Here is a 72089-nt window from a genome sequence, read left to right as displayed (position 1 = left end):
TAGAACAACCAGCTTGCGAAATAAGTGAAAATACAGCAAGTTGAGTTTTGAGTCAGCTCCAGCATAACCGCTGGCAGTCGCAAAGAGCCTTTCTACCAGACATGTAGTGGCATCTCATTGTTGCCTTCATTTGCATTTTCCAGATGACATATGACGTGGGACATCTTTTCACGTGCTCACTTGCCATCTGTATATCTCCTCTGGTGAGATGTCTGTAAGGTTTTTGGCTTCATTCTTAGTTGGATTGCTTTCTTATTGGTGAGTTTTAAGGGTTCTTTGTATATTTCAGATAATAATCCTTTATCAAACATGTCTTCTGCAAATATTTTCTCCCAGTCTGTGGCTTCCCTTTGTATTTTCTCGATAATGTCTTCTGCAGAGCAGAAGTTTTTTCTTTTAATGAAGCCGAATTTATCAATTCTTTGAGGGATACTGCCTTTGGTGTTTTATCTCTTGTCTTCTTTAATCTATTTATTTTCCTTCAGGGAGCATGGAATACCTGTGGGATTTTGAAATGTGAAAAGCAAGTATCTAAGGGAGAACAAAAGTAGTACATTTTGATTGGGGGTGTCATACAGGCTTTTAAGAAATACCATGGATAAAGGAGGGGAAAATTTTGAAAGGCACCCAGTTTGAAGTGGAAGAAATGCGTGGAGATGAGAAAATGTATGCATTTGTTCATGTTAATGCTCAGAGGGTTCAATCACTTACCTGAGTAACCATCATCTGGAAACCCTTGGAGAGTTTTCAAGAAATCAAAAGCTCATTCAGATGGCAGCTTCCAGGTTTCTTCTTGACTTGGCATCTTTTTCCTACTCTCAATCTCCCCATATATCCTTCATCTTTTGTTAACAGTGAACACCGGATACAATACAAGAAAGTCTTACTAAAAGAGACAACTTCATGACCCGGAATTTTCCAGAGCATGCCTTGAGGTCCAAACTCCTTTAGAAACTGTTAATATCTAAGACAGTTTACTTCAGACTATAGCAACCCTGAAACCTTCACTGAATCTAAAGGTCATTGTTTAAAGTCTTGATCTTTGTCTCCTTGTCTAATTCTTATATCTTCTGCTGGGGAAAAAAAAATCACATAGTGATTTTTAGCTCAAAAGTGTATTTAAAGGACTTAAATAAAATAAAATAAAATAAAATAAAATAAAATAAAATTTCATGTTATATATAGGCAAAATTGCTTCACACAATTTCACAAGGACCTTCATGAATATTTAATGCACCTTTGAGAGATGACATCCTTTTTTTAAAATTTAACTTTTTTTTTTATTTTTTAAAATATACATCCAAATTAGTTAGTATATAGTGAAGCAATGATTTCAGTAGATTCCTTAATGCCCCTTACCCATTTAGCCCATCCCCCCTCCTACAACCCCTCCAGCAACCCTCAGTTTGTTCTCCATATTTATGAGTCTCTTTTGTTTAGTCCCCCTCCCTGTTTTTATATTATTTTTGTTTCCCTTCCCTTATGTTCATCTGTTTTGTCTCTTAAAGTCCTCATATGAGTGAAGTCATATGACTTTTGTCTTTCTCTGATTTCACTTAGCATAATAACCTCCAGTTCCATCCACATAGTTGCAAATAGCAAGATTTCATTCTTTTTGATTGCTGAGTAATACTCCATTGCATATATATACCACATCTTCTTTATCCATTCACCCATTGATGGACATTTGGGCTCTTTCCATACTTTGGCTATTGTTGATAGTGCTGCTATAACCATGGGGGTGCATGTGTCCCTTTGAAACAGCACACCTGTATCCCTTGGATAAATGCCTAGTAGTGCAATTGCTGGGTCATAGGGTAGTTCTATTTTTAGTTTTTTGAGAAACCTCCATACTGTTTTCCAGAGTGGCTGCACCAGCTTGCATTCCCACCAACAATGCGAAAGAGATCCTCTCTCTTCACATCCTCACCAACATTTGTTGTGGCCTGAGTTGTTAATGTTAACCATTCTGACAGGTGTAAGGTGGTATCTTTGTGGTTTTGATTTGTATTTCCCTGATGATGAGTGATGTTGAGCACTTTTTCATGTGTTGGTTGGCCATCTGGATGTCTTCTTTGGAGAAGTGTCTATTCATGTCTTTTGCACATTTCTTCACTGGATGGTTTGTTTTTTGGGTGTTGAATTTGATAAGTTCTTTGTAGATTTTGGATACTAACCCTTTATCTGATATGTCATTTGCAAATATCTTCTCCCATTCTGTCAGTTGCCTTTTAGTTTTGCTGATTGTTTCCTTTGCTGTGCAGAAGCTTTTTATTTTGATGAGGTCCCAGTAGTTCATTTTTGCTTTTGTTTCCCTTGCCTCCGGAAACATGTTGAGTAAGAAATTGCTGTGGGCAAGATCAAAGAGGTTTTCTCCCGCTTTCTCCTTGAGGATTTTGATGGCGTCCTGTCTTACATTGAGGTCTTTCATCCACTTTGAGTTTATTTTTGTGTATGGTGTTAGAAAGTGGTCCAGGTTCATTCTTCTGCATGTCGCTCTCCAGTTTTCCCAGCACCACTTGCTGAAGAGACTGTCTTTATTCCATTGGATAGTCTTTCCTACTTTGTCAAAGATTAGTTGGCCATACGTTTATGGGTCCATTTCTGGGTTCTCTATTCTGTTCCATTGATCTGAGTGTCTGTTCTTATGCCGGTACCATACTGTCTTGATGATTACAGATTTGTAGTATAGCTTGAAGTCCAGGATTATGATGCCTCTTGCTTTGGTTTTCTTTTTCAAGATTGCTTTGGCTATTTGGGGTCTTTTCTGGTTCCATACAAATTATTTGTTCTAGCTCTGTGAAGAATGCTGGTGTTACTTTGAAAGGGTGAGAGATGGCATTCTTATTTGATAGATGGAACATTCAGGTTCCAGAGGGTTAAGAAAGCATCCCTACAACCACAAAAGGCCCCAAATAGCCAAAGTAATTTTGAAGAAGAAGACCAAAGCAGGAGGCATCACAATCCCAGACTTTAGCCTCTACTACAAAGTTGTAATCATCAAGACAGCATGGTATTGGCACAAAAACAGACACATAGACCAATGGAATAGAATAGAAACCCCAGAACTAGACCCATAAACGTTCGGCCAACTAATCTTTGACAAAGCAGGAAAGAATATCCAATGGAAAAAAGACAGTCTCTTTAACAAATGGTGCTGGGAGAACTGGACAGCAACATGCAGAAGATTGAAACCAGACCACTTTCTCACACCATTCACAAAAATAAACTCAAAATGGATAAAGGACCTGAATGTGAGACAGGAAACCATCAAAACCCTAGCGGAGAAAGCAGGAAAAGACCTCTCTGACCTCAGCCGTAGCAATTTCTTACTTGACACATCCCCAAAGGCAAGGGAATTAAAAGCAAAAATTAACAACTGGGACCTTACGAAGATAAAAACCTTCTGCACAGCAAAGGAAACAACCAACAGAACTAAAAGGCAACCAACAGAATGGGAAAAGATATTTGCAAATGACATATCAGACAAAGGGCTAGTATCCAAAATCTATAAAGAGCTCACCAAACTCCACACCCGAGAAACAAATAGCCCAGTGAAGAAATGGGCATGAATAGACACTTCTCTAAAGAAGACATCTGGATGGCCAACAGGCACATGAAAAGATGCTCAACGTCGCTTCTCATCAGGGAAATACAAATCAAAACCACACTCAGATATCACCTCACTCCAGTCAGAGTGGCCAAAATGAACAAATCAGGAGACTATAGATGCTGGAGAGGATGTGGAGAAACGGGAACCCTCTTGCACTGTTGGCGGGAATGCAAACTGGTGCAGCCACTCTGGAAAACAATGTGGAGGTTCCTCAGAAAATTAAAAATAGACCTACCCTATGACCCAGCAATAGCACTGCTAGGAATTTACCCAGGGATACAGGAGTACTGATGCATAGGGGTACTTGTACCCCAATGTTTATAGCAGCACTCTCAACAATAGCCAAATGATGGAAAGAGCCTAAATGTCCATCAACTGATGAATGGATAAAGAAATTGTGGTTTATATACACAATGAAGTACTATGTGGCAATGAGAAAGAATGAAATATGGCCCTTTGTAGCAACGTGGATGGAACTGGAGAGTGTGATGCTAAGTGAAATAGGCCATACAGAGAAAGACAGATACCATATGTTTTCACTCTTATGTGGATCCTGAGAAACTTAACAGAAACCCATGGGGGAGGGGAAGGAAAAAAAAAAAGAGGTCAGAGTGGAAGAGAGCCAAAGCATAAGAGACTCTTAAAAACTGAGAACAAACTGAGGGTTGATGGGGGGTGGGAGGGAGGGGAGGGTGGGTGATGGGTATTGAGGAGGGCACCTTTTGGGATGAGCACTGGGTGTTGTATGGAAACCAATTTGACAATAAACTTCATATATTGAAAAAAAAAAGAAAGCATCCCTATGATGGCGTGTAAAGAAGGACAATATAATATCTGGTCACAGTAATGATAATAACTGCCACTCATTGTCTTGACTGCTTTGTACTGAGCTCTATGTGTCATATTTGTGTTACCTTACTTAATTTTTTTTGCCTGGAGTTTACAGATGAGGAAGCTGAAGCTTTAACAAGGCTGTATAGAATGTTAAAAACTCATGCAGCCAGTTTGTGATACAGCTGGGACCCAAAACCATGTCTACCTCATGCCAGAGCCTGTGTTCAGACACGAGAAGCCTGTATTATCTTCAATTATATGAAATGTCTTTAGCCGTGTGTCACATCTTAGGGAACAGGGACTCACAACAACCTCGTCTTCAAAGATACAGATTTGGTGACAACAGTAAACAGATTTCAGTGCATCCATTCTAGAATGCCATTCTTCGTCCCTGAGCTACATTTCCACCTATCCAAGTGCTCCCCATGGACTCCGATTCCTCTAACCAGCCCTCCCTTTACTCTCCACTCCTTCTCACTGATTTTTCATTACATTTACTTTCTAACACTCTCATTTGGCCTTAAGTTCTATCTTCCATTTCAGTTAGGAATAATTTTCAAATATGAGAAAAGCCACCTAAAAAGTGGCTTCAATAAATATTATCAGAGGGGCTCCTGGGTGGCTCAGTTGGTTGGGCGTCCAACTTCAGCTCTGGTCATAATCTCATAGTCCATGAAATCGAGCCTCGTCTTGGGCTCTGGGCAGACTGCTCAGAGCCTGGAGCTTGCTTCGGATTCTGTGTCTCCTCCTGTCTCTGCCCCTGTCCCACTAACACTCTCTTTCTCTTTCTCAAAAATGAATAAATATTAAAAAAATGATGAAATAAATATTACTAGAAATCTGGAGGCAGGCAGTTGGGGTCAGTTTGGTGATACAACAATGCCATCCATGACTGAGGTTCCTTTCATGCTTTACATATAGTTTTTTTGGCCTCATCTTTGATGCTGCATGGTCACAAGATAACTCCTCCATATTAGCCATTAGATCCACATTCAAGGCAGGAAGGAGAGGAAGGAATGAGCCCTCTTCTTACACTGGGTCCCTTTTATAAAGGAAAAGGAAACTTTCCCAAATGCCTTCAGCAGAGTTTATATCTCCTTGGCCAAGACTGGGTTATGTGGACATTCCCAGCTTCCAGTGAGGCCAGGAAAGAGAGTACGTCACTTCTTAATCTATAGTGGAAGGTGGGCAAGGAGAAGGTACTAGACTGACTCCTGGGTCAGCCAGTCAATGGTGTTTGCCCCTGTGGCATCATAGTCCCTTTCAGCTCTTTTCGTTTAATCCTCTGTCATTCCCACACACACCATACATTTCATGAAGGCAGTGTTTTTAATTCTCTCTTCACTGTGCCCCCTCCCCACTCTCACAAAGGCCTCGGGCACATTAGTGGTATCATATAAATACCTGTGAAATTCATTTATTAAGTTTAAAAAAATACCTACAAATATAAGGAGTATTCTTTTTTGACATTTTATTTTTTTACATTTTGATTGAGACACAAAAAGTGAAAGGAAACCTTTGAGAAATTCCATCAAGATTTAAAAAAAAAATTTTTTTAATGTTTATTTTTTGAGAGAGAGAGAGAGAGAGAGAGAGAGACAGAGTGTGAGCAGGGGAGGGACAGAGAGAAAGAGGGAGACACAGAATCTGAAGCAGGGTCCAGTCTCTGAGCTGTCAGCACAGAGCCCGACGCGGGGCTCGAACTCACAAGCTGTGAAATCATGACCTGAGCTGCAGTCAGATGCTTAACTGACTGAGCCACCCAGGCGCCCCCATCAAGATTTGATTGTATTTCACTATTGTGAAAAAAACCATGCAATTCTCAGAGCAGAAGGGAGGTTGCTGAACCTAACGCTTTCTTTTCTGATTTGGCCACTTTTGCCAACCATTTCCATGATGGCTGACCGCTTACAGAGCCTGCGCTGGACACACCGCAGGAAGTCAAGCCTGCATTTGCCTTTTGTTGGCAGAGCTAATCACAGGTTTGCTGGGGTGGAAATTGAAACTATTGGTTAAGGTTGGTTCTGTTACTGCTTTGTCTCAAGGGTAGGCACAGTGAAGGCTCACAAAGACAATATTGACTTAGCATTCCTGAAACTTTTCTGAGCCCCTTTACCCAATCCTTAGTCATTGCTCTTTTTAAGTATCCATGATACTTCCTTGCCTTTTCTTTCCCATCCTTTGCATTGCCTCCCTACTCACCCCTGCTCTCGAAATGGCCTTTAAAAAATACATTTTGAAAAATAAATAAATAAAAAATACATTTTGGAGTCATAAGTTCAGTGAACAGAAAGAAATGCTGTGCTGAAAGAAAGCCTGAATTTTAGCCAAAGTCAACACGTAAGCTGGAAAAGTTCCACCTTACAGCAATATTCTCAGTGATAAAGCTGATGACAATGGCAGTAGCCAGCTTACAGAATGGCCTCTGTGATGGTTCCAAGGATTCTTGACCCCTGGTATTTATGGTCCTAGGTAGTCCCTTCCACACTGAATCTGGCTGACCCATGTAACCAGGGGAAGTCTGCACTGGGGGAAACATGCTGGATATCACGAGAACATTCAAGTAGCCCTGAAAGGTCCAAATGGTGAAGAACTAAGGCCTCCTGTCCAAAAAAAAAAAAAAAAAAAAAAAGCCAGCATCAACTTGCCAGCCATGTGAGGACACTGTCTGAGAACCAAATCCTCAAGCCCTAGTCAAACCTCAGATGACACAGCCCTGGAAGCTATATTGACTGCAAATTCCTGAGAATTCTCAAACCTGAGCCACTCAGCTTAACTTCCCTCAAATTTCTGGCATACTACAATAAACGTTTATTGTTTTTTGGAAGCCACTAATCCTAAGACACTACCATACTCATTCTCTCAGTGTTTAATATTCAGCCTTTCAAGTTCAACCTCATAACCACCTGATACGAGGTAGGAAGAATGGGTACAACAATCTACACTTCACAAACAAGCGTGCACAGGCTCAGAGAGACGAGGCAGGATGGCCAGGATCACATTGCTAATGCATGATAGTGCCTGGCCAAGGACCCTGGTCATCTGACTTCTAGTTTGGGATATTTTCTACCTTGGCCCTCTGTTAAACCAGTGGGGTGTAAGGTGAGTAGCAACAGAGCTTTCATTTCATTCCCTGCCCCTGAGTAATGGATCATTGGCGTAACTACTAGACTGAGTAGGGTTCAAGCTGACACCAGCTTAGATCTCTAGCCTCTCACTGGGATCACAGATAATTCACCTATTGCCCTGGGCATCCTGAGCACAGGAGCCATGCTACCTGAGCTAGGTGATGGAAATGTACATGCTATCTCCAAATTAAATTTCTTTTCCTTCTCCTTCTTTAGCCTCAGCCTTCCACTGGACATCTTTGTCTCTCTCCAAAGAAGGTTTTGAAGTCAGACGGAAAGATGATGACTCAGGTTGCTTCCTCTTAGCTCACAGTTCCCATTAGAATATGCCATTCTCACCCAGTTCAAGAGCTTCCCAGCTATTTGGAGCCAAGCTTTGGGTAGAGAAGAAGCCCCCATGCTTTCTATGATTTCTTTTTTCCACATTCTCCCCATCATAGCTTCTTTCCAATGCTACCTCCATTTCCAGAAGAACCCAGTTTCCAGGAGATAGGAAATGGCACTTGGCCACAGGATCGGGCTCACACTTTGTAAACCCCTGATTAGAGGACAGCTCTCAAGGCTTTGGATGTGAAACATGTTTTCCCAGTTTGGACCATGGCAAAAAGAGAAGGCACGTAGAGGTAAGAGCTTTAAGCATCCCTGTCTGCAGGACTATAAAACAGGAATTTAGTTGAGTGGAGTGTTAGCAAACCATTTCAGCTAAATTTTCCTTTCTGCCATTGGATACTCCCCTCATGGCAGAGAATGATCAGCCACACCCTCTGCGTCACTCAAGGCCATATGCCTCACTGGTCTACTAGTCCACAGGAAGGCTGGACTCCCTGTTTACAAACACAAAAGGGGAGCAGCTAAGATCAAACGGGACTTCTACTTTTCTAAAGCTTTTGTATATTTATAGGCTTTCATAGTTGGACGCATTCTTGGAAGTAATATAGCTCAACCATTGCATTTTACTAAACAAGACACATCTGGGGTTGACGAGAGGCCTGTGGCACTGTGTCTTGTGCTTGTTCCCCACACATGGTATGGCCTTCCCTATAACCTACTCACCTTGCCAACAGATAACTCGGAATAGCTCCTTTTCTGTCATCCCTCTACCTGAAGCTTACAGTATGGGGACTGACCACACGAAAGTTTGGGAGTAACCTACCCTTAGGACCTCCTCAATGGGAATCTGCTATAACATTCTGGAACATAACACATTTACTAAAAAACTGTCACTTAAACTCTCTGTGACCCCTCTGATTTCTTCTTCATCTGTGAAATGGGTTCAGTAATAATCCCTGTTTCATGCAGTGTGAGGAGAATTAAATGGAAACAAACAAACAAAACTATGTAAAAAACAGCTCAGTGGGGCACCTGGGTGGCTCAGTTGGTTGAGTATGTGACTTCGGCTCGGGTCATGATCTCACAGCTTGTGGGTTTGAGCCCCACACTGGGCTCTGTGCTAACAGCTCGGAGCGTGGAACCTGCTTTGGATTCTGTGTGTTCCTCTCTCTCTGCCACTCCTCGCTCACGCTCTATCTCTCTCTCTCTCCTTCGAAAATAAATAAATATTAACAAAATTTAAAAAACAAAACCAACAGGGGTGGCTGGGTGGCTCAGTCGGTTGAGCATCGGATTTCAGTTCAGGTCACGATCTCGCGGTTTGTGAGTTCAAGCCCCGCATCGGGCTCTGTACTGACAGCTCGGAGCCTGGAGCCTGCTTGGGATTCTGTGTCTCCTCTCTCTGCCCCTCCCCCGCTTGTGCTCTGTCTCTCTCTGTCTCTCAAAAATAAATAAATAAAGGTAAAAAAATTTTTTAAAAATTAAAAAAAACAAAACAAACAAACTTAGCTCAGTGCCTGGCATGCAGAGAGTGGCCAGGGACTGTAGCAGTGATAAGAAACAATCACACGGAGAAGACATCTCTGTGGAGTAGTGAAGATGTGCCCAGGAGGAAGAGTCATACAAAGAGCCATTACTCAGAGCATTTATCAAAAGTTGTTCTAGCCAACACAATATTACAAGAGGGCTAGATCAGGCCAAGGGGAAAAGAGAGGCCCCTGTAAGGGGAGGATCCGAGGAAGCAACCAGCAGGTGGGAGAAGGCAAGCAGACCAAATGAACAAGAGGGGGAAAAGAAACAGAGAACCAGGCTGACACGTTTACATTTTAACTCTCCGGGGCAGCTGGAAGAAAGCCTTTATCCTCCTAACCATCCTGAGAAGGTGGCCTTAGGTAAGCCCTGTGAAGAAGAAGGAAGGGATAAAGGAAACACGCACGACTGACGGCAGTGAAATCCTTGGGCTACCCACCTATTACCAGGCTCTCTGGAAAGCAGTCACTGGGCTGGGACCCACCAACAGGCCCTCATGTCTTTGGAGTTCCCCACTCACTCTCTCTCAGCCTTAGCATTCCACTTCCCTGGGGGCTGCTAGACAGATGCCAGGGGCAGCTGTGGGCTCCAGCCTGGAAGCATGCAGAATCCCATTCCTCCTTGCCCACTTCTGCAAGCTACACTCCAGGCTCCTCCACTTACCTCAGTGACATTTTCTCCCAGGAGGACAGCTGGAGCAAGCAAGCCTGAATGGATGGCTTATTTGTTGAAAAGCCCTTAGGGGCATTTGTGGGTAGTGACCAGGCCTTAGCACCAACTTGCTAAGTAACTTTGGGCAGGTAACTTAGCCGTAGATGCCACATCTATAAAATGAGACTTATGGCTGCTGTTATCCCAGGGAAGAGGTTTGGATCAGGAAAATTTTGAAAGAGATTGCCACAGGACAAGGTGGCAGTTAATTGCAAGCCATTCTGATGTAACTAGGACTCTCTGGTGGTCAAAAAAGTAAAAGAGAGGAAAAAGAGAGAAGTGGAGCAGAGGGAAGAGAGGGGGGAGGGAGGAAGGAAGGACGGAAGGAAGGGAAGAAGGAAGGAAGGGAGGAAAGGAAGAAAGGAAAGAAGGAAGGAAGGAACGAAGAAATGTTTTTAAAATGCTAAGGTAACTGCTTAACCGACTGAGCCACCCAGGTGCCCCTAAGGTAACTGCAATGTAAGTGGAGTCATTCCTACACTATAGCCTAAGGGGAAAGAAGACATTGGCTTTCTACTTCCAAGAAAACCTAAAGAATGACGGACATGGAAGGACTTTAGAGGGGAAGGTGAGTAAATTCTGCCCAAGACTCATTCTGTACATTCCTGCTCTTAGGACCATCTCCCTGCCTGGCTTTGCAACAATTTCTAGGGTCACCCGGAAGAGTTTGGGGTATGTGAATTCATTTATTTGCTCGGAGAACCAACTAGCTCAACGGAATAGATAAGCCAAGAACATGGTGTGGTTTGCCTGGAAGAAGCGATGCCTCCTCAGAACTTTTTCGTGCTCTATATAAGTGGTTCTCGAAATGTGTTTCCCCAGGAACTTGTAAGAAAGTCACATTCTTGGACCCCACTGAGACTTACCAAACTGGAAATTCTGGGGATGGGACCCAGCAATCAATGTTATAATAAGCCATCTGGGTGATTCTCATGCTTGGCTAAAGTTTGAGAACCATTGGTCAACACCAGTGTTCTTGAAACTTTAACCTACGTACAAAATACCTAACAGTGTGTTAATCTGTAGGGTTTGATTCGGAAAGTCTAGGTGAGGCCCGAGACATCTAATGAACTTCTAGTTCCTTATGCCCTGGTGTCCGGACAACACTTTAACTAGCAGAGCTCCACATCAGTGATTCGCGTAAGAATTCACAGGAAAACCATCCAGGGAGATTTATAGACTATCAGGGCTCAAGCCCACCCACAGAAATGCTGATTCAGTTGGTTTAAGGTTGCATCCCAACTGCACTCAGAAAAAAAAAAAAAATCTTCTAGGTAGTTCTGACTAGGGTGAAACCTGTTGCCTACACTTTCAACTTTATTGCATTCGATTTACAATACTTGAAGTCCTGTTTGTTTTACATTCGCTCAGGAGTGTACTGGGTCATTGTAAATGCCTGTCCCTGAGGTGGCTTAGTGACACAAGGGTGGGGAGAACAGAGGCATTTCAGAAGGGTGGGAAGGCGGTAGAAGTTCTATGCAGCTGGGAGGCGGGAGGTGCTGATGCCACACCATGGGTGTTTCAAGTCTTATCTGGGGTTGCCCCATGTTTCTTTGAGGATCACAGGGAATTTTTCAGTTGTAGGAGGTGTCAGGAAACAGTGGGAAAGATGGAAATGGGCAAAAAAAGGTGATTGGGTATCTGGGATAGTACACTGGGTTATCTCTGCCTTTCAACGAAACCACAACTCTTGTCAATTGTAGAATACAAATAGTGATACAAACCATTTTCTTCATAGAAAGAATGTACAGGCAGATTATGAGGAGATGTACTCAATTATTGTTCTATATTGACTATTTTATATCAATTGATTAAATTCATTTCAGGATTCCTGAGGGCCTATGTATATTCTGTGTTTTTTTTTTTTAAGTTTATTTATTTTGAGAAAGAGAGAGAGAGCAGGGGAGGGACTAAGAGAGAGAGGAAGAGAGAGAATCCCAAGCAGGCTCCGCACTGTCAGCACAGAGCCCAGTGTGGGTCTTGACCTCACGAACCATGAGATCATGACCTGAGCTGAAATCAAGCATCAGATGCTTAACCAAGTGAGCCACTCAGGAGTCCCTATTGTATGGGTTTTTAATTAATCTTTGCAACAGTTGTGTCATGTGACCAGCTCCTTAATTAATTAGTGAGTTAAATAACATCTATGACATGTTTATTTTATATTGGTAAAGGGTCATGGTTTTACCACTATAAAAAAAATTAGTTAATGAAGGGAATGAGCTTCCCTGGGGAGTGTGGTGACATAATAGAGATTTCTACTCCATCATCCAGGACCTCTGAATATACTTACCTTCCTTGAATATACTTACCTTCCTTGGTAAAAGGGACTTTCCAGGTGTGATTAAGTTAAGGCTCCTGAGATAGGAAGGTTCGCATGAATGACTTGGGGGAGAGGAGCAATGTGGCCACAAGGGTCCTCATACGAGGGAGGGAGTCAGAAGAACCACAGTCAAAGAGAAGATAGGACAAAGCAGAGGTCAGAGAAATGGGCAGGCGGGGTCCCAAGCCAAAGAGGCAGGATGGCTTCACAGGAAAAGGCAAGGGAATGGGTTCTCCACCAGGTTTTCCTGAAGGCAGCTCTCCCTTGACAGTAGAGCTGTTTGTGATCTGACCCCCGGAACTGTGAGATAACTACCTTTATTGTCATTTGTTACAGCAGCTATGGAAAGACGAAGACAGCAGGGATCAGAAGGCTGCTCCTTGTGCCCCTCCAGGTGATGAGCTATAAGGGAGTGTCTACTGCTCGTCTGGACATACGATGGCACATCAGGAACTTCTGCTCTGGATTTCTATGGCAGAAAGGAGGACTCCTCACTTCCCATGCCCCCTCCAGCCTTCCTCTGGCTTGGTGTCCCAGCTTCCCTGGCTGAAGCCACAAATGCAACCCCACTTCTATCGACCTTTGAGTTAATCTCCACTTCTTTCCCCTCTCTCTCCTACTTGCCAAATCATGACACTGCGGAGGTTTAAACCCTCCGTGCTCAGGGGCCCTCAGAAACACTCCTCAAGCTGATCTCACCCTCTACAGCTGGCCATTGGTCTTGGAACGTTTTTGGAAGGATACCTAAGGACAGAGACACGAGGGACTTGCTGAAGGCCAGCAAGTAGCCAAGCCTGACCTGTCCCCGCAAGGGGTTCAGCAGGTCCGGCCTGATGCCTTATTTGACGAGAATTTCTCAACATGCATGGAGGCACTGCAAAGAGCCCAAATGCACAATGCCACTTGGTCCCTGACCTCGGTCTTCGTGTTCTCTTACCCAAAAGTCAGGTACTTTGTCTTACTCTTCTAAACACTCTTTGAGCTTCAAAGTTTTCCACTTCTCCCCATTTACAAAAGCAGCCACAGAAGCACCTTCCTGCCGTGTCAACTGCCCAAAGGAGAGAATTGCAGAGATTCAGTCCTTGACCCTTGGGCATTCACAATCTAAGACATGGACAAGCTACAACATATTAAACCTAAACATGAAATGCTGAAGAGATAAAAAAGAATGGGCCCATTTAAATCAAGGATAAGTGCAGGAAAGGTGAGGAGCCAGGCTGAGGAGCTGGGGGTGGCGAGGGAGGAGGGCCCACAGTTCCAAGCCTGGGCAGGAAGAAGTGAGAAGTTATCTCCATTCCAGTGGTCAGGGCTGACAAGAGTTTTGTGAAAGGGTGGCATTTCATGGACGTCAATGAACCTCTTTGCAGGGCGTAATGAGTAAGAGAAGCTGTTCTCCAGACACCTGCAGTGTAATGGGTCCCCAGGAGGACAGCCTTAAAGGGGGTGGGGGTGCGGGCCTGAAAAACTTTAGAGCAGAGTGAGTCAGCAGACACTATTTGCTCCTAATAAGAGCCCTGCAGACAGACCTCTCCAGGAGAAACAAAATGAAGTTCCAGCTGTATCAGCTATTATGGTTGATTTTCAGCCAATTGCACCTAGAGTGAGCTGCAAAAGGTACCAATTAGCTGTTTTGATTTAGCAGCAGTCAGGAAAACAACCCCGAGCTCGGCCTATCTCCAATCTTCACTTGTCATTTTCCCCAGCTAGACAAGTGGAGAGACAGCACCACAAGAAACCCCACTGTCCCAGGCCTGTGAATTGCACATGCCCACCACAGGCGAACGGCAGGACTAGGCCGGGGCCTGAGCGAATTCATCGGGAGTTGCCAGACTGTTCTCCTTCCTACTCTCTAGGAGGGCGCATGTTTCTACACACGTGAAGACTTAGGAGAGGAAGGCTAATGACAACACGTTAGTGAAACAAACCTGTTTTGAAGCAGGCACATTAGCCAGGAAGCTTCATTCTTTCTCACCCACAAACACACGCACGTGCACAAACATGGAGTTCCTTTTTCCCTGTCAGCTCACAGGAAGCACAACCCATGGAGTCTCCTTTTTCGGCATGGTGAATCAGGATGCAGAAGGGGTGCAGTGTCAGGGTGGCTAGAAAGACTTTTCCAAACTCCCTTGTCAAGAATCTCTGTGTGTCTTATCTGCTTGTAAAAAAATTTTTTTTCTTATCAAAGTAAGACATGAATGTCACTTAAAAAGTGAAATGATAATGGATAGGGGTGTGTTGTTGAATGCCAGAATTGTACTAGGTACTTTACAAGCATTACCTTACTTCTCAACCCCCCCTGCGTCATGTCATTCCCATTGTACTGATGTGAAAACGGAGGCACACAGATCATAAGTAGCTTTCTCAAGGTCACCATGCTACGTAGCAGTGGCATTAGAATTTGAACTTCAACAGTTTTTCTCTGGCATTAGTACATTTAATATTATGGTATTCTGCTTCAAGAAAGTTTAAAATAAAAGTTTAGAGTTTAGAGTCTTGGAAAAAAAAGCAGCAGATTCCTAACTCTCTCTCCCTCTCACACTCTCTTTCTCCTCATTGTCCTACTCTTCACAAGCATCTACTTTTAACTCTCTGAGGGTGTGTCTTTGGATATTTACTACTGTAGTTCTAAATGATATTCATATAATTCTATCTCTTGGTTTTTAATTTTGGAAAATCTACGTAATTCTCACAATGAGCATTTTCACTCTTCATATTCTTTCAATATAATTATAATCATATTTTTGGTTAAATTCATACTCAGTGTTTTCATTTTTTGATGACTATTCACTTCTAAGCCAAATAATGTACACTATTTACATTCCCTAGACTGTATAACTTTTTGTGTTTCCTGAAGTTAATTATTACCTAATTTTTTATTTGCTTAGTTTTTTTTTTTAATCAATGGCAAAATCTTTCCATGTGTCTCTGTAGCTGTGCACCATGGCTTTCAATACCATTTCTCATATCCCCAAACCCCTCAGATAACTGTAAGTTTCAATACCCCTCCCTGGAGACATTCCTCCCAGAGTCCTCTGTTCTCCTGCTCCGCTTTGGGCTGGCTGTTCTCTGTTCTTGTTGCACAGCTGTTGTGCAGGGACTTCCCCATGCTATCATCCAGGGAATTCCCTTCGTCTTCTTCCTGTGTGGATCTCCTGTTTCCTAAAAGCCTGTCTTCCTCCTTCTTAGTTTATACCCTCTTTTGGTCAGTACATCCTCTAATAGTTTCCAGGAAAAGTGGGTAGGGTAGTTATTTGGAATCCAGGGGATCCCAAAAAGGAGGCCACATGGCTTGTGGTTCCTGTGAGCTGAGGGGGCGAGAAAAAGGAACTATGTGTGTACGTGTGTGTATGCGTGCGTGTGTGTGTGTGTGTGAGAGAGAGAGAGAGAGAGAGAGAGAGAGAGAGAGAATGAACCTTCCTGGTTAATGTATCTATTTAAAAACAGGTTTGTTCTGCTAATATTTTGTTATTAGCCCCCACATCTTTTTTCAGCCTTTCCCACCCAATCTTTTCCCATTTTTTATAATACCTGGTATCTCCAATTTTGATGGCTTTCCAGAGTCCTAGAGGTGAATTGACTTGATTTAGTTCTTCCTCTGTAGATCTTTAGTTTCGACCCTATACTGTTTTACTAAGTCATTTACCAAGTTTCCATCTTCTTTTTGTCCCCATATCTCATGTTTCAGGGTTTTATTTGGGCTCTCGTAATGTGGATGACAGTGTTGCTGTTGCCTGTAATTCTTGTTGTTAACGGGATGAGTTTTGAGAGGAGATTAAGTCATTGTGACTCAGCTATTGTTAAGCCCCATGTCCCTTGATCATTGGATGTCCTACAGAGCTGGTATCAGGCAAGGCGGGATCATAAGATGATCAATGCTCTTTACTCAATAAATGTCCCACAGGGCCAGTTTGTTATTATCTTTCTGGTCAATTGATGTCCTGAAGGCCCAGGAATTGGGATCATTTTGTCAAACTTCAAGGCTCAGGCTTGCTTTTGCCCAGTTGCATGACTACTTTGAACCTGGTGAGATGCCATTTCTTAATCCTTGGACGAATGACGACCAAACTTTCAAGCGCCTAACAATCAGCCAGGGTACTTGTTTAAAAGAGAGAGAAAGATATAGACAGACAGACAGAGGCATAAAGAGAGAGACGCAGAGAAGAAAGAAATTCCCAGGGCTTCTGAATCAGCAGGATCCAAGAGTTGACCTTTTTAGAAGTACCCAGTGCAAGAGACTTCACTCTGATCAGCACTATGACAACCTTCATCACACGCAGATCAGAGGTACCAGGCTCTCCTTACAGTGCTGTCTGTCCTCGATTTTGTGCTCCTTCCCGATTGATAAAGAAACTTAAGTTGCAGCCCAAGGTACTTTACTCGTAAAATAGTTACCTGGCAGTCTTGTTCTGTCACCACGCGACAACCTGTTCTTGCATATAATTATCTACAGTTCCTAAGTCATGAGTTGATTCCAGTGCCTGAACCCACCCAGTATCCCCCACAAACACTGAGGCAGCTCGGGAAGTAGTAATCAACAAACACCGACTGAGCACTTGCTATGTGCCAAGCATTATTCTAAGTGCTTTACCGTTACGTACTTAACCACACAATGCTATGAGGGACGTACCATTTTCATCCTCGTGTGAAAGGTAGGGAAAGTGATGGTTAGTTGAATACCTTGCCCAGATCACACAGCCAATAAGTGGAAGAACGGGAAGTGACTGAAATACGATGTGCTGCCGACATTTTCAACAATGATCACAAGAGCTGAAGAAGCACAGGACCCACGCAGACCTCAGCGACTTCCACCCCTTGGCTTCTTGACCTGCACGCGGGTGTCTCTGGCAGCACACAGGTGACCAGGCCTGGGAGCGCCGCAGGGTGGCGCTGGCAGCAGAGACCGTTACAAGTGCCCAAACACACCTGCATCCACGACAGTTATGGGGTGACAACATTGAGAGGGAATCCACAAATCTGCCTCGGCTAGAGCTTAAGGGTCCCCACAGTTGAAGCTTCCCAAACATAAGGTTATTAGTCTCATAAAAACGGTGGAAACGGTGGCTGAAACAAAGGACAGGACAGGTCAGAGTCTAATCATGGGGGTCACGTGACAGCGAAGCAAATCTTCTGGAGAACAAAGTAGACTCTTTCCACGCAGCCCTTTCCCCATTTGAAAAAGGCATATAATAAAAGCATACGTGGGGTCCCTGGCTGGCTCAGTCGGTGGAACATGCGACTCTCGAGCTCTGGGTTGTGAGTTCGAGCCCCTCCCTGGGTGTAGAGATTACTTAAAAAATAAAATCTTACGGCGCCTGGGTGGCTCAGTCGGTTGAGCGTCCGACTTCAGCTCAAGTCATGATCTCTTGGTTTGTGAATTCAAGCCCTGCATCAGGCTGTGTGCTGACAGCTCAGAGCCTAGAGCCTGCTGTGGATTCTGTGTCTCCCTCTCCCTCTCTGCCCCTCTCCCACTTGCTCTGTCTCTCTCTCTTTCTAAAAAAAATAAATAAAAACATTTAAAAAATAAAATAAAATCTTTAAAAAAACGGGGACCTATTTAGTAAAGTTTGTGAGGATTAAATGAGCTGATACGTAAATGGCATCACATAGCACCCGGAACCAAGTAGCCATTCAATAAATGTTAGCTATTACTATTAAATCTCTTTTTTTCTCATTCAAGTCTGGGAGCCAGATGGAATGCTTCATAAGAGCAAAGAGAGAAGCGATACTGTTGAATTTTACTTTATTTCCCTAATTTGCTCTCCACTTTAACCAAATATAAGATTGTCTTTTCCTCTCGAAAATGAGAACTATCTTGATTTATAATAAAATAAACCATCAAATCAGCCTTCTATAACCACCGTGGCTGAAGAAATCCCCTCTGACCTTCAGGAGCACACTCTACTCACATTACTGACTCGATTCTGGAACACACAGAAGCCATGTGTCTGGCCTTCTTCTGAACAAATGCCTCTCCCCACACACGTCATCTCCCCTTCCCTACCCTGGTTGTGAGATCCTCAGGGTTCTTGGAGAACTCGTTTTGTGTTTCTTCTGAATGTTACCCGACATTGTTTTGTGATGAAAGAGAACTGTTACTCCGAGGATATTCTTGTCCAACACCAAAAAGAAAGTACAAGCACCAGTCACTCTTTCTAGCAACCTAGGCTGACCTGCGTGACCTGCGGCCTGCCCCAAGCACCACGAGAACCCTGGGGTCAGTTTAGCTCCAGTTAGGCAGAAGCCTCTGCCTCTGGCCGAATGCGCAGGAGACTGATACTGTTGGCCGCCTTCCCCCACGCCAGGCCCTCTCACGTGACCCGCTGTACTGCATCCTATAGGTTGTCTTTCGTCCCGGCCGGCAAGCCAGCCCCACCTGATGATGTTTCCAATGGCATCAGTTGCGCCAAGCAACTGGGCATCAGTTGCACAAGCAAGAGCTTGTCCGAAAAGCCTTTGGGGCTCAGATCCAAGAGTCTCCCAAACTACCCCCAAACCACATCTACCACTTTCCCTCTCATGTCTCCTGCATGAACCCTCTACTCCAGCCAGAATGCCCTGTTGATCGCATCTCCTTCTCACCTGCTCCATGCTGCACGTGGTGCTCCCTATGACCGACCTCCTCTCCTAAAGAATATCAGGGCTATGGAAAACCCCACTTCCTCCCCGAGGAATCCGTGCACCCGAACACACGGACATCTGCCCTCTCTTGATTGGCTGTAGTTAATTACCATCGCATTGCTGCCTTGTTTGGCGCTTGTATTTTTTACCTACAGATGTTTTATTGCCCTTAAACATAGCGTTTGAGTGCTTTCTCTGTGCCCCTTACTTTATAAATGACTAATTACAATTTATAAGTTTCTAAAATTGTTAATTTTCACAAGACACTTGCGAGGCAGGTCCTGTCGTTAGCCCCACATTAGGTTGGAGAGCGGGGATAGACAGAGCTAAGGCAGGTCCCCAGAGGTTGGTAAGTCGTGGGGGCAGATGTAATGCCTATGTGCTTAACCACTGTGCCGTGCTCTGCACACAACAGTCACTCAATAAATATTTGCTCATCAATTAATTGTTGATTTTCCCACCCCTCCTCTGACCCAGTCCCGCCTACACCACCTTCTGAAAGAAAGCCGGCTTGGGAAAACGATCAAACATCTTGATGATGTTGACCTCCTTGGGAGAAAAGTGTTCCCAAAATAGATGAAATGGTGTTATTTTGATTCTTGCATTTCATGACTATGGTTTGTGATTCCACCCTGAAATTCTTCTGTTGCCAGAACCCGTAGATAGATAGCCTGTTGCAAAGTTGTTATTTTTGATATCAGAAGGTTGGGGATGTTTCTATTTGAAACATTGTCTATTTACATTCCCTAGCCCAAAATAGTCTGAAGTGTCAGTATTATGTCTTCATGGTTCTAACGGAATTTTATGATGTTACAGCAATAATCACAAGTCTCCACGAGTTATTTTTTGCCCTCTCCTGCTTACGGGAAAGTGTATTACGGTAATGACTAAGGTCATAGTTATGAAGGGATGCCAGGGGTGCCAGTGTATCCCTCCCCCAAATGGAAGGAAGAGAGAGCGGGTATGGAATTAAGTTGTTGGCGATGCATGGGAATAAGCCCCCCTGCCCTAGAGCGACGGCTCTCACACTTTCTGCATTACAGTGTTTCGGATCAGCACACTCCTGGTTTTATCCTGGCTCCGAAAAGAAACTCATGCCTTCAAGGCCATTCCTGTGGGACTGCAGGACCCAGGACATTATGCTACATGAGCCCTTTCATTTTCTCTTAATGCTATTACCGAGAGAAATTCTACTTACAGTAAATAATATCAAGGGCAATCTGCAGGAGGAAAAGTCGTGCAAGCTCATCTTGATGGCATGTGAGGGGGGAGGAGGGAGGCTTGCTGCCAATCACTGTCGCACGTCAGCTCTATTTGCCTGCTATTTGCATGCTCACGTTTTTTACCAAAAAAGCCAAGAAAAATGTACAGGGTGATTGATTTGTTTCTGTGTTTGTTTTTAAAGCAAAGACATCAGAATTTGTACATTTCTATCAATGTGTTCTCGAAGGTAGTTATATTAGGGGCACCTGGTGGCTCCGTTTGTTGAGCATCCAACTCTTGATTTCAGCTTGGGTCATGATCCGAGGGTTGTGGGATCGAGTCCCACATTGGCTCCGTACTGAGCATGGATCCTGTTTAAGATTCTCTCTCCCTCTGCCCCTGCCCCTCTCCCCATTTGCTCTCTAACTCTAAATTTTTTTTAAAAAGTCATATTAGGAAGTTGGGCTCTCAGTCCTGAAATGTTGACACTGCTTACACATTTGTGACTTATTACTTGGAATTGCTTTCAGGACAGGATATCATAATTCATCAAACACTCTGGGGCACCTTGAGAGTGACAGTGGGTACTATTAATAATTTAGTTGGGATAACCAGCAAAAACCCAGTCTTGGGCAACTTGGATGGATGGTCACTTTGCTCTAGAGCCACATCAGGAAATCAATTTTAGTCATTGTTTGACCAAAAATGTTCTTACTCAGCTGATCATTTCTTTTCTTGCAACACTTGACTCATGATGATCTTTGGTTACCTACAGAAGTAAGCCTTTCCCAAAAAGATAAGGACTTCCCTTCTGTGATGATAGCCAAAAGAATGTGCTTTGGGTTTTAATGAAATTCTAAAAGTATTCTGATTAACAACAGTATCTTTGTGATATTTCCACTCCAAAGGGGAGAAGCTCTCTGGATGCATATGATTGATGCTGTCGGTCTATGCCCATAGTTGGAGTAAAAAGGCTTTAGAAACTGAGTGGATATGTTTGCAAAGGAGTGCAAGAGGAGAGGGCTAGTAGGAGCCCGCAATTACAATTAGTCTTTTTCCCTGTGTTCCTTGTCACACACAGTCTGCCAATTGGTGACCCCAGCAAATCCCCATTATCGTCTCTCAATCTCTGATTTTTATCACTTCCTTGAAATGTTCTTTCTATACTTGCACAATTAAATCTCCACATAGTGTTAGGCTCTGTATCAAAGGGAGGCAGGTGTTCTTGGTAGAAGAACATTTGCAATAATACACTCAGATTGTCACACGGCCAGATATTGTATTCTGATATTTGTGACCCTGCTTTTAGAAAGAAAAGAATTCGGTGGGACACTTGAGTGCCTCAGATGGTTAAGTGTCCGACTTCGGCTCAGGTCATGATATCACGGCTCATGAGTTCGAGCCCTGCATCGGGCTCTGGGCTGACGGCTCAGAGCCTGGAGCCTGCTTGGGATTCTGTGCCTCCTTCTCTCTCTGCCCCTCCCCTGCTCATGTGATCTCTCTGTCTCTCAAAAATAAATAAACGTTAAAAATTTTTTAAAAAGAAAAGAAATTAAAATTATTGAAAATTATTGCATTAAATAGCATTTTCATTAGTATTTTCGTAACAATTAACTATCATTCATTTATACTTATTAAAATAATCTGGTTGTCTCATCACTGTAGGATTTTTTGTTTTTAGTTCCCTGGGAGAGTAGGACAAAGCCAGTCCCAGAAAAATGACTTACAAGTGATCTAGGAATCCCCAGTAAACTTAACTCACTTCCCCATTCCCCTCATTGCTAACCAACTGAGCTGCTGTGACCTGAAGCTCTTGGCCATTTTTGTCTGAAGGATAAAATTTATAGGATGACAGATTCCACATCAGACTAGGGGAAAGTCCTTAAACAATGACTGATATTCACATGCACACAAACCTACATACAGAAACAAAGCTTAGACAGAACTTATGATGAGCTGGACACTCTTGTAAGCGCTTTTAAAATATTTAATTCTCAAAATAATTGTAGGATATAGGTAATATTATTATCCCCATTTTACAGATAAACTAAGGCATAGAGGTTAAAAAACTAGTCCAGGGTCACATAGTTGGTGTCAGGCAGTATATTTCCAAAGCCCATATTCTTACCCATCACAATGGAATAGACTATAATTTAGTTTGTTTTCCCTCATCATTAGAGCCTGACACAAGGGCTTGAATGCAAGCCATTTCTTTGGGAGAAGATCCCAGGCAATGGAAAAGAGAGAAGGGCTTGGAGGAGTGAGGTAGGAAAGGCAGAGGAGCCAATATAAGAGAGCATTATCCAGAGACCTCTGATAATCGTGTGGCAAGCCTCCCAGAATCATCCACCTGAAGAAGGGCAGGCAGCAACAATGACCCAGAGCCCACCGCCCCTCCCCCCCCACACACACCTTGATTGAAGGTTACCCCCAAAGCTTTAGTGCCACTCTACTTCTTGGCTGTGCTAGCACAGTAAGCGGCCTAAGAGAAGGTCATGAACGGAAGTGGAACTATGTGGGGCACCCAGTAGAGGTGAGACAACATCAGCTCAAAGTGAGTCTGGTCTGGGCTAGGGTTGAATTCACAGGTGGGCCAGGGTGACATGATAGGGCTCCAGCAATATGTACTACAGATTGTTTCTAGAAGCATCCCAGGGTGAAGTGAGGGATGTTAGTAGGAAATGTGGAGAACATCTGAGCATGTAGGCTAGATAATCCCTTCGCATATGAAATGCTGAATTCTCTAAGTCAAAGTTCACACTTTGGCAACAAATAAATATGTTAACACAATTATCAAGAAGTAATGAGAAGTGATAATTCAATGAAATATTGTCAGTAGCATCCAACTTCTTTTCACCCAAGTCAGATACTATTTAGAGATGACCCCAAGATAGTAATAGTTCCAATGGACAAATAGATCCTTTTGAAATATGTGTTAAGGTATTCTGGCTTTAGTCAGCTGTGGGGAAAACTGCTTGAAGACTCTCCATCAGAGGCCATCATGACTAAGAAAACAAGTTTTCCAATCTTCTAATGATCATCTGTAGGTCAGTAATACACATGTGTACATAGGAATGTGCATACTATGTTCCCTTGCTAAGTGAAAGCTATCAGGTAGCAGTGGGGTTTTTTGAAAACTTGAAACTGACCTCCTGCTCTCAGTAAAGTGCTATCCTTCCTATAGATTTTGCTGAATTCCCAAGTTTAGTCCCAGAAGGACACTTGGTGAAGACTCAGTTTCATCCACTGACTCACAGCTGTGGTCAGGGTTGAAGTAATTCTGACTCTGCTGCCTCCAGGCCCCTGGCCATTTCTAAGCTAGAAGGTTTCATTTGGTCAATTCAGGATGCTTTCTGAGGAATCATGTGTTTGGATTGTGTAGATCCAGGGTCAGCTCAGGTCACATCAAAGTGTGGTCCAGCCCAGCCTAGGCAGCTGGTCACGATTTGGCACTGGTGGTTAAAGTGTGGAGCAGAGGTCAGTTCTGTTGGTTTGACCCTTCAGGGGACCTGATAGCTTGGTTCGATCCCATGGCCACAGAGTGTAACCTCATTTCAAGCTGTCGCCTCCCACATGCCTCCTTCCTGGCTGGTACAGGGAACAAAAGAGAGACTGTGGGTGGGTCTGTGCACATTCATCATTTCTACTGGGGAAAACCTCAAAACCTCCAGTCACTTTCCCAAATTATCAGGAAACATGTGAAGGCAAATCAATGCCTAGAGAGAGTATGATAATAAAAAAAAAAGGGGGGGGCAGCACCATTTTCTTTCCAATGGTTTCATAAGTTGAAATCATCAATAATTCACTTTCCCTTTGTTTTATTTTTGATCACTGTGAATTCTTTCCTTTAGTGATTGGATGATTATGTTGTCTCCCTGCTCCTAACTGTCACACACCCTTCCTTCTCTGGAAACGGGAAAGAGGGATGTAATTATACTTCAATGGGGGACATGCATATAGAATACAGAATTATAGTTTCTAGTGGCAGCAAATTGTGTTGAGGGACCCACTCTGATATTCAGGGGTCTTGCTTTCTGTGGCAAGGATAATTCTATGTTGCCACATGAGTCCGTCAGATGAGAGGGATTGGGAGGATTCTTGCCACTGCAAAGGGCAGAAACACAGTTCAGATTAGTTTAAGCAAAAATGGAAATGTCTCTCTCACATTGCGGAGAGATTCAAAGGGTCTGGTAGACTTGGTGCCCGAATGTATCCAAGAATTCAAACAAAGTCGACAAGATTCTTTTTCTTCATCTCTCGCTTCTGAGTGGCTTTCTTTTCAGATAAACCCTCACTTCACGATGACAAGATGGCTGTTGGAAGTTCCAAGCTGAAGATGTCTCAAAATGTGCTTATAGTGCCAGAGAAAGAGAGATGTGGAGCCTTTTCTGAGAGCTCTGGGAAGTCTCAGGGAGTACTCTTACTGGGCTGGTATGTTAGCCAGCAGCATAGGCTGGTTATGCTGTGGTAACGGTTGATCTCAAATTTGAGACTCAACACCCAAGTTCCTGCTCATGTCCCATGTGTGTCATTGATCCTCAGGTACCCAGAATGTTGGACATTCCCCCATTTTGCAGCTGCACCATCTGGAACTTAACATTTCCTTCACTGCTGCAGCAGAGGAAAGAGAAAACTAGAGAATTAGGCATAAGTTTTTCACTGCTTCAGCCTAGAAGTGACCAATAACACTTCCTCTTCTTTTTGGTTAAAACTACCCTCATGGCCCTGCCTAACCACATGGTGACTGGGAATATGAGGGAGAATTTAGAATGTTTGATGACTCTCACCACTCCTACCATGCCTGGCTTGGCCCAGGACTGTGGCCAGAGCATGACATACTCCCAGTGCTAGGCCTGGGCCATATGCCATCCCAGGGGCTGGTGGAGGAAGCTCAACATGGACATTTTCAGAGATCCAGCAGACCCAGGCCAAGGTCAAGTGTTGACACTCTGCCTGGAGCAGATCCGAGCCATTAGAAAGCTTAGCTTCAGTCACGTTTCCCCAAAGTGAAATTTCCATCCAAGGTGGAATTTAGTAAACTAGTCACAGGGTAACGACTGAGGACACAGAGCTTGTGTCAGCTGAAAGGGAAATGATGTTGGGATTCCTGATAGTAGATTTAGACCGCATGCTGGGGAAGGCTGCCAAGGGAGGTTGCTCGCAAACACTTACCAGTGGACAGGAAGAGGCGGTTCAGTGGGCGAGGCTGTACCTGATCAGGCCTGCTTTTGGCAACGGTCCTGTGCATCCTCTACCTTGTGGGGAAAAAAACAAGTGTTTGATAGGCAGAATAATAGCCCCCAAAAGTGTCCACAACCTACTCCCCAGGAACTGTGACTATGTTGGTTGTGTGGCGAAGAGGAATGAAGGTTGCAGATGGAACTGTGTTTGCTGATCATCTGACTTTGAGATGAGGAGATTCTCCTGGACTGTGCACCTGGGCCCAGCGCAATCACTGGAGGCCTTGTAAGTGGAAAAGGGAGGCCAAAGAGAGAGAACCAGAGAGATGGCAGTGTGCGAAGACCTGCCTCTCTTTGAAGATGGACAGGGACCATGCGTCACACAAATGTGGGTAACCTCTAGAAGCTTGAAAAAGCAAGGAGACAGATTCTTCTCCAGCACCTCCAGAAGGCAGGTTACTCTTCCCAACATTGATTTTAGTCCAGAGAGACCTCTGTGGAACTTCTAATCTCCAAAACTATAACACAGATAATCAATTTGTGTGGTTTTTAGCCATTAAGTTCGTCTCAGTAGTTATGGGAAACTACCACATTATGGCCTGGGCTTTTACTGGCTTCCATCCAGAAAGTGCATAGAATAGAGGGGTCTTGATATAACTGGACCCTCAGGACCAGGGCAGATTGGTGGAAACCTCCCAGGCTGCCCTTGGGAGATGAAAGGGACCATATGCTGGACAAGAGGGCAGATGCTATGATTCCTGTGATTGGGAAGCAGACCAAAACCAAGGAAGGTACCAGAGAACAAGGTTCTTCTTGGCCCACTGGGTCCTTCCTGGGGTTAAAGCAGTCTAGAGTTTGGCCATTATTTGACTGCCATTGACACCTGAAATATTGCCATTAAATTAGAACCTACTAAAATCAAAACAAAACACAAACCACTGGATATTTTCCCACCAAGGTGAGGTCATGAAGAATTGTAAGAACTCAGATATGACAAGCCGAGAAGCGAGGGCCAAACCCACAGATCTAGTAGTAAATGAGCCCAAGTTGACAGTCACTGATAACAGCCTGCCTTTAGAAAAGTGACTTTGTTCATAATCCTCACATAAGTTGACCCTCACGGTGTGTTCTATATCATGGTCATATAGAAGGAGACAATTATGAAAACAAGATTGGTTTATGGTCAGCTGATGCACTTGTACACATGCTCATGAACACCCATGTATACGCACATAGAGATAGAGACAGCTAAAACTTTTAGTCTCCCCAATTACTTTGTCTGCTGAGAAGAATGAAGACTCACAGGAAAGACTTAACTCCTTCAAATCAAATGGATTTCCCCCTCCTACCTTTGGGAATTGCCCCTGTGCACGGGTAGACCACAAACAGGGCCAGAAGAATGAGGCTTCAACAGTTGGTAATGGGAGTCAGGACTCACCGTTGCTCTGATGGGAATAACAAGTGAGTGCTCTGATCATTTCAGAGAGGCTCAGTAACCTTCGTGCTATGAACTAATGGTCCCAGTCTGGTTCTTAGGCAAGCACATGTTCACATTAAGCTTGAACTTGAGTGCTTGTCTATCTTTTAGTTATCAACATCTAAGTCTTCCAGAGCAAACCATTCTGACATGTGGATTGCATTAGCACCCTCATTTGCAATTACCCTTATGCAGCAAAGGGAGGGAATCGATGTATTTACAGAGGCCAAAGCATTTTCAATGCCCCTTCCAGGAACAGCTCTGCTTCAGGATGGCTAAGGCTGAGAACTGCCAAGATGGTTGGCCACCCCTGCCAAGTACCCACTGTACCTGGTTTGTGGGCATGAGAAGGCTTCATGACGCCAGGACTTTCATTACCAGATTTTGCCAAGTAGACGTTTGCCAACCGAATGCATGCATTACAGGAAACCCATGTCTATTGAGCATCTCTTTTCCAGGTGCACATCTATAATCTTTAAAAAAATTTTTTTAATGTTTATTTATTTTTGAGAGAGACAGACAGACAGACAGACAGAACACGAGTGGGGGAAGGGCAGAGAGAGAGGGAGACACAGAATCCGAAGCAGGCTCCAGGCTCCGAGCTGTCAGCACAGAGCCCGACGCGGGGCTCGAACTCACATGAACCGTGAGATCGTGACCTGAGCTGGAGTCAGACGCTCAACCACCTGAGCCACCCAGGCGCCCCTATAATCTAATTTTATCACCACAGCAACACTCTGAAGCTGATGCTGTTCTTCTCCATTTAGAACTTGGGAATGCAGTCTAATAAGGTTAAGTTGCCCCAGTGTGAGTCCTACAGTGAGCAAGAAACAGAGCCCATCCACATCCCCTTGGGTTATCCTTGCTATGTACTGCAGTGTCCTTTAAGGTAAACCATCTAATCTTGCTAATCTTCAACATGGCCATTTGTAAAATAACAATGATACCCACAATACATCACAGGATTGTTATGAGGATTGAATGGAAAAAATAAATGCCAAATTTCTAATTACTTATAAAGTGCTCTGAGCTCCCAGAAGCAGGAATATACCAGTTAAAACTCTGTATTATTATTTTCAAAACTGTAACTACCAGAAGTCTACACCTTTCACACAATTAGGTTCATCTTCAGATACTCCATTAACTTTGGAAATGAGTTCTAGAGTAGTATCGGGTTAGCTACATTTATTGAGAGCCTCCCCTGCATTATTTCTAATCGCCACAGCTCACTCTTTCAAGCAGATATTACTGTCCACAATTAGAGCCCGAGAAACTAAGACCCAGAGGTTAAGTAACTTGCTCAAGTGACGGAAGCAGGGTGGGAATCCAGGGATGTCTGATCCAAATTCTGTGTTCTGTGCCTTGAATTTTTTAGGAAAGAAATACCACGATGTTATTAATTTATAAACCCACTAATTTACATGGAACAACTAGGTAGCCTGTGAGTCTGTCCTAAAGAGTGCGCACCAGTTCCTAATTCCTGCTAAATTTGCTACCGATCCTTCACCCCTCCTCTCTCCCTTTTTACACTTAGATACACAGATGAATGTTCTGTATAAGATAAAACAGTCCGATCCTGCCCAAACCGACACGACCACGATATGAGGTGGTCCGAGCTTGTGTACCTACTGACCCTAGCCCTGGGTGGCCCTGGCAATGGGCTGTATGTGCTCCCCGAGGTCAGGTTGGTGTGTGGGGCAAAGGGCAAGTTTCATGGTGGACAGGCAGGCTCATCCAGCCATGCACATAAACGCTCCCACTCCCCTTCACCTTTCTGGACTTCCTATTTAACTTTTATTTTAGTTTTTTAAACAAACGTCCCCAGTAGAGAAAGATTCCAGCTAGATCACAGGATGCAAATGCAATGTCAGTGGGGGCTGGAATATCTTCAGGTGGAGATAATCCCCACTGAGCCACCTCGGTCTGTAATCCCAGACCTGTTTGTTTTAGATGGGAGAGCACAGCATAGTGGAAAGAAGTTTGGTGGGCCATAGTCTGTGCTTGGATGCGTATTCCAATAGTCATTTTAATGTTGTTGAGACAAATGCCTCAGCCTCTCTGGACTTCAGTTTTATCATCTCTAACAGGGGAACAACCCATACAGTCATTGTGAGGATTAGCTGACCCATGTGAAAGCCAAAACAGTGGCTGACACATAGAAACATTTAATACACTGGTTTGGTGAAGGAGAAGTTGAGTAAATTCTTACCTAAACTGGAGAAGGCCTGGTGTGTCCCATACACTGTGACTCATATGGATGGACAAGAAACGTCATATCCCCATAGAATAGTCCTGGTATGGAGGTGCCTGGGTGGCTCAGTCGGTTAAGCGTCTGATCCTTGATTTCGGCTCAGGTCATAATCTTACAGTTCATGAGTTTGAGCCTCGTGTTGGGCTCTGGGCTGATAGTACGGAGCCTGCTCGGGATTTTCTCTCTCTCCCCCACTCCCCCTGCCCCCATTTGCACATGCTCTCCCTCTCAAAATAAATAAACATTAAAACACTTTTTTTTTTTTTTTTTAAAGAATGGTCCTGGTATGACCCAGCAATGGCTTCCTTGATTGTCTGCCAAGATGTGACCAGACTGGGCATGACTCAGACTTGAGGTTCCCCAAGGAATGGTACCCACTGCCCTAAATATGATCTCTGTTTAATAGTGTTTTCTCAAACTGTGGTGTGGGGGCCACTTGAGTCAGGATCACCCTGAGTGCCTTTCAAAATGCACATGGTTGGGCTCCATCTAGATCTACAGACCCGACACCTCTTAGGTGGGGGTGAGGTGGGAATTTGCATCCTTGGTCCTCTCTTGGCCCAGAGCCTGAAAGAATTAACCAAGTTTTGGCTGAGCAAGAGGAGGAAATGAGACTCCAGGGAGGTGCTATAGCTGAACATTCCTCTGAGAGCCTTCTCCACTTCCCAGCTCAAAGAACCCCTGCTACTGAATTCCCAAGGGTAGAGGATACAGTCCATGTTCTGTAAGGACGCCCTCCCACCAAAGAAAATCCTGGAAGAGGCATTATGACAGAGAGAAGAGTTTTTCAGGCTTTTCCTTAATACCCAGGCTTCTCCTAGGGTTATTCTAATAATTACAATTGTTTAAGAAGCTCTGTTAGGAGCTGGAGTAACGAAGAAGTATAAAATGCAATCCATGTCTGGAATGGTTACAGACAGGTGATTAATTGGCAAGACAAGTAGCCCTTAATGAAATAATTTAGGGGAGCATAGTTATGACAAAATTGTGACTGGTTAAAAATGGTTCCGGTACAAGGTATCATGCAGTCCCTGTTTTGTATGGCTCATTCCCTGCACACAGGAACTTTGCTTCTTTATACTTTTAGCAAGGGAAGTGAGTGTGGCTAAGTCAAGATGAAGTCCTTAGGGGATCAGGGGTATGTTTTGGGGAAGGATGCATTGTTAAAAGTCATGAGCTTTGCACTAGAGGACTCTGTGCCCTTTGGAGAATGAAGGGCTATGGAAGGAAGAGGACAGGGATGTCTCCTGCTCACACAGAGGCATACACTCGGGGCTCTTCTAGAACAAGGATAAAAGTTGTTTGTTTGTTTGTTTGTTTGTTTTGTTTTTCATTTTTGAAAGAGAGAGCGGATGAGTGAGGGAGGAGAAGAGAGAGACAGAGGGACAGAGGATCCGAAGCAGGCTCTGTGCTGACAGCAGAGAACCCAATGCAGGGCTTGAACTCATGAAATGTGAGATCATGACCTGAGTTGAAGTTGGATGCTTAATTGACTGAGCCACCCAGGTGCCCCAAGGGTAAAGGTTCTGACAAGAGGCTCATTCTCCCTTTCCTTCCTAACTCCAGAAGGGTTGAACTGACTCTGGACAGTGTAATGAGGAGAAAACACACCCAATACTTCTGTTTAATCTCAAATCCACGTCTAGACTCCTATTTAATTTTGAAAAATTATCTCCACCTCTCTGAGGTTCATTTTTTTTTTTCATCTCCACAACGCAGAAGATAATTTTTTACCTTGCAAGTTGGTTGTACCATATAATTTCTATGAAAGTGCTCTATAAACGCTAATGTTCCATACATGCTTTTTTTTTAAATGCATAACTCCTCTTCCACATCCCATAATAAAGATTTGAGGTGTAGCTTTTATTATTTCTCGCAGCTGCTAACACTGTGTCATACCCATAGCAAATCCTCCACATAGGTTTCCAGCCAACACTGATAATTCTCTCCTTTCCACAAGCCAAAGAAACATTTCTGCTCTGTTACATCCTAGGCCAGGAGCTGGGTGTTTTAGGAGTGTTTTATAGAGGAGTAAACATTTCAGAAGACCTGACATTATTAAAATCCATCCTTAATTGTTTACTTTTTTCAGTCACCAGGAGCCTTGGAAAAAAACGGGTGAGTCAGAATGGTCAGGGAAACGCAAAGGAGTGTGAGTCATGGGGTCACGGGGGCGGGGGGACACTTGCCTGCTAGGGGCACTTTCACGAGGCCAGCCCAATGGTTTCTGCACTAGCTCTTCTGACTATGGGTCCTCATTCATTTGGCCAAACCGCCAAGCATCCCAGAGCAATGCATCTCCAGCTGGCTCTGGAGAGCCCCACCCCCCACCACTCACACTCTTCCACGCATGGGGCTTAGGCCAGAAGGGGGTCGGGGCCTATGACAAACTGATCTGGTTCTCGTGCCCTCAGAACGTCCCTCCCAGAGGGTGCAGGACAGTCCTCCCTGCCTCCTGACTGATGGGTCCAAGCGGCTCCTGCCTCAGATGCGGAACATCCTCGAGAAAAAGCTTGCAGGGAGGTTTCTGCCAGCCAGGCAGGGACTGGCTGTCTGACTAGCGGTAGAGCTCCTGGCAACAGTGGAGGCTGATGAGTCACCAGAGAGGTTTCCAACCTATTCTTATACCCTGAGAATAGCAGTGGTAACTCATTTGCATCAGCACACCTCTATTTTGGGCAGGTCTTTTTGGAGTTGGGGTTTCCTGTAGTGCGCGTTAAGTACGCGGTCTCCTTTGAGGTCCCCTCTGCTCAGATTTGGCATCCTGGGCCTGCCGAGTCGCCTTGGCAACAGTAGCTACTCATAATGGCAAAAAGGGGTGGGACTCCCCAGACAAGGTTTACTTCAGCACTTTCTTTTTCCAGTTGCTCAGATTCTCATCAACTGAGATAATATAATTAAATGCTGGCTGCCTGGCTTCAGGCCCAGGGCGTGAAAAGAGGCCACATTATTGATAGTTCCATTTCCTTTCCCCTTTCTGGAGGTCATGAGGGTGGCAAACTCCAAAGGCACGTGTGGTTCTGTTTTCCCATCCATTCGTGGAGGCGGGCTGTTACAAAATGGTGGACCCCGCTTTGGTTGGTGAAGTTTTGCTCTTCAAGGTGTGGTCCGTGGAACAGCAGCGTCGGTGAGATATGCAGAATCATCAGCCTACTCCACACCCACTGAACCTGAAGCTGCATTTATTTATTTATTTATTTAGGACAGAGATAGATAAAGAAAGAGAGAGAGAGAGAATCCCAAGCAGGCTCCATGCTTAGCATGAAACCTGACACAGGGCTCAGTCCCATGACCCTGGGAGCACGCCCAGAGCCTACATCAAGAGTTGGATGCTCAACCGACGGAGCCATCCAGGCCCTCCTCCCCCCCCCCTCCTGTGAATCTGCATTTTAACAAGATCTCAGCTGATGTGTATGAATGTTAACATTGGGGAAGCACTAAGCTAAACCACTGCTCACAGAGGCTTGGGTGAGCCTGACCACACAGCTCCCAGAGGAAAAACCCAGGGTAGAGGAGTAGACAGTATAATGAATAGACTGGCCAATACTGTCCCACCAGTGTCCCACAGCACAGGAAAGAAAGCCCTCCTCCAGGCAACCTGCCGGTGTTCGTTAGAGCCCTCATACATTAATGACTTCCCAAACAGAACCTGCCAAGCACCCCAGACATCTGGCAGGTTCTGTGCAGCAAGAGGAGGCAGGTCCCTCAGCAGGCAGAGCCTGGACTCACTAAGTTGTCAGATGCTTGAAGCCATGTCGTCGCTTTCATGACACATCGACAAAAGCCACACAGCTGTCTGAAGCAGAATCAACTCAGTTCAGAGACTCTGAATGGGCACGAGAAAAGACAGAGGGGAGCATGGGTGGGAAGAAGTCAAGAGAAAAAGGGTCAGCGTGTTGGTAGGCGACATTGCCTCTCTGTTGAGAAAACTGAGGATTTCATTTCCTTTTACATTTCAACTTTTCTTTCATTTGCAGGATGCTTCTCCCATCTTCTCAATGGTCTTCCTAATTATCATTCAGCTCATAAGACACTCGCTCAACCATGCACAGAAACTCTGGGGCACCGTGTGGGGGAGGGCACAGACCCTGCTGCTGATGTCATCAAGCTCTCTCCAGGCGACACTCTGGAGAAGGACTTGCCATTGTTCGCGTGTGCTACAATTTCCCAATTTCTTCTAACTGCCTCCTTCACAGGAAACCCCAGAATAGATCCTGTGCCTAGAGAAGCCCTCACAGCCCTTGGGAGACAAGGGCAAAAATACTAAGAAGCAGAGCAAGGTCCTCGTATTAAGAGTGGGTTTGTGCATCCTTCTTCCTGCTAACCTACCTGTACCATGAACAGCCACCGAGGCTGGGGGGACTGTGGCGCTCATCGAAAGGAGGGCCTCCCACCACTGGCACACATCAGGGACTGCAGCTCAGGCTCACAGAGCACACAGCTTTGAGGAGGGTAGACCAGCATGCCCTGGTTCATCCTCAGGACATCCAGGAAAAGACAAAGTGGGGAAATGCCGTTTTACAGGTGATTAATCTTCAGTAAGATTTTCTGAATAACTTCCTCCTCTATCATTATTATCAACAACAATTGTCATTGATATCACAGACAACACATGTTTTTGGAGGGCTGACTGTGCAGACAGAATTTGCATCTTCAAGGAATTTATATTATGGAGATCTGAATGAAAATCTTTATTACGAGACCAGACTGGGCAAAATCCCCAAGGAAACAAATTATGGTCTTTAAAGGGTAGCAGAATCTATTTTCTGCAAACATAGTTGTTGACTGGGCCTTTTTTTTTTTTTTTAATAAAATTAAAACTCCATCTACTTTCACAAAGACTAAATCTCTCCTTTGAGTCTAACTGGCCCAACTGGAGTGACCTATTCTCTCCTGGAACAATCCAACTGCCGCCAGGGGGAGAGAGTCACAGAAAGTCCCTCCCTTTTCTTTCTTTCCTTCCTTCCTTCCTTCCTTCCTTCCTTCCTTCCTTCCTTCCTTCCTTCCTTCCCTCCCTCCTTTTCCCTCCTTCCTTCCTTCCTTCCTTCCTTCCTTCCTTCCTTCCTTCCTTCCCTCCCTCTCCTTCCTTCCTTCCTTCCTTCCTTCCTTCCTTCCTTCCTTCCTTCCTTCCCACTTCCTTCCCTCCCTCTCTCCCTCCTCCTTCCTTCTTTCTTTCCTTCCTTCCTTCCATTGATAAACTTTCTTTTTTAGGGTGGTTTCAGACTTAGAGAACAACTGACCAGAAAAATGAGAGTTCCAATATGCTCCTTTTTTCCTCCTCTCCCCACACAGTTTCTCCTATTATCAACATCTTACATTAGGGGGGTACACTTGTTATAACTGATGAACCAATATTGATACGCTATTACCTGAAGTCCATCATTTACATTAGGGTGCATTGTTTGTGTTGTACAGTTCTACAGGTTTTGACAATTGTACAATGTCACGCCTGTGTCATTATGTCCTGAATAGTTTCACTACCCTAAAAGTCCCCATGCTCCACGTATTTATCCCTCTATTGTCCCCAATCCCTGGTGACCACTGGTCTTTTTACCACCTCTGTGGTTTTGCCTTTTCCATACTGTCACAGATGGAATTATACGGTAGACGGCCCTTTCAGACTGGCTTCTTACACTTGGTGACATGCACTTGAGGTTCCCCCTTGTCTTTTTGCAGCTTGATAGCTCTTTACTTTTTATTGCCGAATACTACTCCATTGTAGCAATATACCAAAGCTTGTTTATTCATTCATTTGCCATCAATTATTGTTTACTTCTCTGTTCTTAAATTAGTCTCAAGACTATGTTTTACTTCTACTTCATGTCTTTAATGGACCACTGTGAATTTCTTGTCCCTTCCTATTAGCTCGTGTGACTACTATTCCTACACGAATATGACAGGGCTCAGAGGGTTTCTGGTTGGCGGTTTTAGTCCAGTGGTATATCAACTCTTTCTTGGCAAATGGTACTTGAATATGTACTGAACGCCAGTGGAATATGTTTTTAAGATGGAATGCCCATAATTACACAGTGAATTGGCTATTTTGGCTGAGAGCGAGTTCCTGGATCTTCGGAGTAGTGAAACTTCCACAACTAGAGTTTGAAATTAAATATCTTCTGGAATGGAGTGGAAGCCTTGTTGTCATCCATGAAATGGAAATAGGAGATGTTATAGCAACTAAAGAGAATATTGCCCAGTAGGAGCTAATGGCGTTGGCCACATTTGGTTAGCACCAAGAAACTTTGAACAGGATCAGAGCTGTCATGTAATATGCTAATCTGGAGGCAAATACATGGTTTAATTTAACCTTAAAAATGTTCCAATCAAGAAATTCTGTGAATATTATTTTTTTTCTGTAACCATCTTTCCCCCATCCACATGGCTGTCTTGTGGTAATGGGCTTCTATTGAGCCCATTGTAAACTATTTCCCAGGCGACAGGTGGACTGGTCCAAGAGAGATATGGGACTCAAGCTGGATCAATCAGATACAAAGAAAAGATTCAGTCTCTCTGAGTGTGGCTAGACTTGGAACAATTAAACTTTCATGCCATATTTTATGCCCTGGACATGAAGTTCCCTTTAGAATGAGAAAAATGAAACAGATGTATATGGGGGAGAAACTGTCTTCTTATCTTTTCTGGCTCCTGTTTCCAAGAATTTTCTTGCAGTGATCATTATGGCTATCTCCTCAACATTTATTCTTCCTTTTTTGGCAACCACTCAGTTTTTACTTTGATATCCACAGCTACTGCAAGCATCCCTTGGAAACTGTTGAAGTCCATAGTTAAATGACTGTGGCCTAAGTTTATCAGAATCCTATTCTCTGAGTAAAGGTGCTGGTTCAGAGATGGATAGGAACACCAAGTGGATACAGGAATGACAGAGAGGAAGGTAATTGCTGAGGGATTCGAGGAGAGAGGCTTCCTTACTTTTTTTGGAGCAGCTTCTGGAAGAAATCCCCACCAAAGAGGAGGGTGATACATTGGACTCAGTTTATGTGCCATCCTAGACCCATGCACCAGCCTTGCTTATAGGTCATCAAGACCCCAGCAATAGCCTGCTGTCACTGAGACCATGGGCACAGTCACTGTTGCAGCCATTGCTAACACTAGATATGGAGAGGCCACATAGCAGGGCTACCTGACACAGAGAGACTGCTGAGCCTCTGCCCTGGCCCCACTTTGCCCTGTTTCCCAGGAGCTGGTGGGTCAATTCTTCTCTCTCCCCACACCCACGCAGCTAGTCCTGAGATACAGCAGCTCGTGCAACCTTTCGGAAGCCTCCCCATTGTACTTGGTCTCACCCCTTTCCTGCTCAATTGCCCCTCTTCCTTCTCTTGCATCCCAAGATCTCATTCCGATTACTAATAAAATGTCGACCCAGCAGTTTTCCTGGGAACCCAGGCTAAGCCCAGGAGGACGTAAGCTCAGAGACTGCCGGTAGCTCTCTCGTGGCCATATGAACCAGTGCAAGGATGAAGCCAGTAACATGAGCAGCAGGCAGAGAGCTGAAAGAAATTTGATAACATCACTGGCCAGCCTGGGAGCCCTTCTCTCCTACGTTGGACTTCCAGTTAACCTGAGTCAGGAAGAAGTCCATTATGTCTAGTTTTCTGTAATTGGCAGATGAATCTTTGGGAACTGATAACCCTCTCTAGTTTCACCTGTATTTGCAGATTCTGGGAGGGCCCCCCTTCCAATCATAGCCTTATAATAATTTCTTCTTTTGATCTTTAGTTAACTGGAGTTGATTTCTAGTACCTGCCATCAATTGAACCTTAACTGATATGCCTGCCTCCTTTTTGGTACTGATGAAACCTTCTAGAGCTCCTTGCTGGAATTCTGATCTTTTGCACCATTAAGAAAATTCGGTACCAGTTAAAATGTATAGAGTGCCTCTACAGCCATGTGTAAAATGCAGATTACTTCTGTTTTAATTAAAAACAAACATATATAATGTTTCTTAACAATTTTGGAAGCTCTTCCAAATAAAAACCAAACAATGCCCCCAAATAAGAATAGTTTAGGAATTAATCTCTGCCAAGCCAGCTTTCCCCCAGATGATAGATTTGTTAGTTAATCATTCTGAAGCCAGGATTAGAGCACAGTCAACAGTTTAATAAACCATTCATTTCCTACAGTGCTGAGTATTTTCATGGGCTTTTACTCTTATACCATAAACAGGACTATAAATTGTATTAGTAATTGTTTTTGAAAAGGATGTCAAGACTTCCGTTCTAAAATGGCGAATGAAGCATGCACGTTTAACCACTCCCTTGCTTCTTAAGTTCCTATGGAAAAGACCAAATACATATTTCAGAATGTTTTTTTTTTAAAAACAAACTTTTAATCTGAAAAAGTGCAAAGTGCTATTAACAGGAAAGCAATTAGGAGGAATTTGGCAAAACAGGATAAATAGGAGCAGATAGATGGAAAAACTAACTAGCCCAAGTCTTACCCAGTGCAAGGAAAAGTACACTTGTCCTTGTGCAAGAGTCTAGCAGAATCTCAAAACATCCTGGAACAGCAGGAGCTAGGGGCAAGCCTGGGCAGTGGAATATCCGTGCCTGTAATGCAAGGTCTTTGCCAAAGCAGGTTCCCAATGGGGGTCACCCTGGCCCTTAGAGAAGGAGATAGGGGCCCAGCTAACTTCAGGTCACCACAACAAACACAGGAAAAATAAAAATAATAAAACAGGAAAATAAAGAAAAGAACCATGGGGGTTTGCAGAGATACCAAGAGCCTGGCTTTCTCCAACTGCATACACTTCTGAAGCCATTGTTAGAAACTTGTTAGAAAACACTTTTTCCAATCATTTGCCAGGGACTGCTGAGCAATTTTGTTCAATCAGGAAACAGTCTGAGCTTTGCTGATTATATGAAAAAGGCAAAACCATCCTAGACCGGAAGGTCTCTGGAACAGGAAGGGCCCTTTTGCCATCCAAAGGTTAAGGTCCGTGGACCTAGGGAAATGATTGAATTTTATTGATTTTCAATTGATGCAACATTGACAATGGCATCAAGTGGTGAAATTACACCCCTCAGCTCAGAGAATCTTGTGTCTCATTCCAGACTCATTGTTGAAGTTGACAAGTAAATGGGTTTCTGGTAAACATTTATTTCATTTTCAATCTGGACATTAAATTGATGTGGCGCAATCATGTGAGGGTAATTGTAGGAGTCTGAAGGACCTTAAGTCTTGCAAAAGCCTAAATGTTTTAGAAAGCAGGCTGTTTCTTTTACTTTTGAATTGGCAGTAGATTGCTCAAGAGGAAAATGCATACCAAAGAATTGGATTGAATTCAATTCAAGAAATATGTATGTAGGTTTTCTGTGAGGCAAAGTACAGAGCTTAAGGTCGAACTGATGGCATTTTCCTTCTCATTATCTCCCCATCGTCTCATTTAAATACCTTTTCATTAATTCGGTAAATTCCACAAGAGAGTTCTCTGCTCCCAGGAGGCTAGCCTTTCCGCACTTCAGTTGCAAACAGCTCTTCACGACAGATGATTAAGTTTTATTTCCCCCTTGCTGAAGGATAGAGGTAAGGAGGGAAGCAATGATTCCTCTAAGATCTCTCAGCATCCCACATGGTCTTCCTTCTTCAAATTCATGAACTGCCCTTTCCCCATTCATTTCTCATCAAGAATGTTCTACAGCGAAACTCAAATTAAAATGTACCTTACAAAGAAGGGTGAGCCTTAAACCTCTGAGGCTCAGTGTCTTTTTCTGTAGAATGGGATTAATAATTCATGCCCAGGGGGATTATGTGAATAATTAATAAGATAATTAATAGGAACACACGTTCTAAAGCCACAGCACCATAGGGGATGTAGGGGCAGAGTGAAATAGTGATGGAGAGAGCTCAGGCTAGGAACCCGGCAGCCCATGGCACTGTGTGACGCCCGGTGAATTATTTAACCTCTACAATGCTCAGCTTACCTATCTGTACATGGGGCTCTGAGTGCCCACTTCAGAGAGTTTTTGTGAGAATCGATGAGTTACTGGACGTCAAGTTCTTAATGAATAGAGGCTAATATAAAAATAAAGGACACTGTTATGATCACTTCAGCAGTATCTCGTCATTTACAAGAGATTTTCCTAGGTCTGCGTGAAGTGATAACTTTTAATATATATCCGATGGCTTACTTGGGGGTGTGTGTGGATGTGCAAGAACACAGATCCAGACACAGAATGAAGTCTGCGCATTCGGTTGGGGTCTACATTTTACATGGAAGTAAGAGGAGAGTTCTTGGGTGGATTTCACATTATTAAGGAAAAGGCATTTAAACCGGAGGATGGGAGTGATTAAATAAGTATACAGTTCAACTCTGGACTAGGGAGAGGGGCAGGTCATTTACAGCCTTATTTTAAGACTTTTTCCGTCCTGAGCTCCTACTGGCCCCAGGTCCTTAGCCTCTATCTTGAAAATATTGTTGTCTACCATCACCTCCTAAACTGGTTCAAGAGACACTATTATCGTCCTAGAGGAACTGGGAAAAGTTCTTACCCTTCCAAAGAGGGGTCTGCATTTGTGGGATGTGGGGCACAAGGACAGTCCGAGGAGGGGTTTTGCACACGACGGACGGGTGGTAGGATAGGAAGAGCCGCCAGATGCTCAGGGCCAGATTAAGACTGTTGGAGGCCCTAAGCACAGATGAGATTTTGATACCCATCACACCGATATAAAATATTCATGCTAATCATCACATAAATAATTCATACTAAACATTATATAAAACCATAAACTAGAAACACAGTGTCCACGTGAAGGCTGAAACAGAAATAAATTCATTCTACATTTCCTGATTTCAAAATTCTAGGTAAGTTTACCCAAACTGAGTAACACAGTCTCTCTCTCTCTCTGCTCTCTCTGGCCAGGCTTTCTGTTTCCCTGAGCACATCCCGAGTCTCCCTGATGGGCATCCGAACCCTGCCATCTCCACATTCTTTAGCCATGATAACCAGCCAGTTTATCTCCCCAACTGAGGATGCTCCTTGGGAACTGTTGGTGGCTGTGCTGCCAGAGCCATCCGATCTCCTTCCAGCTGTCTGTACCCTTCATGGGGCTCCACTTCACAGATGAAGGCAACTAACACCTCTCTCTTCAGTGTCCTGTCTGGAACGTGTTCTGTGTTGGGAAAATCAACAACAGAGTGGGTTCCTGGGAATTGCCTTCCTGCCTCTTTGGGAACTGAGCTGGAGGCCCCTTTCCACCGCGTGAGATTCAGCCCCTGCGCTCCAGGTTCTCCAACAGGGATGGCAGATGGAACCGTATGGTGGCAGAGAGCAGGGGCCTTGGAGGCACCAACACCTGGGCTTGCATCCAGCTCCAGGCACACGCCAGCCGGGGGAAGCCTGCCTCACTTTGCTGCCCGTTTCCCCACCCCCGTGCGAACGAATAGGAGAAGAGTATTTGTAAAGAGCAACTGCAGTGATATCGGTGGGCACAACCCCTGGCCCGCACAAAACACTCAGTAAATGGTAGCATTTACTGCATAACAAGGCCAGGTCCTGTGATTTTCAGACAGTGTCCATTCAACCTCTGCACCTTCCCCTGTGATTCTCAAGCACCTCGTGGTGGATCCCCCGGAGAAGCCAAGACTGGAGAACGACTTTCACTGGCAGAAATAGTCCCCATCGCGGGGGGGGGGGGGGGGAAGAGGGGGACGGGGTGGCTCAGTCAGTCAAGCCTCTGACTTTGGTTCAGGTCATGATCTCACGACTCGTGAGTTTGAGCCCCACTAACAGCTCAGAGCCTGAAAACTGCCTCAGATTCTGTGTCTCCCTTGCTCTCTGCCCCTCTCCTACTCGTGCTCACTCGTGCGCTCTCTCAAAAATAAAAACATTAAAAAAATTAAAAAAAAAAGAAATAGTGCCCAACGCTTCATTTCACCCACCCTTTCTTTATCCAATTTGTCACCAAGTCAGGGCTAGATCAGAAGACACACATCGTCTCTAGATGAGGAGGAAACACAGCCTTGCTCTTCCCCAAGCTCTTAGAGGCCACCTAAGCTTTCCAAGGCCTGGAGGTTGAAGAAAGGTGACGGACCTCCAGACTTTCAAGTAGGATTTTCAAATTAAATCCATTTTATAGAAAGAATTGCCTGATGGGTGAGAAAGGCTAATTAGACTGAGAGTGGAAATGGTGCCTCTGGCAGTTTTGGGCCTGTGGCCTTTGTTAAACAGGTCCCTAAACAAACAAACAAACAAACAAACAAATAAGGTACAAACTCAGGTAATACCCATCAGCATTTAGATTTTTCCTCAATTGTAAAGTGTCAATTTCACAGTTAAGCAGCTGTTTTAAAAATATGTATAAATTGGGGCGCCTGGGTGGCTTAGTCGGTTGAGCATTTGACTTCAGCTCAGGTCATGATCTCACAGTTCGTGGGTTTGAGCCCCGCGTCAGGCTCTGTGCTGACAGCTCAGAGCCTGGAGCCTGCTTCAGATTCTGTGTCTTCCTCTCTCTCTGCCCCTCCCCTGCTCATGCTCTGTCTCTTTCCCTCTTCCAAAAATAAATAAAAACATTTAAATAAATTTTTTAAATATGCATAAATGAAATCTAGAGCATTTTGCATCCTACCTAGGGACTAGACTCGTTCTTACTTACTTGTTCCCTTGAAGTCAGAGATAGTACAATTTCACTGACCCCAGTGGGGGGCTGCTTCAGCAGCTTGTGACCTGTGCAGTCCCACAGCGCCTGGAACTTCGAGTGGCCCCGCACCTGGTTTAACGTTCTGCTGTCTGAACATTAAATTCTTCATAATTATTGCTAAATTCTAGATAATTTTCAAGCAAGAAACCTTTCATTTTCATTTTGCACTGGGCTTCACAAATTATGTAGCTGGTCCTGGCCCCAGTGCCTAGCCCTTTACCTAGATAATAGATGCTTATTTACTACTAGGAGAAAATGAATCATCAATAATGTAATCCACTCTCTAACTCTTCCTTAGCAGTATATTCAAACCACGGTCCACAAAGCATTTGAAACCCTCTTTTGTCAGATTACCTGCACAAAGGCAATTATTAAGCCTAAAGATTATAGCTGAGACTTCAAAACTGAACTTGATACATGAAATCCCAGCTACCAGCAGATTTCCTCCCAAACAGGAACAATTTACAAGTTCTCCATTTGCCTGCTAGTGATAGCTTCCACTTTTGAAAGTCTCAAAGGAATAACAGGTCAAAGTGTTGGGTACAGACTCTTCCAAGGCAGCGTGCTGCAGTTATCAAGGTGATGCCATTAAATCTTGAGGAGCAAATATTCAGATCTCATTCAAAATAGGTTCTCAGGGGGAACTGCCCTTTACACAACAATTGATTTTTCTAAAGTGAGTTACCTCTCAGTGTATGTTAAATAAAACATTCTTGTTTGGAAACAAGGTGGTGCTGAACGGGGTGATTGTAATGTCTTACAACTAAGGGTGATCAAAAACTATATATAACATGAAAGGCACAGCATAGGGAATAGTGCAATAGCATTGCAAGGTGACAGATGGTAGCTGCCCTTGGGTTGATCACAGCATAACCTATAAACTTGTTGAATCATTATGTTGTACACCGGAAACCAACGTGATGTTGAAAGTCAACTGTAAGTCAACAAATAAGATTAATTAACCAATGAACTAAAAACATAATACAAATAACACCTTTTCCATTAAAGAAAAAATATGTGACACTCCTTCTCTGCATCTCTTCTTGTATCTACTTGTGGACTTGATCACTGACAGGTGCCAGCATCCTCTCTCAGACCAGGCAGTCACTGAAAGGTTTCAGAGCACACGCAATAGCATAGGAATCGACTGCGACATAAATACAACCAGCCACAGCGAAGGCCAAAGAGGAAAGGAAGGGAGAGCAGTAAGACTCTGGATTTTAATAGCTAATTCAGGAATCATGTCGGATCACAACGTGGCCTGTGCTCACGAGACCAACATGAAGGACTGCAGCCAGGGGAATATTGGATCGTGCTGTGCCGGAAGTATAGAGTATGTCGCTCCTGAAAGAGTCTTTTTCCAGATGGATTTAACTTGGAGGCTGTTCCCAGCCTCCCAGCCAAAAGCCGAAGCACAAGATGTAGTTCCCTCAGCTAGAACATGAACACAAGTAAGTGGCGGGGGGGTGGGGCGGGGTAGTAAAGGAAATACCATACAGGGGCAAAAACTACATTGCATGGAACTTGAACTGTGGATAGAAAGACAAATGTCTCTGAAATTGGTGTCAAAGCCTGAAAGGAAATGTCACGTGGCCAGAAAGGATAAAGATAGGTAAGCAAAGGATGCAGACCAGGCAAGGTATGAGATAGCTTTACAGCCACAGTTTGCTTGCTGCGGGTTCTCACCAACCACGAGGTGAAGTGAGGGTTACCCCACACCAGTTCCACTGCCCTCTCCTGTTTTAATCTCGGCCCCTTCCTACTGCTTACTCAGGAGCTCCCAAAGGCCCACTCCCAAATTCCTTTGCCTTTTCTTGGTCTAAATGTCTTCTATCTAGGTTATGTCCGGGGGGGAGGCCGTAACTTTCAAAGTGAAGCAGGCCCCTTCGGGTGTCTTCCTAAACTAATAGTGAAGTCTTACTCCAAAAGGAATATGACCTTTCCCTTGAACTGGCCATTCAACTCTTGGTGGCTTTTTAAAAAGAATTTCTTGGGGCACCTGGGTGGTTTAGTCAGTTAAGCCTCCGACTCTTTAATGTCAGCCCAGGTCATGATCTCACAGTTCCTGGGTCCCACGTCGGGCTCCGTGCTGACAGTGCAGAGCCTGCCTGGGATCCTCTCTCTCCCTCTCTCTCTGCCCTTCCCCTGCTCATGTTCTGTCTCACTCAAAATAAATAAATAAAACTTAAAAATTAATACATAAAAAGAATTTTTCCCCTACTTTACAAATTGCTATGTCACTAAATATTCCTCTAAAATAGTTTTAAGTGGTGGTATACAATTCAGTCCCATCGATGTGACACTTTTAAAATACAATGTTCTGTTGTGGGATGTTTTATTTTGTGTAAGTTCTTTAATATTGGGCTAAAAAAGGGATTTCTCTTGTTTATGCATGTATGATTGTTTCCTTATTATAACTACATTGAAGTAGAATCATTATATAAAATTATAAATTTAAAGCATAAAATTCTGAAGGTTCCTATATGTATTTTAAATAACTTGCCGAAAGCTTCGCAAATGCATAAAAGGTCTGTGTTCCTGCAACCTTAGCCCCTTAGTGCCTAAGTACTAAAAAAAAAAAAATGTTTAGAGTATTAGAATTATTAAAGATTATCATAAAAATAATTAAATTACCAGATAGTTAATGGTCATAAACAGCCTATCTCTTGCTTGAGGTTTAAAGAAATACGAAAAATTAAAACTTGACAGAAGGAGTTTCCTAAGGCTCTCATGAATAAATCATTTCAAGTTCATTCCTTGTTGTTGATATCTGTGGCTGACATCAGCCTCAAGGTAACTGTGATTTGACATATTTTATACAGTGGGGTCTAATGGGTCCAAAACTTCTAAAAATGAAAGCATTACAAGGATTTTGTAGTCAAAAAAGCTTCATTTGAGCTAGTAGACTCATCCATTTACATTAAGGCAATATTATTTGGAAGGACTATGAATCAACACTGCAAATATATACAGGCATATACTGTATCTATTTATTTTTAATTTCTTTAATGTTTATTTTTGAGAGAGAGAGACAGAGAGTGAGTGGGGGAGGGGCAGAGAGAGAGGGAGACACAGAATTGGAAGCAGGCTCCAGGCTCTGAGCTGTAAGCACAGAGTCTGATGCAGGGCTCGAACCCACAAACCACGAGATCACGACCTGATCCAAAGTCATACACTTAAATGACTGAACCACCCAGGAGCCCCTGTATTTAAAAATATACTTTGGCAACTACCACACAATAACCAAATCTGCCTTAGTGAGGCTGGTCAAATCATGCTTATAAGAGGTTTTTAACTTCACAGTAATTATGTATTTTCTTTTAAAGATATTAAATGTGACACACAGGAGACTTTCCCTTCCAGCAATTATAAAGTAACATGTGTCAGACTAATCTGACACTTAAGCTTGATCTTTCTGAGCAAATCTCCAGTAGACAATAAAGAACATTTGTTAAGATTGACTACTTGTTAGGCCATAATGCAAGTCTCAACAAATTTGAAAGGAATGAAAAGACTATAGATTATATTCTTTGACCTTAGAGGAATTCAGCTAGAAGTCAGTCACAAAAAAATCACTAATAAAGTCTCCAACTTGAATATTAAACAATAAACTTCTAAATATTTCATGGATCTAAATAAGAAATCACCAAGGAAATTAGAAAATGTTTTGAATTAAGTGAGAATGGAAACATACTTCATATTAACACTCTTGTGTCAGGTTATAGCCTGTTTCAGCTAGCTTTTGCTGTGTAACAAAACATTCCAAAACTTAGTAGCTTGCAGGGAAGCATTTTATTTATATCAAGATTCTATGGATTGGCTGGGTAATTCTTCTGTTCTGCCTCAACTGATGTTGTTGGACTGCCTTGTATCTATTATCAGACAGAGGTTGGGGAGTATGGAAGATCTAGAATAGCCTTACATTATTTGGCAGTTGGTAGGCTTTCAGCCAGGATTCCTTAGTTCTTTCCTGTGCAGCCTCTTACCCTCCAGCAAACTAGCTTGCTCTCATTCACATGGTGTTCTCAAGTTTCCAAGCACAACAAGCGAGGACAAGCTCCAATGCTCAAAAGCTTTCCAAGCTTATGTTTGTTTTATATTTGCTAACATCTCTTGACTAAAGCAAGTCACATGGCCAAACCTAGACTCAAGGGTGGAGATACCTCTTGATGGAAAAAACTCTAAATTATATTACAATAGGTCATGCTGACAGAGATAGGAAAAAATTGTGGTCATTTTTGCAATCTATTACATAGCCTACGCAGTGCTCAGAAAAAAAAAAAAATTCTATCTTTAAATACATTAGCAAAGAAGAATGATTTGAGTTTTTATCTCAAGAAGCTAGAAAAGGAATAGCAAATTAAACCCAAAGAACATAGAAAGAAGGCAATAAAAAGTAAAAATCAATGGTACAGAAAACAAACATACAATAGGGAAATTCAACAGACCTGAAGTTTTTTCTTTAAAAATATTGAAAAAATTGGGGCACCTGGGTGGCTCGGTTGGTTAAGCGCCCGACGTCAGCTCAGGTCATGATCTCGTGGTTCTTGTGTTGGAGCCCTGCATTGGCTCTGTGCTGACAGCTGGGGGCCTGGAGCCTGTTTTGGATGCTGTGTCTCCCTCCCTCTCTGCCCCTCCCCCACTCATGCCCTGTCTCTCTCTCTCAAAAACAAATAAATGTTAACAACAATTTTTTTAAATATCGAAAAAATTGATTGACTTTGTTTAGCAAGCAAAAAGAAAACACATACATCAATAAAAAGAGTAAAATAGGGAACATCACTACAGATTGTACATATGGTACAAACAGGAGAGTATTTATGAAGAGGTGTTTGCTGATACATGTGAAAATTTAGATAAATGGTAAAATTCACTGAAAAAATATAACATTTAAAAGGACACCAGAAGAAATAGAAAATCCTTTATTAAAGAAAAGTTCTTTGTATTAAAATACTTTTCCACAGAGAAAACTCTAGACCCACATGGCTTCAACAGTGAATTCTTCCACACATCTAAGGAGTAACACCAATCGTACATAAACATTTCCAAAGAATAGAAAAACAGTTGACACTCCCCAACTAGTTTAATGAGACCAAAAAACCCTCATTCCAAAAACTCAGGAGAACAATACAAAGAAAAACCAACGCATTTTTCTAAGTTTGAAAAACTTAGAAAATCAGTCAATGAAATTAACCACGTTAATGGGATAAAGGAGAAAAATCATAATTATTTTGCTAGATGTAAAACAGAATTTGACAAGATTTAATCTCACTTATTATTAATTTTTTTTTTCTGGGCAAGAATAGAGAGACTTCCTTAACTTCATAAAGTATACATTTTTACAAATCTACATGAAACTTCTGGGGTGCCTGGCTGGCTCAGTTGGTGGAGTGTGACACTCTAGATCTCAGGGTTGTGAGTTCAAGCCCCATGTTGGGTATAGAGATTACTTAAAAAATAAAATCTTTTAAAAAAAACCTACATGAAATTTCATACTTAATAGTAAAATTAGTTTTTAAAAAAGTAATCCTGGGGCACCTGGTGGCTCAGTTGGTTAAGCATCTAACTTCGGCTCAGGTCATGATCCCATAGTTCATGTGCTCAAGCCCCGCATGGGGCTCTCTGCTGAAAGCTCGGAGCCTGGAGCCTGCTTCGGATTCTGTGTCTCCCTCTCTCTCTGCATCTCCCCCACTCAGCTCTCTCTCTCTCTGTCTCAAAATAAATAAACATTAAAAAAAAAAGTAATCCTGAGATTAGGGATGAGGCCAAGATGACCATTTTTAGTATGTATATGCAAACCTTAAGGATTCAGACAGTGAAATAATTTAAAGATAAAAAAAAAAAAAGATCTATGTAAAGAGTGGAAAGGAAGAAGTAAAACTGTCATTTTTCACAATGACATAATTGTGCGTGTAGAAAAATCAAGGTTTAAAATACTAGAGTAAGTGAATTTAGCAAGGTCCCTGGATACAAGATCAACATTAAAAAGCTCAATTATATGTCTATACCTTAGCAAGATACAAGTTGAAAATAAAATTCTTAAATTATAGAACTAAAAATAGAATTAAAAACTTTTAAGTATCTAGGAACAAATCAAATTTTAGAAAAATGTAAAACATCACTAGAGAAAAATACAAAACATGAATGAAAAATAAAGGAAGATCTAAGGAAATGAAAAGATAGGTCAGTTTGGGATTGGACTACTGAATACAGTAAAACTGCCAATTTCCCCTAAATTAACCTTCAGATACAATAAAATCCCAATCAAAATCCCAGAACTTCTTTGTGGAAACTGACACATAGATTCTAAAATGTAAAATGGAAACATTAAGGCCCAAGAGCAGCAAAAGACAAGTGTGAAAAATATCAAGTTAGAGGATCCAAACTGCTAAATATCAAGGTCTTACAAAGCGACAGTTCTTTAAAAAATACAAAAACAAACAAACAAACAAACAAAAATGGTGCGTTTTGAGGCAAGGATAGAAAAACAGATGAAGGAAGAGAGTCCAGAAATAAACGTATACATACTTGACATCTGTTTTTATAGTAAAGTTGCCATGGTACTATAGAAGGAAGGAGGGTTTTTTTCAATGAATGATACCCTGTCAATTTCATATCCATACAGAAAGACATGAACCTTGACCTCCACCACACACCATGCACAAAAATCAATTCTAGATGCATTTTAGATCGAAAAGGAAAATAATAAAGCTTTTAGCAGGTAACATGAGAGAATCTTCATGAACTTGGCAGAAGAAAACTGAACCACCCCTGCTTAAATAAATACCTGGCTCGGATGCATATGCGAGCTCTGATCTGCTCTGTGGAGTCATCTCCATTTTTCTAGCTCGCTCTCCATATGCTCTTTTCTCAACTTTTTATTTATCCAATTTTCTCTTCTTTCTCACGTAGTTCAGTGCTCACACTGTCAAGTGTTCTCAGCTTTGGTCGCGTGTGTTGGTTATGCCAGTTTTATCATGGCAGGGCTCATCATTTGGTGCTCCAATCTCCAGTAGTGCCCAAGTGAATAAACCCTCACTAAGTAACTGAGCACTTCAGGTGGTCCCAAATGGCTCTGAACCTCTGCTCTGCTCTCTGCCCTCTCCATGACACTGTGTTTCAGTCCCTCTATTCATCTAAATGTTCAGAAGTCTGACCTTAGCGTCACCTAAAGGCAAAGTACCATACCAGGCATAATTCAGGCCGCAAAGTCACATGGTCTCATCTTACGCTCTGAAAGAGTTTATAATCTCATAACTGAGATATGTGACAACAGAGTTATTTTATATTTCAGGGAAGTATGGGCTGAGTGTCATGGAAATGGGCATGATAGAAGGGATTCTTTCAGTCTAGGCTAATCAGGAAGGGCATTTGGACTAAGTGACATCCAAGATAGGTCTTGAAGATTATAATTAGGGCATTCCGGGCACAGCGAAAACCTCATGAGCATTTTTTGAACTGATGAGCTCTGTTTCCTGCATAAATGTATGAACAGATTTTTTCTGGAGTAGACTGACTTTATATAACCAGGGAAGAGAGCTTGCTGGGGCCATCAACCAGGTTCTCCTGGAAGAACAGAATAGATGGAGTGGTTGCTTCTGTGTGGATCCTACAGCTTTTAAATCCGAGCTGTCAAAGGATTATGTTCTCAGAAGCTCTTATCTTTCATATACGTAAGATGTCTTTTTTACACTTGTCCCTTCCAGCTCAGGGGAAGAAGGTAGTGCAACACGCGTGTTTGGGTGCTATTTATTAAATCTTCTACTGCCTTTGTGAAATTAAAGAAAGAAGTTGTGCTGTTTTTATAAGAGTTGAAAGAAAAAGTTGAACAGTAATAGTCCAGATGAGGTTTAAGATTCATGTTGGAGATTAGTGGGAGTTTAGGAACAGAGGAGAGGGCCCTGATTCCTTACTGTTGGTGTAACAAAGCGCCTCGGATACAAACTCAAATGCCCATAGGGAGCACTGAGCTAAAAGAAGCCGGTGGGTGGGCTGGAATGTAAAAATAGCAACAGTACCAATGAGATGAGAAGTGGCAATCAACACCTGGGTTGTAATAAGACAAGTTCTTGGGCCCAACCCCCACTTACCAAATCACAAGTGCTGGGGTGGGGCCCAGCAATCTCCAGATGGTTCTGATGGATAGTAACGTCTGAATGGCACTGCCATAAGGCAGAGTCAGAGGCAAACAGATGAGCTCCCACTCCATGTGAAGGACAGACTTCTTTCAGCTGTATTTGACTTTGCCTTATAGGACATGGAACCTAGGTTTCTAGGCCTTCCAATTTTGTAAGGAGAAGTCATACATCTGAATTTTTATGTGACATCTCCTTTTAAAGCATTGGCCCTAAGTAAACAAGCAACCAAAAAGCTGTGGTAACCAAATATAACCATGGTCAACATTTTACCATGAGCTACTAGTTTGCAATCTGTAGTAAAGGGAAAAAGCATAAATTTTTTTAAATTTATTTTTGAGAGAGAGAAAAAGTATGAGTGGGGGAGGGGCTGAGAGAGGGGGAGAGAGAGAACCCCCAGCAGTCTCTACACCGTTAGCAGAGAGCCTGATGTGGGGCTCGAACCCACGAACCATGAGATCATGACCTGAGCAGAAGTTGGATGTTTAACTGACTGAAGCATCCAGGTGCCCCAACAGTACCTGTTTCATAGGGTCCTTATGAAGGTGGAGTGAGGTAATGTGTACAAAGAACTTATTAGCAGGTTCTCAATAAATGATATCATTATAATTCTTCTGGTCAAGCATGGGACTCGCTGGGACTGCTGGCAAAAGGAAAGCACTAAACCAGGGAGTAGGGAATTTGTTGGCTTGTTTGGGCCAAGTACTCCTATGCAGTATCCAGAGCATGTGGCAGTCTCATCCAAGGACCGAGCTGGGCTAATAGGAAGGGGGTAGTTGGATGGGTTTGACCCAGTAGTAGAAGATTCCCATAATCCACCACAAAATTCTGGACAATCTGCTCACCTACGGCCAGAAGCCAGCCTGGTTGGGAGTAGGAAACCTGGCAAGTCTTAAATTCCTGGGAGCCGAAATAAGCAGGTTATGTTCAAAACAAGCTGTTGAGAACAGCCAGGTTAACCTGTGACAGAGGCTCAGAACCATCCAGAGGCCAGTATGTCTGAGGGTGTGGGGAAAGGGGAAGTAGAAAAAAAGATAAAAAAGTGTTGTGACCTGGAGGCTAAGTTGGCATCCAGGGCCGATGCGAGGTGGACCAGATACCAGGTTTGTGGGCAGCCACGATTAACTCCAGGCCCCATATCTGGAGGGGCTGAGGCAGCTGATACATTTCCTGTCTTAATCTAGACCAGCTCAGCTCCTGGGCATGAATGAGCCTGTATGTGGTAGGCAGTGGAGACTCCTGTGAGTGGCTGGGAAAGCTTGGCAGATGGCGTGGGCAACGGGATATCATTTTTTAGCAAGATGCCACAGTGCTAATTAAAAGAGTCAACTTTGGGTCAGAGTGTAGGATGCACTGGATGAGGAGTCGGGGGGGAAAAGGCTGGTCTTCGCCACAGATGACAGAGTCTCAGCACTTGGGCCGTGGATCCTCTCAGCTATACTCACAACAGAGAACTTTAACTGATTAAAATACTGTATTCTCCTCTGCTGATCCCAGACAAAGCATCAACATGTCTCAAAACTCTGCTCCAATTCCAATAGATGGAAGCTGGCATATAAAGTCCTGGGGGCCAGCAGGTACTGGGTGATGATAGTTAGTGCCTACATTTTTGACTAGGGCAGGGGCAAGCATGAAGACAGCCAGGTCAAAGGTCAGAGTAATGTTCAAATCTTAAGAGTGGGAGAAGATTTGGTGCTATTAAGAAAAGCAGTCTCTGGGGTCCCTGAGTGGCTCAGTCAGTTAAGCATCCGACTTCAGCTCAGGTCATGATCTCACAGTTTCTGAGTTTGAGCCCCATGTCGGGCTCTGTGTTGACAGCTTAGAAACTGGAGCCTGCTTTGGATTCTGTGTCTCCCTCTCTGTCTACCCCTTCTCTGCTTGTACTCTGTCTCCCTTTTTCAAAAATAAGTAAAACATTTAAAAAAAATTTTTTAAAGGTTTTTTTGTTTCTTTTGAAACAAACAAAAAACATAGAAGCAACCACCCCTCAAAGAATTCAGAAAAGCGAGCAGGTTGATGGACGAAAGATGATGAATTCACCTTTGGAGACCCTGGCAGAACAAGGAGGAGGGGGTGTCCATCAAGCCTTTTGACAGGTCAGATGCTTCTCCAGCAGTCACCGCTTTTAAATGTGGTATCCCTGTGTGCGATGCTTTGGGACAATGCAGACAATGAGCTGCCTACTGGGTCTCTGAGAAGTTCAGGAGATAATGAGGTGTAGGGACACCCACACATGACTAATAAGGACATGTATAACGCAAACAAGTCAGACAGAAACCACACACGCTTATTTTGGGAGGAGGTGACAGACGGATGAAATGAAGCAAGTCAGGTCACTGAAGATGGAGCTCGAAGAAGTTCTGAGCAGGAGCACAACGCTGGGGCCAGAATACGCTCACAGTTGTTCCATCCGCATGGGGAGTTGACCAAAAAGGACATTCTCGTGGCCTGAGAACACAAAAACAATCGCTGATGTCATCGTCTTACAGCACTGATTCGTTAAGCATCAACAGTATTCTTCGCATCGTGCCACTTGTCGAAAATCTTGTCCTTTCAGAGGAACCCACAGACGCATCAGTGAGGGAGAGGTGGCTAATACAGCACAGGAAGTGCTCAGAGGCCAGTATGCACAGAACCATACAGGCACCCGCAGCAGAGTCTAGCTTACCACGAGACGGGGAGCATGTTAGGGGCCCTAGTGGGGATGGAGGTAGAGCTGCAAGGAAAGCAAACTCAAAGGATCCATTCATTTATCCATTACTGTCCAATCCCCTGCAGAGTTTCCCAGGCCTCCGAGGTATCGCCCAGCAGGGGCAGAGAAGCGTGTAGGTGTGGAGAACCACTCAGGGTGGGCTCTTTAATGCAGTTCCTCAAGCTTGATCCTGGCAACAGGCCAGAGAGTTTTGGATCACCTTTTATTTATTTAGACATTCATTCATTCATTTTTTTTTTTCCAGGGAAGCATAACAGAGCATTTATAGCTTCAACTATTGTAATTCTCATATGCTGGCTGGTTTCCAGAATAAGCTGACTGAATAAACTCACCACCTTTCAGGGGAGTCACTCCAAGGAATCTTTACGTACCGATCTCCGCAAAAGTCTTCTGTACCAGGAAAATTTAAGGGAAGTGCATCTCAGAAAGTTGTTAATACTGAGGGTTTTTTTGCTCGTTGCTGGGTATCACTGTTGAGTCTCTCGTTTTCTTTAAACTACATTTTGTCTTCTGTTTGGTAATTTTTATTTTTAAATGCAGTAAAAAACACCTAACACAAAGTTTACTACCTCAGCCATTTTTAAGTGCAGCATTCAGTAGTGTTAAATACATTCCCATTATTGGGCAACTGGTCTCCAGAACTTTTTCATCTTGAAGAATTGAAACTGTAATACCCATTCGACAACAACTCCCCATCTCCTCCTCCCCTGGTCCCTAGTAACCACCATTCTACTCTCTGTATCTATGAATCTGACAACTTCAGATCTCACATAAGTGGAAGCATACAGTATTTATCTTTTTGTGTCTGGCTTATTTCCCTTAGCCTCACATTTGCAAGGTTCCTCCCTGTTGTAGCAGATGTCAGAATATCCTTCCTCTTTAAGGCTGAATGATATTCCATTGTATGTCCATACCACATTTTGCTTATCCATTCATCCATGACTGGATATTTGGGTTATTCTACCCCTTAGCCCTTATAAACAATGCTGCTATGAACATGATGATGCAAACATCTCTTCAAGATCCTGCCTTCAGTTTTTTGGCTCGATTCCCAGAAATGGGACTGCTGGGTCATATGGTAGTTCCATTTTTGATTTTCTGATGAGCTGCCACACTGTGTTCCTTAGCAGCTGAACCATCTTACATTTAGGATCAGTCAGGGCTGGGTGTACCGCTCCCCCCACCCCCCACTCCCCCAGAGCTCCTGGACCACCGACCTAACTCCTGACAAGGTTAAGGCCTCATCCCCTGGGAGTCCTTTGTGGAGCAGGAGGCTGTTGTCCTCACAGGGACAGAGAAAAGGCTAGGATACCTTCAATAGGGGTATAGCAATCCTGCCATAGAACTGAATCATAGTATGAGGCCCAAGCATAGGATGGATTCACCCACTCAGCACCATCTCACCTGCCAAATTCCTAAGTGATCTCTGCTTCTTCCAGAGAATAGTCCATCCATGTGTCTGAGAACCCTGCAACATTTGAAAGCCCACTACAGATGACATGATAACCTTAGCATCTGATGACACCAAGATTTTCAGGAGTATACTATTAAATTCTTTCCCCCCGCTCCCCGGATTTCCAATATTGATCCCTACCTATCTCTGCCTCTACTGCCATGGTTTTTGTAATGCCATCACTGTCCCTAGAGGGAGGTTCCCTTTTCCCTTAGATATACTCATCTAGAAGACTGGGAATTCTCCTCTTAAAAAGAACAGTGAGTTTTGCCATCAGGAGAATTAGACCTACCCCTGGGGTGGGGAGGTGAGAGAATTAGAACCTTAGAGATATATAAAATACTAATCTTTATATGACAAAAGGTTATATCCTCTAGAGTAATGAGAATTTCATAATGACTAACGTTCTTGAGAATGGGACAGAACAAGAAGTCAAATGCAAATACTCAGAGTTGACAACTCCATGCACAATACAAGAAGCTTCAGGGCACTGGTCAAGGTTTGGGACACTTGGAAAACTATACATCTGCCCATATAATCCGATAAAAGCAAAAAGGAGGCGATCCTGACACTCTGCTACACCACCAGAGAATTTTGTGCCTGGCCTGCTCAAAGATGTCCTTCTTCCCACTTCGGTTCACCTTCTAAACGAACGAGACCTAACAGTTCCCGAGAGACCCAGTTCTTCACTTAGGGCCCCAGAGACCAGATAAGAAATCGGCCTATCTGCACAATGTTTGAGAACCCACAGCAGCAAATATCAAGAAGGCAAACTGTTCCATTTTCCCTGACCCCAGGGGCTATGTACACTATAACCTACAGTGACTAAGATTCCTTCGAGAATGTGGCCTTCTACTCAGGGACAGTAGATGCCCCACCATAGGTGTGAGGTGGGGGATGCATATCTCCTAGTCTCACTTCAGTTTTGGGTGCCCCAGTGCCTGAGACAGAGTGAGCATCTTCCAACGCGACGTGTGCTTTTCACATGTATTTTCGCATATGTTTTTCATTTAACCTGGCTCCTGAAATGCACCAAGGAAAGGGTCTTTCTTCTATTGCAGTACTGGGTGAAAAGTTGTTTGTGCTAGATTTTTCAAGAAGCCACACATCAGTCTTCAGCAGGGGATGATAGTCTAACTTTCATGTGACTTTTCTAGGCTTATCGGACTTTAGAACCGATGCCCAACGTTTCATGCAATTCTACGGGAATCATCTCTATAGGGTGTTATTTCATCTTTTTGATGCTCATTTTTCTCATCTGTGTATGGAGAGTTGAACAAAGACATCTCAAATATTCCCGCAATATTCAGTGATTCCACTGGAGAAGGAGGAACTGTAGGAAATAGCTGTCAGTAAAAAACCACAAAAGAACTTCTGCCCTTTCTTGCTTTTATTCCCTCCTTGCATGTGTCTTTTAGAGAAGCAAGTGGTAGGAGTCCCAAATAAGAAAGCACGCTAAAATGCTTAAAATGGTGGTATCCAAGGGCTCCTCTAGCATTGACTTGATAATTCCCGAGGCAAAGAGTCTTACTGTTGGGTAGCTTACCATTCTTCCTGTTAGAAAAAGTCTTCTGGACCTTAATCTTGACTTATCTCCCCCTACCTTTCACTTATTCATTTAAATCCTCTCTATGAGGATTATATGGAACAAGTCGACTTGCTTAAATATGCGTCGTGTGGTGTATGTATGTGTGTGTACATACACTAACACCTTCATACTAGATCCCTATAATTGTGTGTGGTCCATCGCGGGGTGGGTCTCAATGCATTGGTAGATTTTATGACACCAGAAAGACCAGTATTATGAGTGAGGCTGATGTAATTTGGTGAACTATGATTTATGGAAACTCTTTACAGGTTAAATGGGGGAATAAAGGAGGTGGTTAACAAAAGCAAATTGTCTACTCACACATTCCTCTTATTAAATTGACATAACCAATAGTGCATTTTTTGACAAAAGTCAGTGTCCTCTATGGTGGAAAAATTTCTTCTCTACTTTCTTTCTTTCTTCCTCTTCTGTTCCCAGTTCAGGCTTTGGGTCAAATGTAGTCTTTGCTACTACCAAGTAGCTGTGTGACCCAACATAAATGTCTTCACGTCTCTAATCCTCCGCTTTTCTATTTGTGGAGGCAGAATAATGGCTCCCCAAAGATGGCCCCTTCCCAATCCCTGAAAACTGTGACTACGTTAGGTTATATGGTAAAGAGAAATTAAGGTTGCATATGGACTTAAAGTTGCCAGTCAATTGACCCTGAGATGGGAAGACTATCCACAATGATCCACATGGGCCCACAGTAATCACAAAGGACCAAGAAGGCAGAAAAGGTCAGAGGGGTGTGATGTGATTTAAAAAAATTCAGCCAGTCTTTGCTGGCTTTGAAGATGGAGGGAGGGTACCATGTGCCTAGGAATATGAGTGACCTCTAGAAGCTGGAAAAGGCAAGAAAATGACTCTTCCCTACAGCCTTCAAAAAGGACTGCAACCCTTCGGACACACCTTGATGTTATTCCAGGGAAACCTGCATCAGACTTCTACAGAACAGTAAGATAATAAATTTGAGTTGTTTTAAGGCACTACATGGGGGTCCTGTGTTATAGCAGCAATAGAAAACTAATGCACTCTCTCTGAAATCCAGTTAATAATGGTATCCATCTTAAAATGATTGCCTAGACAGTTCAGGTAACCTCCACTGCCTGTTACTTACCAAGTACTCAGTATATAGATGCTGTTATTTTTAAGCCTCCTCCCAACTTAGCCCAAAGCCAAGGGTGATGGTACATTGGAGGCTCCATTGCAAATCCTACTATGAATGGGCTTGCCAGCAGCCACTCTCCTGGAGCCAGTTGACAGCAGGAGAAATCACAATCCTTTCAAATCCATTTGGCCAGGGCTGACTGTCTGCCAATTTTCTAAAGGGATTTTCATTTTTAAATTAAAGTGATAGATCTACCTGTCTGCATCTTTATGACTGTGGGAGGAAGCTTCACGCCCAAGAGCCAACTTTGCTTTTCCTACGTATTCATTCCTGTTTTAATTTGTATATTTTAAAAAGAAGCTATGGATAACTCAGCTTTAAAGTAATTCCCTGTCTATAAGCTTTTAAAACCTTACTTGGGGAAAACAACAGCTCATATCATGGACAAGTTCAATGAAAAGAGATGGTATTTCCGGCAGGGTAGAGAATAGATCCAACACTTTCTGGGAAACTTCTCTCTTGGCCCTTTGCCTGACCACCACACTCTCTATAGTCACCACCTCCCCCCATTTTGCAGTTACCCCAAAATTCCAAGAAATTGCCCAATTCTAAGGACTTTCAAACCCTTAAGTCAAAGTATGGTTCCATACGCCTTAGGTAGAAGCAACAAAAGGGCAAAATCCTTACAGGAGACTTCTTTCCCTTTGGTTACACAAAACAATGTTAATGTAACATTTAGGGTGGAGACTTTACATGCTAAGTCAGAAAAGCTTTATTTATGGCCCACACAGCTGTACTCGCCTCCCTCTTGATCATTTGGGGATTATCCTATAGGCCTAACCTTAGTACTATGCTAGCCCTTATTTGGATTCCTTTAATCCCAATTCCATCTCACCATTTGCATTTGTTGTCTTTGGCAGAGAAATTTTAAAAAGAAAGAGAACCATTGTTGATGGCACGTTCAAGTCAACATAGCATTCACAGGGACAGGGGTGTGGTGGCAGATGCAAATCAAGAAGTCTGCTTTGGTAATGGGGTAGGGGAAGCAGGGGGAGCTGCTGGCTGGTCTGTGTGGGGTTTTTCTTTTCTGATTTTGGATGGGTCAGATGTTTCCATTCCTTTCAGGCTGTTGGTACATGTACATGCATGTTTGTGGAAGATTAACATTTCAGAGAATGGTATGATTTTCACATTTTATTTCTGTAGTTTCCATGAACAAGAAGCAATGAAAAAGTCTCTCGGGATCATTTGATTTCCCCCCCCCCCCACTCCCACCAGCGGCCTACTTAGAGGGCTGTAAGAGTCCCAAGGGACTTCTCATCCCCATTCCCAGTCAGTGGAACCTTTATTGGCTTATTGTGCTTCCTATCTGGGCCCCACAGAGATAGTGAGACAGAGCCAACTAGGATGAGCCAGGGAAATAGATAGCAAAAGTGAGGAAAGATTCTGGAAGTGAGCCATACCTGGAAGGAATATGGGAATGGGATGTAATTGTATAGAAAAGAGAAGGGCTTTTGTGAAGAGAGCCTTAATTAAGGAAGGAAGAAGAGAGAGTTCAGTGTATATTGTCTGAAGGACAGAACACAGTCGCTCCCTCCTTCAGAGGACCCAGCTCTAAGGAAAGGACTTGAGTGACAACAGGGTGCATGGAGTTGAGACATAAAGATTCTTACAGCCATGAGGACAGGGAGGGGTGGTTTCATTTATTTTTCTAGGTAGTGCATATATATTTCAGACGGGTAGTTTTCTTTGTATTCTGTTATAATGCAATTCACACTAGATAGGCGGAATGACTCTCTCATGAATTCCTCCAAGCTTCTCAGCCAGAAGCCTGAATTCTACAAGTTTAACCTTAAAATCTATTTATGTAAAAAAAAATTTTTAACTGAAGGAAAGCAACACATTTACCAACACAACATGCTGAGAGAGTGTATTGCCTTCACTTTGAGAAGTGGGAAACTCAAACCTAAAAAGCATGAGCATTCTTTTTTTCCTCCACATATAAGCTGAATAAAACCATTTTTGTTTGTTTACTTGTTTGTTCGGTTTTTGCTAGTTTTCCAACATTGACTCTGGATTTGATCTCTGGCAGTGCAGAAAAACCTAAAATAGAACTGACATTTAAAACTTGCCATGCCCTGAATCTTCTTTGCTTATAGTCTTCTCTTTGTTGAATAATGTGTTTTTACTAAGAATGAATAATATCCAAGGTAATCTTACAGGTAACTATTTTCTCTGTACCAAGGGAAACCACAATGCCCAAATGACAAAACCATCAGTGTGTGTTTTCATTATGTTATTGTGGTGGGATGGAGGAGGGAAGGGTGCATTCTGAAATGGGGGGAAGGCTGCTAAAAATTGCAAAAAACTGGGGTGGTCGGAAAAAATGCTGTACTTATTGTAAGATAATCTGATGGGTTTGGTGTAAAAAGTGGCTGCACCTAATATCAAGGTTTCAAAATCAAGTTCACTAAGTTCCCATTGTGTATCCTCAAAAAGAAACCAATATATCTGCTGCTATCAGAGAGCTCAGGCCTATGGAACAATTGGAGGCGAGACAGGATTCAATCGCCCTTCCTTCTCCACGCTCCAACTACAGTGTTACAACATGATATAGATTTGCCTCCCTGCCATGAAAATTGGAATGCAGTGGCCCTTTGCTTCCAAAATAAATAAGAGTTAGGTTTCCCAGCATTTCCCGTCTTTTCCAGGTTCATTCCAGGAGCTTGGCTTTAAACAAGATCAAACATGCACACAGCTGAAACCAAACTAGGTACTATGGAAATGTGGAAAGAGTGGACTTAAATCTTAGCTCTTCAAGACAGTCTAGATTCATTCCACAGCAAATGTTACTCGCAGCTGCTACTCTCCTGGTAAACAGAAGAGAAAAGAAGAAAGAAGTTATTATCTGTCTATTTAAACTATCCCAAGTTGAGGGGCCAATAGGTAATACGGTCACCATGCAGCATGATTTTTTTCTTTTTTTAATTTTACTTGACTGGAAACATTGCCTATGCCTGTCTTCTGAATGAAGAGAAAAACAACTTCATTTGTTAAACACTTGGTTTAATTCCACCTTGGACATACCTACAGCAGAATTAGGACTGGAATCTGAGTCTATTTCTCCAACTTAAATTCACCATTCACTAAGTTTCCTTGTAATGTTGGTGACTGATGCAGGAGAACCATTACTATAATTCATGAGACCTCTTTGTAATCTTTAAGGATAAAACTTATTTAAGAAATGAGAGAACCAGGCAATGTGCATTTGGAGAATTATCATTACCCTTAAAGGCCTGCTTATCTAAGCCCTTGAAAGGTAGGTGATGCTCTGACCTCAACTCAAAACACACGCATTAGGAGTTAGACACCTCAGAGGTTGCCTGACTCGAACCTTTCCATTCACTACAAATGAGGAAGCTGAGTTCTAGAAGGGATATCATGTCCTTCCAGCATTTTCTTAGGGGGGTTTACTTTCTCTGCCCTCCATGTAACTTAAATAGCTCAAAAAGCTACCAGCACTTGGCACAGAGTGAGAGAGAGGATGGTCTGGGTGGTCAATGTTGAGAGGTCAGATAAGAGGTCAGAATAAGGGGAATTTTGCCCAAGACTGCTGCAGGAAGCTGACAAAGCCACAAAATCATAATTCACTACACTCTCATATCCTATTTATAAAGGTCCTGTCAAGAATGGCCCATGATTTAGAAAGGAGCACAGATTGAGAAATGCTTCCATGTTAAGCTGTTCCAAGGCATTTGGTAGTGGTTCACCCCTGATCTCCAAATCCTGGGTTCTAGATGAATTTCCTAAGCAAAGACATTTGGTCTGCCTATGTGTGTGAGTCACTTTCTTTCTCTGCCACTGGTCATATCAACTGTTGTTGTGGTACGTGACCTTCAAGCCCCGTTAGGGTTTACTCTAGGGTGACTGAGGAGTAGTCAAGAAATAGTCTGTGACTAAGTTAGAAGAAGCCCAAAGAGCAGTGAGGGGTGTCTGATCTAGACTTGCCACTTCAAGGGGCCTCTACTGACCAGCAGCATCAGCCTCTTTGGGAGCTTGTTAGAAAAGGAGAATCTGCAGTTTCTCAAGATCTTCAGGTAATACTCATATGCATTAAACTTTGAGAGGTGATGCCTGGTCCCATTCCCAGAGATTCGGATTTAATTGGTCTGGGTTTGTGATGTGGGCAAAGAGCTTTCAGAAGGTTCCCCAGGCACTGCTAAAGGGCAGCCATAGCTGAGAAGGGCTATAGTGCCCCAGGATGTGGCCATGAGTTCTGACTAAAAATATGGCACTGGGCAAATTCTCCTGACATACAAGGAATTGCATCTTATTGTTGTTTATATTCCATGCATAAATCTCCATAGACGTTTAGAGAAAAGACTTTTTAGAAGAAAATGGCAAAGAGGCAAACCCAAAGATGGCTGGGTAAACAGGGAGAGAGAGATAACTGTAGAACACAGCAATTGACATTCAATGAATTAATACACGAAAAGCACTCGGAACAGTGGCTTATATGTAATGAGGGCTTTATAAATGTTAGTGGTTTTTGTTCCTATTATTGTTACTTATGAAGTCTGTGGAGTTGAACAGAGGGAGGATAGTACAATAGCTTCCTTTCATTTTGTGTCTCCTAAAAGCCCAGCCTTTTACATTCATTCCCTCATGTAATCCTGACAACAACAATTTCAAGAAGATATTATTACTCCATTTCACAGGTGAGGACACTGAAGCTTAGAGAGGTATCTTAGTCTGCCTGGGGTTGTTCTAATAGAATACCACAGACCGAGTGGCTTAAAAACACATACTTCTTTCACACAGTTCTGGAGGCCAGGAAGTCCAAGATGAAGGTGCCAACCAGTTCAGTTCTTGCTGGGGCCCTCTTTCTGGTTTGCAGATGGCTGTCTTATTTCTGTATCCTCACAGGTGGAGAGGGAGAGAGAGAGAGAGAGAGAACTCAGGTCTCTTCTGCTTATAAGGGCAATAACCCCATCATGAGGGTTTATCAAAAGTAATTACCTCTCTAGGCCCCACCTCCCGATATCACCAGATTGGGGATTAAGGCTTCAACATATGAATGTTGGAAGGACACATGCAGTCTGTAACAAGACGTTAAGTATACCACCCTAGGTCAGAATTCAAACCCAGATCTACTTGAGTCCATAGCACCATCTAACCTCAAGCAGGCCGAGGGTTATCATTGTATCCCCAGAATGGAGAGGATGGGAGAAAGCAAATAGAGGCTGAGAAAAAGAGAAAGAAATAGAAATGATCTTGATAAATTTCAAACGGTATTGCTTGACCTCCCAGTTCCCAGACTTGCACTGCCCAAAGAGCAGTTATAGGTTCTTGCCTTTGGAATAAAGTAAAACTTGGTCCTTGGAGTAAAGCTCATCTCTGTATTCAAAAGACACGTCCTTCCCTTGGCTGGGTTTCAGCTAATGAACCTCCCCAGCCAGTCGCAAAAGAGGGTGGAAAGGAATGAGGGCCAAGCCCAACACATTTTATTCCCAAATTGCTACAATCAGAAGAAAATGTCTATCAGACTGGCCAAGAAAACAATAGAAGCCAAGTGGGCTGTCAAGGGGCAAAGAACCCACAGTACCAAAACCCAGTCAGATGCAGCCAGTGTGGATTTTTGATGGCCGGCCTGGTTTGAAAGAACCCCTTGGATTTGTTTGAGTTATATATTTTTTAGAGGAATTACTGCGATAGGAGACTAAAGAAAGACCAAAACCTAGGATTATATTCACCTAAAACTCCAAAAAGCATTCAATAAGGTTGCACATTAAAGTCAACTGTCTCAGGCAAGAAATCATGGTAGGGGGTAAAATAGCTCAATGTGAAGATAAAATGCTTCTCAAATAGGAAACAAAAATGGGTAAAAAGAGGTAACATCTTTGCTGGAAAGGGGTTACTCATAGGGCTGGAGTTCTGGAGTTTCTTCACTTCCAGGTTAGGATTAAGGGGGTATTGCAAGCCTTCAGTTCTTGATGTAAGCATATATACATGCACCATTGCCCCAGCAGAACCTGAAGCTTCTGGAAGGTAGGAATCACAACACCACTTTTGTCTTCCACATCTCTGGCTGGCTCATGGGAAAGAGTGGGTCCTAACCTGCAAATGTCACTGACGTAGTCACAGGTTTTCATAAACTAGAGGAGACCACAGAAATAGCCACAATAACATCTCTGAGCACATTAAAGATTAGTACTAAGACTGTGGCAAACAGTTCTCCACCCCACAAAGGGCAGAAAAAAGTGAGGAAGTGGATGTGAAGGTTGCTCAGTGCCAGAACAGGTTGATGAAGACATCTGCAGAGCTTTCTTTCTCTGGAAGTACTTAAAATGAAAAAAGATTCTTCTGAGCCTAAGGACATTTGGATGGAGGTTTCTAAAAACAGACAGTGGTAATAATCTCTTACGTCAATTCTAACTTGTGGTAGCAACTTAAAAAGCATGACGCCGGCAGTGGGAGATAGAGTTCAGAGGAGGATGTTTGGGGATAGAGTCCCCTGAAAGGACCTTTGTCACTGGAGAACAAAGTCTCTCTGAAAGATGGAGGTTTTGCATGTAATAAACCTAATGCTTGAGCCCCACTCTCCAGTGGATTGAGTGAGCTTTGATAAACTATGGTGACTCTGATGCCCTGATTGGCCAATAAAGGATGGCAACTCTAACAGGGGACTAAAGTTGTCTTCAAGGTCAGTCCTTACCCAAAGGATTGTGGATAGGGCCTCCGATTGCTCTAGGGAATGTAGGCAACAACCACAGTCTAAGATGAGTATACCTAAGGACACAGAAGGATCCCCACCCAGTGTTTTTATGGGTTGTGATGGCAGAAGTGATACTGTTCAGCTGTGAGCCAAGGTAGAAGCCATGTCCACAGGCATGACAGTCAAGTGTTTGCCTTTCTCCTCTTCTCTCATCCCTGCTGTCTCACCCCCACCTTTTTTTTTCAGTTTACTTATTTGAGAGAGACAGAGAGAGGGAGCATAAGCACAAACATGAGCAGGGGGTGGGGACGAGAGAGAGAGAGAGAGAGAGAGAGAGAGAGAGAGAGAGAATCCCAAGCAGGCTCCATGCTGTCAGCATGGAGCCCACTGAGGGGATCCATCTCATGAACCATGAGATCATGATCTGAGCCAAAATCAAGAGCTGGATACTCAATAGACTGAGCCACCCAAGCACCCCCTTGCTGTCTTCCTTGTCCTCGCAAACACATACACACAATCGAATGAGCAGTGGAGTCCTTGAGAATCTGACTCCACACTTAGCTTAAGCTTAAGCAGCTTAAGCTGCAACACACTTAGGCAGCTTTCCTGACCAGTTATGACTGATATCCACTCGTATCATACTTCAAAACAGTGAGTCTGTCCACAATAATCTTGTCTTTGAAACTGTCAGGTTTATCTGTGGCCTTGTAATTTTCTTGTGGCTACTTCTGAAGACTGCACACTTCCTCCAATAGGTGTAGACATCAAAAAGATGTCTGCTACAGGAAGCAGGTTGACCTTGCTTAGATTCTAAGTGTGAAAGATACTTCTAAAAGTCTCTGAGAATCTCATGTGTCATATCTTTTGCATCATCAGAGGAGGTATTTGGAGCCCAAGTCTTACAACTCAATGGCCGGTGTTCTTTCTTCCACATCACAGCACTTTCAAAATTCAAACTTCCTCCTTACATTCCTTACTAAATCAGAGTGCATTTCTTAGTCACTTCTTTATGAGCCTAACTTTCTCCACCCCTTACAAAAAGTTTTTCCAACTTCATATTGGCAAGACACCTTCTTGCCCTGGGGTCCTGGAATCCCATGGGTTTGGCTTCCAAAAGACCTTCTTCATGTTGTTCTTTCAGACCAGGGACAACCATCACTCCAGACATTTCTGTTTGTAAAATCATGGACTACCTGGCCTAGGGAGGCTCTCAAACACCATCATGCCAAATGCCCCCACTTCCCAGGGGTAGAAATTGAGTACAAGGGATCCATCAATTACACTGGGTTCATGACTCACAACTATGACCTTTCTGCTTTATCAGGCTCTACTCTACTGCCCCAGTCTTGGCCCAAAATCATCCAGAACCCATTCTCTGAACTCCCTGTTTCTGCTGCCCATGACAGAGGTAAAGTACTCTGGGAAAAATTTTAATTGATGCATTTTCTCAATAAATGTTGCCACTCTGGGGTCTTAACCTAGTAGAAGGCACTGCTTCACAGATGAATGCTGTGCTATACCAACCGTAGGAATTCTGGTCCTGAGTGATGGAAGAGAGACCATGGATTGAGTGGTTCTCTTAGCCCCTTGGATCACACCCTCAGAACTTGAAAAGGATTGACAGAGGCCTCCTAAACCAGAGGTTCTCACGGTGTTTCTTTTGAATGTAGGGAAAGCATGCTGCCCTGAGAAAGGACAGTTACTCCAGGCACCCCAGCTTCTCTTTGGCCACAAATTTTCTATGAACTTGAGACACATCTCTAATCTGTCTGGGACTAGTTCCTGGATGACTTAATCCTAGGGCCTCCCCCAGTTTTAAGAGGTTATGACTTGTGATGAAAGTTCAACCTCCTTAGATCAGATTTTCAAACTCAGGTACTTGGTGGGCCAGGGAGTTGACATAAAGAAGTAGAACATTTGTACATCAAGCACTTTTTTGTTGCCATTAAACACGTAGGATGACTATTCTTCCCTTCTACAGTGAACTGTGCTGATCCAGTGTTGCCAGAACCTCTAATTTTTTTTTATCAGGAAAAGCCCCAAACCCAAACTTAAATGTGAAAAAGTTTTGATTTTTAGTGCCGGCAATTCAACAGTCAACAACAACAGAACGTGTGGGGATGGAGACGATACCCCATCCCCCGTTGTGAGCAGCACTGACAGGACACTAGCAGACTACTATGAAACTAGGGTGGTCTGGAGCCCTGTGTCCAAAGGATGCTGGCAGGTGCTTGGAAGGAGTATAAAGAAAGTCTGTGTGCACCTTGGAAATACATTTCTGTGCAGAAACAAAGGATTACTATGCCACTATTTTCCCTGCAGTGGAAGGCTCAGAGAATTTCCTACCTGGGTGGTCCAAAGAGCTCAGACAGGTTGGGCTCTGCTGTGCCCCAAGGCTCTGGGTGCCCATAGTTCAGGGAGCGCCTATTGTTAGACTATAGCTCTGCTTCAAGGAATGTGAAAGTGCCTGGAGGTTATCACATTACCAACCAGAGAAAGGAAAAGGACGCCATTCCCTCGGTGCTTTTGGGGGGAGAAGCTGGCAATGATCCAGCAGTGAAACCCAGGTACAAAGAAGGCCTTCGGGAGACAGACACTGATGGGGTGGAGCCCACAGGTGATTAAGGACCCAACGGCCAAGCCCCGTAGCAATAATGATACGAATACAACTACCACTTAATAACCCGTGGCTCAGAGCGAGGAGTCCATTCTAAGCACAATCTCACTTAATTCAGACAGCGAGGAAACAAAGGTTGAATAACTCTCCCAAGATCACCCCGTAAGCGGGAGAGCCCACATGTAAAAGCAAGTGTGCCTGATTTCAGGCCTGGGTAAAGAGATGATGGCCAGTGTAATTTTAAGGGGCAGAGATGGGTCCTGTCCAATGGCCTGGTCTCTCCATGAAGGGAGTAGGCTGCAAATTCACAAGAAAAATTCATTTCTCTTTTTTCCACATAAGGGACCACCACAGCTTCAACTTGCTTCCTGGCCAAGCTGAGGCTACTTTCTTCCCAAAGTTCCCACAGTTCTGTTATCTCAAGAAAGTAAAATGTAATCAAACTTTTGAAAACCTGACTTTCTCGCCTGTCTCCCCAGACCAACGAGGCAGCATTTTATTATGTGTGTAGGTAGTCACATGATTCCAATCATAATAAAAGAGCTGTGGACCATAGAGTAACCTGATTTCTCTGAAAAGCTTTGGCTGATACAGTAACTGATTTTATTTTCCCATTAACAATGAAATTGGAAGGCTCTTTCAGCAACTTGCTGCATGGACGACCACCACTCCGGTCCCACTCAACAGCCATATTGTTCAGAGAAAACAGTACCAGCGATGACTGCAAATGAACCCAATGGACAGGCCTGGCACCTCGTGGCATATTCAATTATTTGGCTTTGCTGAGGCCACCACTCCCTGCCATGGAATCAATCTTTCTCTTATTAGAAAACACATAAAGGGTCACAAGCTCCATTTGAGACAATGGCTAAGAGGGCAAAGAAGGGAAAGTGTCAGATGATTTATCTTTATGGGCATTTAGTTGAAAATTTCCATGCATCTTGCTATTATCAATCCACTGTGCAGACCAAGGAGGGGGAGGCTGTGAGGGTAAAGCAGGGAATGAGGCAAACAGGGACTCATCTAGTGAAAACAGCTTAGCCAGAGAGGGCAGTGAAATAACACAGTGAGTCCAGGAACATCAATCGTCAACCCCACAGTTAATCTCCAATATTCTGGCATTGAGTGCTTAAATGTGGGCCCTGGGATCTCAGAACTTGTCCACAATCAGGGCCCCTTCATCTTTGTTTGGATGGGCTTATGACAAGAGCTCTGGACTTGGCTGATTCTTTGGAAGGAACATTCTCACCAAGGTCAAGACTACAAAAGCAGATCTTTGCTTAGGGACCACTTGGGATGGGTCTAGACTCTGCTTGGCACTGCACTTGGAAAGAAAGAAGTTATAAAAGCATTGTATCTGATCCCTGCTCTCAAGGAGTTTATACTTGACATATGAAACAGCAAGAGGAGGCCTGAGGATATGGACCAATTAATATTAAATAGTAGATGCCACCAGCGGAGGAAGAAGAGAAGGATGAATGAGAGCGTGACTAACTTCACACTACTACTGGCCCAAGAACTTAATACTTAGCAAAAGTTCCAAATTCCAGTTTTCTTGCCTGTGTCCCCAGACCTAGGAGAAGGCCTTCTAGTACATGTAAAAAGAGCTTAAAATGAAAGAGGCTATAAAAATAAACTATTTCTTGTTTTTCTATTGCAAATTAAGAAGGCAGCAGTTCGTTACTAATCTGTGGCTGCTTGTACTCATACTGCTTATTTGAAGTGAAGAATGAAAAATGTGCGATCCAGACAAACACATTATTTGGGACTTCCACTTTCCATTATATTTTTTTAAAGATTTTATCTTAAAAGTCTTTTTATTGTTTAAAGTTTATTGATTTTTAGAGACAGTGGGAGAGAGAGTGGGAGAGGGGCAGAGAGAGAGAGAGAGGGAGAGAGAGAATCCCAAGCAGGTTCTGTGCTGACAGCAGGGCTTGATCTCACAAACCGTGAGATCACGACCTGAGCCAAGATCAAGAGTTGGGCACTTAACCGACCCAGCCGCTCAGGCACCCCTGCCTTAAACGTCTTTCAACCTCAGTTCTGCTTTATTAGACAAAGTTAAATATCACTCTTCATATAGATCATATAATCCAGGAGCTGTGCTTCTAACAGTTGGACCATGTGAATAAGTCATGGGGGTAGGGGCAGGTAAGACATTAGATGGGATTCTAGAGTCCTGGACAAGGAGACAGGCCCTGTCATAAGCAGTCTTCACTAGCCAGCAATACCATACAGCTGCCATGTGGGGTAAGGACCCAGTATAGCCAGCACCTCCAAGTTTTCAGAAGATGAAACGGTAGTTAGTATGTGAAATTTACTGATGTTTAAGTTATTATTTAGCGCATACACACAGAGACCAACGCAAAATCAAACAAACCCACATCTGGAACTGATCCATGGGTCACTGGTTTAGAATGCCCGATTTAGAGCAACCTGTTCACTTTACAGATAGATGGTGAAATAAGATCCATAAAGGTGAGATTACTTGCCCAAGGTCCTTTAATTAGCTGAAGAGCCAGGAATCAGTTTTTCCTCACTCTTAAATCTTACTTTTGCCATACCATATTGTCTTACAAGAAATAAGTCTCACAGAGGTTATGGGAAGATATAGACCACAGAGGACCTGAGAAGGCATCTTCTCATTCCTCCCTACCCCTCATCCTCAGTTAATGATCAGCCACAAGCCATCTTTGTGGAGGATCTAGGATATCCGTGTGGCTGCATCTCAAGTCCTTCTCTGCTGAGTGTTCATTTAGGATTTGTCTTGACGAAGGGAATGTGTGAGCAATTGAAGCCACCTACAAAGAAAGGCAAAGTACAGGGCCTTGACTGGGCTCACTGGGGAGTTTCAAAAGAAAATGCCCAGGGCTTAGGCTTGCAGGCAACTATAGACTGCATTTCAGGCCTCTGAGACCCAGGACCAGCAAAATCTTTCCAGTTGTTAATTTGGAGTGGGAATCAGCCATGGACAGCAAGTCCTAGTTTCGTCTCCTACCAGGAACAAAGCCTCCCAAGAAAATTATCACTTGATGGCTGATAAAAATAGAATTGCAATTTATGCCTCCGTCTACTCTCTCTATCTTCAGGCTCTTAAGGTGTATTTTCCGTCATAATGGCTGATTTAGATGGATTCCCGGGGTGCTGCATCACTGCTGATGACATTAATGGTCTTGGGCTCCCTGAATTTTGATTGATTGCTATAATCTGCGAAACTATTTCAGGACTTAGATTTATTATTATTAAGCCTATAAAATGGTGTCAGGGTCAAAGCAAGCTGATGATGTGTGTTGTGATGCAAACATGACCAAGGGGTGGATGCCACCATGTAACAGACGTGAACAGCAGGAGCAAACAGGGTCTCCTCTTCCACCCATGCCCAGCATCTCAGCCCTCTCCCAGAGGGGTATAGCGAACTGAGGTTCCCACTGTCAGTGGGCAGGGGGATGGGGGAGAGGTGTAGAAGGAAGAAAAATGTGTACTATGAGTTACTCTCCCAAATGGTTGCATTCCTTTGAGAAGTTTTGACAGAATCTTCATTTCAGTTCATTGAGAAGTACCAAAAAACCTCCTCTATTTTTTTTCCTCTGGCCTCCAGATATTCCCTAGCTTTCCTAGCCCAAACCTGTTGTTTTGAGAGTCAGAGAACAATAGTGATGCTATCTCATTCAACCTCTATCAAGGAGAGAAGAAAAGGCCAAGCAGGGAATTCTATTCCTAGCCATATTATCCTTTGTTCCTTCCCTCCCTTCAGAAAGTCTGGCTCCAGTATTAAGGTCAAGGAAGCAGATCGCATATTGGGCTGGGCTCCAGAAAGTTATTCTCAAGATTGCCATTTCAAATTCCTTTTTAGAAAGGATGGGGGTATTGGATAAAATAATAATCCATACCTTCCGTTTACACATGAGAGGTAGAAAGCTGAAAAGAGCTTCATTCTTACTCTTCAAACAATAAAAACCTAGACTTGCATATTCGCAACTTTTTATAAATACATCGGAGAGTTGAGGTCACAGGGCAACCAACCAACCAACCAAAACTAATTAGTTTTAGACAGATGATCATGAGCAGGGATGGGATGTGAGCACTTCCTCACCTGGGGCTGACTGACAGGCCCTCACAAGAAGGACTCAGCTGAAACTACAAGAGAACTTGCTGGCATTGGCCAAGTTTAAGCAAACAAGACATGGGAATCCCAGGAACCACAGACATATGGGAAAGTCACGAAGGCCCTTCTGCATGGACCCAGAGGGCACTCACGGAAGGACAGGCAAGAGTCACGGGAAAGCATCCTGGGGGTATAGTTTGGGAAAAGGGGAAGGGCAGCCACTGCCAGAGAGGCTTGAAATTTTGCCCAGATTCTTCCCTGCATCTCCTCTGCAGAACAAAAGCTGTAAACTGCTGGGGGGAGCGGGGAGGAGGCAACCAACACCCACAGCCCAATGCAGCACGGATGTGGCAAGACCCCTCCACCTCTGGGATAAAGAAGAACACTGCATGATGATAATGGGGTTAGTGATCCAGAAAGACAACCATCCAAAACACCTAACAGAAGAGCATTAAAAATACTTGAATCAGAAAGAGACAGAAATAAAAGGAAACAATGAGCATTATACATGGAGGCTTCCCTCTTCCTTCTCTGTTATCAACACAAAGAATAAAGACGACCTAAAAAACATTATCAACCAACTTGTCTTAAGTGACATCTATAGAGTCCTCCAATTAACGAGCAAAGTGCACATTCTTTCTAAGTGTACATGGACCATTCACCAAGACATGGCCATCTTCCAGGCCATAGAACAAACCTTAACAAATTAAAAAGACTAGGAAATCATGCAAAGTATGTTCTCTGGCCATAACCAGAATTAAACCAGAAATAAATAACAGAAAGATATCTGGAAAATCTGCAAATATTTGCAAATTAAGCAATATGCTTCTAAACTACCCAGGGCTCCAAGAGAAATTCTCAAGAGCAATTAAAAATATTTTAGCAGAATGGAAATAAAAACAGAACACAATGTATGGAATACAGTTAAGGTAGTACATAGAAGGAAATTTATGGCACTAAATACTTATATTCGAAAAGGAGAAAGTTTTCTAAGTGGTCATCAAAACTTGTACCTTAAGAAATCAGAAAAGGAAGACCAAATTAAATCCAAAGCAGGAAAGATGGCCGGAAATAATAATGAACAGCAAACAGTACAATTGAAGTAGAAAAACAACAGAAGAGTGCCTCCCCCATCTTAGCATTTACTGTGCTATATAGATCTTACCATTCTAAAATACCATGAAGAATTCAGACCTAATTTCCTCGAAGGGGCCAATAGGTTCCTAGGAAACTGATCTCCTGAAGTCAGCTAGGAAAGAAGAATTTGGAGGTCAGCATCTGGGGTTGGCAGTGACCTCTGTTAGCCGGCAATGCAGGTCTTAGCCAGAACAGCTGAAGAGGACCACCTCAACAATCCTAAACTAGATATGCCCATCCTCAAGGAGCTGACAGTCAACCACAGGAGACCAGCAAACAATGCCGCGATGACACAGCCGTGTGCTATGATCGACACCAGCATAGACTGTGAGCCCTGAGGGAGCATCTCAGTTGGACCAGAGGACAGCACAGTTAAATTCAGAGATTCATGCCAATGCATCGGCATGAAAAGAAGGAGGAGAAGGATCCACATAGAACAGGGATTATTTTCATGTTTAATATTACTGGAATAAAACATAGTGAACTGAAAAATCTTTCAGTTTATATCAAAGGCCTGCTCCAAATTCTGTAAGCAGCATATTGCATTATTCACTGAAGCTACTGCTAGAGTCCTATGCTTTAGAATTTTGTGAATGCTGGCTTTTTAGCAACTGATTCAAATCTATTTAATGTTTCTGTTCTTTTGGCATTCATGTAAGAAAG

Source organism: Panthera pardus, unplaced genomic scaffold (assembly GCF_024362965.1).
Source record: "Panthera pardus isolate Hobbes unplaced genomic scaffold, ASM2436296v1 HiC_scaffold_2, whole genome shotgun sequence".
Lineage (NCBI taxonomy): Eukaryota > Metazoa > Chordata > Mammalia > Carnivora > Felidae > Panthera > Panthera pardus.
Note: the sequence above shows the minus strand (reverse complement) of the source record.